At 43.6% G+C, this 62644-nt stretch overlaps 1 protein-coding gene across 3 annotated transcripts; it reads left to right on the top strand.

The window, feature by feature from the left end:
* Positions 1–23600: 23600 nt before the first annotated feature.
* Positions 23601–46488, top strand: IFNAR1 (interferon alpha and beta receptor subunit 1). 3 transcript variants are annotated; one of them, XM_065875969.1, is made up of 11 exons: positions 23601–23673; positions 28743–28866; positions 33349–33530; positions 36485–36642; positions 36756–36897; positions 37789–37903; positions 41109–41308; positions 41418–41575; positions 44017–44167; positions 44659–44804; positions 46252–46488. In XM_065875969.1, exons 1-11 carry the CDS (start codon positions 23601–23603, stop codon positions 46486–46488), a joined length of 1686 nt encoding a protein of 561 aa, XP_065732041.1. The 3 variants fall into 3 exon arrangements, with proteins under 3 accessions (XP_065732041.1, XP_065732042.1, XP_065732043.1); XM_065875970.1 differs by having other exon boundaries at positions 46267–46488; XM_065875971.1 differs by having other exon boundaries at positions 41124–41308; positions 46267–46488.
* The last annotated feature ends 16156 nt before the right edge of the window (positions 46489–62644 follow it).

The following is a 62644-nucleotide window of genomic DNA, read 5'->3' on the forward strand; positions in this document are numbered from 1 at the left end:
GTACCGCAAAAAAAAAAAAAAAAAAGCCAATACGTGCTACTGTTCACCAGTCACTGGACTATCATTTAGACTTGGAATAAAGGTGTGTCACCTGCAGATGAGTTTACAAACTGCCAAGGGGCTGGAGGGAGGCTGGCACGAGTCAAGGATGGGTTAATGCATGCTGGCATTACCCAAGGACAGGTAGATAATGTGACATTTCCTAGAGCCAGAACACCCATCCTTTGTAAGACTCTGGTGTTACCAGAGAACGCTGGTGAATGCAGCAGTAGTCAGAAGCCAGCTTACTTTGGATTTTAGGAAGTCAAGACTTAGCAGTCAAGAAGAGAAATTACTCTTAGGAAGGAGACAACCATTTCCTCTGTGTGACTATCCCCAGGCCCCTGTGGAAGTGCGAATTACTAACACAGAGAAATCAAAAGCACCAGCACAGTAACTGAACATGCACTGTGAAAATTCTCTGCCACCTGCAGTGCCTTCAAATGCCTACTGTAAGCTGTCCTGGGAGGGAGATCTGCCTGGCCAGGAGTGTTGCTGGCTGCTTGGTGCACATCCTAGGGTACTCGTTGAGTAGACCTTGGTTTTCTTGGAAAACTAGAAGGCAGACCTCTGACCTCTAACCAGGTCATCCTTATAACTGATCTCAGTGGTATTTCTCTTTCAAAAAACGTAAATTGTGGCAAATGAGTGATGTTCTCCATGGTACTAAACTTCAGCTGTCACTGATTGTGTCTACATGTACAGGATAAAATATTTATGTCCACTAGCAGCTCTGTGATAAATTGTCTAAGAGCCACAGCAAGAAACAGGAAAAGCTGATCATAAGAATTTCCCAGACAGGTACTTCCCTAGTGGTCCAGCGGTTAAGACTCCGTGCTCCCAATGCAAGGGTCCCGGTTTCGATCCCTGGTCAGGGAACTAGATCCCGCGTGCTGCAACTAAGACCAGGCGCAGGCAAGTAAATAAATATTTCTTTAAAAAAAGAATTTCCCAGACAGAAAGGAAAAGGTCAGCAGGGAGGCTCCCCATAGGCTGTCGTAGTCACTCAGTGACAGCAGTCAGACTCTCTCCCGTGGCTCAGCCCAATGACCAGCCCAGGGCCACTATCCTCTGATGCCTTCCTGCCAAGCACCCCAGACCCACGTTTGGTACTGAGCCTTAAACACCAGATTTCCTTTGGGAAAAGCAGGTGACTCCCGCAGTAGAATATTCTCGAAATTAACTGAATTCGTTCTGACATCAGGAAGAAGTGACCCCACACACCACACTCAGGTCTCTTCCACGACTCCACATCCTTAAAAAGGACGAGGGTACAGCAGAGAGCAGCAGGGCTGAGGTTGGAGAGGAAAGCAGGATGGAGAGGGAATCCAGGGAAGAAGCCTGTGCCCAGCATGGAGGAGCTTGGGTTCTACCTGAGTCATCATAGGCCCACATCCTGCAGCCGGCGGAAGGGCTGTGGGAGAAGCCAAGACTGGAATGGGAAAGGCAGTGGGAGGTCCTCACTGTAGCCAGGCTGGAGATAATGATGGCTTTTGGTGGAGGTGAGGGCGAGAAGGCAGTGGAGGGATATGAGGAGGCAGAAACAGAGACTGAAAGGGAGAAATCTAGGCTCCAGCCCAGGCTTCTGGCTTTAAACAGCTGGAAAGAAGGGGGTGCCATTTTCCGAAATGGAAAAGGCCATCGGGGGAAGGAACAGCTACAGGGTGAGCCGAGAAACCAAGACATCCATTCCGGCCACTCTGCGTGTGAGATGCCTGTGAGATAACCAAGTCGAGATGACAAGTCTGTAGCCGGGTGTATTAGCTAGAAGCTCAGAAACAGTTCTGGGCTAAAGACATAAGCATCGGCCTCAAGGACGTAGTGTTTTTAAACTGCTGAGACTGTATGAGATAAGCTGGAGAGAAGAATCAGAAGAATGGAATGCCCAGGAGGAGAAAGGAGAGCTTCATGTAAAGGCCTGAGGAGAAATGGCCAGGTGGGTGAGAGAAATAAAACAAGAGTGTGGTGTCCTGGGAACGGAGGAAAAAGGATTTTTCTTGAAGAAGGAAGTGGTCAACTGTATTGAAACTGATAAATTAGGTAAGATAAGAATAGGAAATGTAATAGATGTACTGGCCCGGAGGTCATGGGAGACTGTAGTGGACGTTGTGGGGTGCCGCCCAGACCCTCCTTCAGGACAGAGGAGCTGAAGGGACGGCTTTGTGCAAGCTACCTCCCCCAGGGGCAGCCCACGTCCAAAGCCCGCAAGTGTTGTTCCCAAGACCATTCCCAAATACGTTTCCCACCTGGGCATCTTCTGTTCAGAGTCTGTTTCCAGGGAACCCAGCCTAAGACAAGAGACCTTAGTAAGACCCGTCTCGGTGAAGTGATGAGGATAAAATCTAGATTTCAGGGAGCTGAGGAATGAAGGGGAGAGTGTGGGGAAGTGGGGACCACAGGCATAGGCACCTCCTCTAATAAGTATGACTTTAGGGCTCAGAGAAATGTGTCAGTACCCGGAGGAGGGTTAGAAAGTCAAGGGTAAGTTGTGTTGGGTGAGTGATGTTACACCATGATTGGAGACGGTTGGGTGTCCTCAGTAGACAGATGCCAAGGATTCCAGCTTCTGCTCCAAAACCCGATGTGTGATTTTCAGGCCTGACTGTAGGTAATTACAATGCTTTACCTGGCAGGCCCCAGGGGAAACTCCCTCCCCACATTAGACTTGGTGACAGCTAGGCCCTGAAAACTCTGACAGGAGCTGCAGTCCGGGACTCAGGTCCCTGACTGGCCATTCTCTTACACACCTGCACTCCCAGCCCTGGCACCTTCATCCCTAGGTCTCTTCATCTGAGGTCTTCAGGTACCTCTGCTAAAGCCCCCTTATGAGGAAGGAGGGGAAAGCCTTGAGGCACTGTTATTCATTGTGACTTGTACCCTGTACTTTTCCACCTTCTCCCCCTCCCTCCCCCACCGGACCCAGGTCCATGAAACTGTATAGCCTTTGGTTAAGGCTCCCTCAACAGTGAGATGACCCCCACTGATCCATGTGACCCTGGACCACTGCATATTGATTGCATCATAAACGCTTACATAATTAGACATAGTCTTTTATCAGCCTCCACTTTCAAGATAAGACCTTCAAACAGCATTATTTTTCAGAGAATTACAAGACTGAGGACATAAAAAAAAAATCAAAGCAAAACTGACTGTTTGGAGCCAATAACCTGGGCAGGGTCTCAATCAATGAACAAAGCCTATCCAAAAAAGATAAAGAACCTATTCTGCCTGGACAGAATCCCTTGGATGGCAGATCCAAGTCTCCTGTTCCTGGTTCTGAGCTTTCAACTGATAAGCTGTATTGGTCATCCTACCAGATTAGTGAAGGTCACTCGGATTCTCCAGGTCAGGCAAAGGAAACTGTAATCTGATCTATCAGTCAGGGATCTAGCAGGAAAGACATAGAACATTCCAATAGAGCGATTGAAGAGGGTAGTATGAAGGGACTATTTAGAGTGGGGTGGGCAGGGGTAAGGGGAACCAACAAGAAAGAATACAGTAGCATAAGGCTAGCAATAGTGGGAATAGTTTTGTGGTTTTTTGTTTGTTTGTTTGTTTTTTGGCTGCGTTGGGTCTTTGATGCTGCGTGCGGGCTTCCTCTAGTTGCAGCGAGCGGGGGCTACTCTTCGTTGCGGTGCGCAGGCTTCTCGTTGTGGTGGCTTCTCTTCTTGTGGAGCACGGGCACTAGGCACACGGGCTTCAGTAGTTGTGGCTCGTGGGCTCTAGAGTGCAGGCTCAGTAGTTGTGGCGCACGGGCTTAGTTGCTCCGCGGCATGTGGGATCTTCCCGGGCCAGGGCTCAAACCCGTGTCCCCTGCATTGGCAGGCAGATTCTTATCCCACTACTAGCTCTAGGCCTGGAGGGAAATGGGAGGAACCATGACCCCAGAGAGAGTACGGATTAGCAGCAGGGTCTATGGCCAACCCACAAACCCTCCAGGAAGGGATCCCACCTCAGTGTCCCCCACCCTCCAATCACAGGCTGATGCCTCCCACTGGCAGAACCCAGCCAGAGTCAGAAGGTAAAGGGCTCCGTTGATGCATTTTATACAAAGTGTCTCCCAGGGCAGACAAGGAGCAGAGTGGATCTGGAGGGGCAAATGGAGGGCTCCAGCATCCCAGGGAAGCAATATGAAAAAGAGAAAGTAAAATTAAGAACAGAGATAATAGAAGCAAATTTAGATCCACGACACTGGCATTTTTGCCAAACAAAAGTTTTGATAGCTTTATATTGACAATTTTGTAATCATTGCTTTCACGTGTGTCAGATTATTAAGATGTTTAAAGCATTTTAAACTATCTCATAATTTGGCTTATAATTTTCATCAAGTTTTCATTTGGAACAGTTTGACTGACTGAGATCACTGTTAAAATGTTTGGGGAACTCTAATTTGTAAAATTCATGTTTTTTGATATAATAATTGTCTAAGCAGAATGTGAATACTTAGATAATTGTCAACTGTTAAAAAAAACAAATAATTTAATGTGGGTTCCTATCAGTGTACAAAAACCCTTGAACATTAAAGTTTTTTAATGGGGTAAGTGCAATGTCATTACGAGCCTGGAGGGAGGTAAGTGCCAGGTGACCTTGCAAATCTCCTTTCCCAAATTCACTTATTGATTCTGTCTCGGGTCGGCCCCAGAGTCTGGTTCCAGAGCCCAGAGTTTCTTAACCTGAGGTCTTATTTGTATTGTTGTGGGTAGAAGAACTGGGGCTTTCAAGAGCCTCAAAGGGAGTAAAAAGACAAATAATCCAATTTAAAAGTGGGCAAAGAGAGGGACTTCCCTAGTGGTCCAGTGGTTAAGAATCCGCCATCCAATTCAGGGGACACAGGTTCGATCCCCGGTCAGGGAACTAAGTCCCACATGCCTCAGGGCAACTAAGCCCACACACCACAACTACTGGGCCCGTGCGCTCTGCAGCCCACACACCACAGCTAGAGAGAAGCCCGTGTGCTGCAATGAAGAGCTCGTGCTCCACAACAAAAGATCCCACATGCTGCAACTAAGACCGGACACAGCCTAATTAATTAATTGATTGATTAATTAATTTTAAAAGCTGCTGCTCTAAAAAAAAAAATGGGCAAAGAATCTAAATAGACATTCCTCCAAAGAAGACACACAGTTGGACAAGATGTACATGAAAAGTTGCTCAATATTATTAACCATCAGAGAAATACAATTCAAACCACAATGAGATACCACTTCACATCCAATAGGGTGGCCATAATTAAAAAGACAGATAATAACAAGTGTTGGCAAAGATGTGGAGAAATCAGAACTCCTCTTCTCTGCTGTTAGGATTGTAAAATGATGGAGCTACTTCAGAAAGCAGTCTGGCAGTTCCCTAGACAGAATTACCATATGACCCAGCAATTCCACCTTAGGTATATACCCAAGAGAAATGAAAACGTGTGCCCATTTAAAAACTTGTACACGAATATTCATAGAACTGTTATTCATAATTGCCAAAATGTAGATACAACCTCATATATCCATCAACACATGAATGGATAAATAAAATGTGGTATATGCATACAATGGAATATTAGTTGGCCATAAAAAGAAACGAGGTACTGATACAGGCTACAACACAGATGGACCTTAAAGCATGGGAAGAGATATGGGGATATATGTATATGTATAGCTGATTCACTTTGTTATAAAGCAGAAACTAACACACCATTGTAAAGCAATTATACTCCAATAAAGGCGTTTAAAAAAAAGAACTAATAGGGGCTTCCCTGGTGATGCAGTGGTTGGGAGTCCGCCTGCCGATGCGGGGGACGCGGGTTCGTGCCCCGGTCCGGGAGGACCCCGAGTGCGCACGGAGCGGCTGGGCCCGTGAGCCGTGGCCACTGGGCCTGCGCGTCCGGAGCCTGTGCTCCGCGATAGGAGAGGCCGCAGCAGGGAGAGGCCCGCGTACTGCAAAAAAAAAAAAATTATAACAAACAAAAAAGCATTATGCTAAGTGAAAGAGGCCAGTCACAAAAGACCTCACTTGTATGATTCCATTTATATGAAATGTCCAGAACAAGCAAATCCATAGAGACAGAAAGTAGATTAGTGACTGCCTAGGGCTGGAAGTTGCAGGGGGAAATGGAGGATAATTGCCAAAGGGTATGGGGTTTTCTAGGGGAGAAAGGAAAGTGTTCTGGAATTAGGTGGTAGTGATGGCTACACAACTCTGAATATACCTTCAGTTGCACAAAGTGAAAAAAAAAAGTCTCAAAAGGGCTCAGGGTCACTGGTTTAAATAAGTTTGGGAGGTTCCCAAGCTGAAGAGCAGGGGTCACGTGCCCATAGGGCTGAGATCACATGGCGTAGTTGGGCCCATGAAACTCTGCCTAAAGGTAATTTGCATTTTTGAAAAGCTAATGGACTTTCTGTTTAGAGCAGTTTTAGGTTCACAGCAAAATTGAGTGAGAATACAGAGTTCCCTCCCCCCCAGCCACACACAGCCTTCCCCACCATCAACATCCCACACCAGTATGGTCCATTTGTTGCAATCGATGAACCAATATTCACACATAGTTATTAACCAAAGGGTTCACTCTTGGTGTTGTACATTCTATGGGTTCGAACAAATGTATAATGACAGGTGTGCACCATTATAGTATCATACATAGTTTCACTGCCCTAAGAATCCCCAGTGCTTCACCCATTCATCCATTCCTCCTCTCTCACCCCTGCAACCACTGATCTTTTTGTTGTCTCCAGTAATGTTGCCTTTTCCAATATATCATATAGTCAGAATCACACAGTATGCAGCCTTTTCAGATTGGCTTTTCTCACTTAGTAACATGCATTTGTTTCCTCCATGTCTTCTCATAGCCTAATAGCTCATTACCACTAATAATAATATTCCATTGTATAGAAGTACCACCGTTTATTTATCCATTCATCTACTGAAGGATGTCTTGATTGCTTCAAATTTTGGCAATTATGAATAAAGCTGCTATACACATTTGTAGGCAGGTATTTGTGTGGACGTAAGTTTTCATCAGTTTTTGTGTGTGTGTGTGGTACGCGGGCCTCTCACTGTTGTGGCCCCTCCCGTTGCGGAGCACAGGCTCCGGACGCGCAGGCTCAGCGGCCATGGCTCACGGGCCCAGCCGCTCCGCGGCACGTGGGATCTTCCCGGACCGGGGCACGAACCTATGTCCCCTGCATCGGCAGGCGGACTCTCAACCACTGCACCACCAGGGAAGCCCTTCATCAGTTTTAAGTAACACTCTGCATGCCAAATACTTGGTTTGTTTTATAAAACTCACCAATAGTTTGGAACCCCTTTCCCAGAGGCTTCAAGAACCTGGCACAGCTAGATACGCTCACTCTTCAAAAACAATGGCAAGAAGCTAGTAATTATTTGACCCTCAGGGTATGCTAGTGTTACGTGTGACCTCACTTGCTCCTCAGCACCGGCCTCAGATGGGTGCATTTTACAGATGAGTAAACTGAGGTTTGGTCCTTCCATTTCTGTGTATTAGCCAGTGTTCTCTTAGAGTCTTGGACTCTCGGTGCTGGAAGGAGCCTTAGACATTGCCTAGTCAAATCTCCCTCACTTTATATATGAAGAACCAAAGGCTTACAGACTCAAGGCCAAAATCTTGGAGTCATCCTTTCCTCCTCTAGTTCTCTCTCACCCCAGACTACAATCCATCACCAAGACATGTATTATTTGCCTTCAAAATAGATTCAATGTGCAGCACTTCTCCCTACCACCATTGCTTCTACCCCAACCAGGTCTCCCTCACCAATCCCCTGGATTACTATAAGACCTTCTCAACAGGTTTCTTTACTTCCTCTCTAGCCCCCCATCCTATACTTGAATCTTTATACAGCAGCCAGAGGGAGCCTTTTGAGTCATAAGTTCACTCCTCTGCTAAAATCTCTATAATGGCCTCCATTCACTCAGAATAAAGCCCAAACCCTTCCCGGAGCCTGCAGGCTCTACACACTACTTCCCTGGCTCCTTTCCTCCGCACCCCTCCCTCTCCACACTGCAGCTCTTCCAACCTCCTTGCTACGCCTGCGACATGCCGAGCACATGTATGTCTCAGAGCCTTCACATGTGTTCTTCCTTATGCCCAGAATGCTCTCTGTTTACACAGCCCCCTCTTCATGTCACTGCATTTCTGCAGCAATGTCTCCCCTTTGGAAAGATCTTCATTCTCACTGTCTCTTGTCCTGCTTTGTTCTTTTGCATAGCATGTGTCATGACTTGTCCTTACATTATTTCAATTCGGTTCAACAAATACTTGTTCACAGGGTTGTCTGTATCCACACTAGACGATAGGCTCCACGAGGGCAGAGACTTTGTGTGTCTTGTTCAGTGCTGGATCGCCAGCCCTTAGAACAGTACCTAGCACCTAATAGGTGCTCAAGATCTATTTGTTGGATGCATATGCATGAATGAATGAATGCATGCCCAGTAAATGAGTGGCAGACCCAGACCCAGAGCTGAGGTCTTCTGTGTTCCGTGACTGGTTGCTTCCCATGTTTTGGATTCTTAGACATGATAGGCACACAATTTGGAATCAGCACGTGTAAACTTTCTTAAACTCTTCCATTTGTAGTTAAATTATATCTGTACCCATAACTAGGACTTGCACAGCATCTTTTTCCCCATGTGGAAATTTAAGCCCGTTCACATTGATTGTTTCTCATTCATTCTAAAACGCAGAATTTATGGCAGAAATTCTACCCCCTCATTGCTTTCTCTCTCCTTCCCATGACCCTATGCTCCTGTTTTTATCCTAGGAGTCTGCCTTGTATTGGGGCTCCTATGACATGAGTCAGACGTCCCTTCTCTATTGAGCTTAGAGGTGCTGCTGGAAGAAGCATCTGAGAAACTCAACCTCAGGGGCTCTGGGAGAGGGAAGGTGAGTGCCTGCTGTGGAAGGGCAAGCTTCACATTATAGTTGAATCTAATGCGACACACGTCATGTTTTTCTTTTTCTTTTTTCCCCCAACTGAGGTGAAATTCACATAACATAAAATTAACCTTGTTAAAGTGTACGCTTCAGTGCCATTTAGTACATTCACAATGTTGTACCATCATCACCCATATCAAATTCCAAACCATTTTCATCACCCACACCCCCTTCCCCCAATCCCTGGCAACCACCAATCTGCTTTCTGTCTCTGTGGATTTACTTATTCTGGGTAGTGTTCATGTAAAAGGAGTTATACAATATATGCCCTTTTATGTCTGGCTTCTTTCACTTAGCGTGAAGTTTTAGAGGTTCATGTACATTATAGCGTGTTTCAGTACTTCATGCCTTTTTATGGCTGTGTAATATTCATACACACACGTGCACACACACACACACACACACACACACACAGCATTTGTTCATTCATCCGTTGATGAATATCTGGGTAGTTTCAGGCAACGTTTTTTGGAGCGTGTCTGTAAAGATAAAGCTAAGATGGGAATCTAGTGCTTTCTGACTAACAGAAGAACCGCCACCGCAGTGATGAATTGAAATAACACAACACTGGTTCGGTCGGTCAGTTGCTTTGGGCACAGATTACAGTGGTGGGTTAAGTATCATCAGTGTGTTTATTTACAATGTTCGAAGCAAACACCATTTCCAAAAACAAACATACCTTATGTATTTGTCATCAAATACATTTCTCCACAAAGCCTTATTTCTTTTTTTTTTTTCATCTTAACTCAATAAACCTAAGGAGAAGGTTTGTCATAAAGGCAACACGCAAGATGGCATTGTGCGGTGTAAGCCAGAAGACCTTTGACCCTCCTGGTTAATGATGTTTCGTATAAAACAGCCAATAATCTTTTTCGTATCTTGCTCTTTGATGGAGCAACTGAAGGTCACAGGGTTTCTTATTATAGAAAATTGTAACGTGTTTTATGATTAAGGTCCTTCAGAGACAATTTCTGCTTAAGACACATTGTAGGCGTTAACAAGCAGCTACACCTTTGCTGCTTCCAACTCAGGAAGCACCTGCTCCTTGCTCCTCAGAGCTGCCGTGTCCCTGCCCTCTTGCTCATCCTCTCCAACCTGCCTTGACCCTCTAAGCTCTGCTGGTGGCCCTCCTGTTTGCTGGCCACACCTGCCATGGCCTCTCAGCTGAGGTCTTTCCTTTCTTCTCTCCGCCCCATTCTGACATCAATTTTCCACCTTCCGGAAACACTGCAGTCCTCAAACTCCTTGGGGGACTTGGTTCTTTATTCTGAGAAGCACAATGCAAAGGCATCAGACTTAAGAGAGAGATCAAAGCTTTTCCTTCAAAGCCTATCACTTTATGCAGGTAAAAAAGTGTCCCCAAAAATTGGAAACCTTGTGACTTTTGACAGAAACTGAACTGCATTGGCAATATATTTGGGTATATTAATTGTTACACCTAAAAATAATGAGATTGCTGATTGCATTTAAAATTCAACGAAGCAGGTTAATATTTTACTGGGATAAAAGAACTGCTTGTGAAATATGCTAGCCTGATATAGAAGAAAATTCTGAATATCCTGTCATCACTAATAGGAAACTTTGAGTCCTGTAGATACAAAGGACTACATACAATATTGAAGATTCCATACAATCACATGGAAAACTACATAAATTGTGTTAGAAGATTCCGTGAAAGGAAGAGAGACTAAGAAATATAATCAGTTAAGCTAGGATGGGAAGAACATCAAAATTCCTTAAAGCAATGATTTTCAAAGTGTGTTCTCTGGACAACAGCAATCACCTGGAAACGTATCAGAAATGCAAACTCTCCGGTGCCACCCCCGACCTACTGGATCAGAAACTCTGTATTTCAATCTGTGTTTTAGCAAGCCCTTCGGTAATTCTGATGCACACAGAAGTTTGAGGACCACTCCCTTAAATGATACATAAGTGGTTAATTTCTTACAAAATTTGGAGATTTCTGTATTATTGTGACTTCTTATTTTGCAGGAATCACAAAGTACCGTATGGTAGTGGAGATGAATGGATGTGAAACACCAACAAGAGCAGAAGAGATTCTTTATGACAGCTGAGGTCTATCCTCCAACCCATCTGGCAGGTTTGTGTTCTTTGTGGTTTAACAGTCTTAGAGACATATCTGCCACATTCTGGGTACCTGCATTCTTCTTGCCGTTAACAGGGGCAAATACATGCTAGGAAGCACAGGAGTAGAAATCTGTTCCTCCTCAGCAGACTCTCTTAATGGACTTTTGGAGAGAGAAGAGTGCGGCTTCTGGTAGACGTAGAAATGGGAAGGGTGTCAGCTTTTGGCTCACATTACGATCTATCTTAATTGGATTCTCTCCCGAAGAAGATCCTGAGGTGATGATTGAGAGCATGTAGTTTTCCTGGAAGGTGCAAAGACAAGAGCAGAGGGAAGATGATACAGGAGAAGGAAGACTTCCAATAAACCAGCTATCAGAGTAAATCTTAATCCCATGGAGAAGCTGAGGAAAACGATGCAGAGCACATTCCTCAGAAGTATCCTAGCCAAGGAGTAAGGAAGTGGGGTATATATACCGCTACACATCATTCCTAAGGACTTCCAGCCTGCATCCAACAGAGGTATAGGTGCTTGCCATTAGCAGATGCTGGCTGATGTACACAGACAAGTAAAGGGAATCCTAAGGGCCATGGATCACCAATAGCGTTGGTATATGCAAGGCCAGACAATAATGTCCGGTCCTGATTCTAGGATTGGAAAATGACGACTCAGTCCCTGCTTAGGATGGAGTTTTATTTTGATTTATTCCTGAAGCAGCAAATAAGCTTTGCAAATGGTCAAAACAAGATAAAAAAAAAACAGGTGGGTACACATGGCTCTCAACGGCCTCCCTTATGACCCACTTTCACAATTCTGCGCTCTCAGCAGTTGTACTGAGAAGAGCCTACTGTTGTGGGTTCATAACGTTTTATTACCTCTAACCCAGACACAACTTATTCTACTAAATAAGACATCAGTTATAATGCTCAAGAATCATGTTTTGTGCTTTTTGAAAGAAAAAACCAAACCTTTGACCTTTTAAATAAATAGATGCCCAAAGATGACCAGACGATGAGAAAAACTAGCAGCGTAAAAGAGAAAGACAAAGGTAAGCAAACAGAGCAAATTGACTCTTGGAGAAATAGACTACTGGAACAGAAAAGACGGTCACAAAAACCCAAGTTCTAAAGGATCTGAGGCGTTGGTGGATCCATAAAACAAGAACAGGGCGCTACTTAAAAAAAAATCAGAATAATAAAGTGTTTTTGAAAATTAAACACACAGTTGCAGAAATAAAAATTTCATTGGAAGTCAAATAAGTCCTCCAAAACCAAGGACAAAAGTACAAAGGGATAAAAAAAAAAAAAGAGTGAACAGATTAAGAGACATCAAGGGTCAATGAAGAAAGTAAAACTTCCTACTAATAATAAGAGAACAGAGAAAATGGAGAGGAGAAAGTATCTGAAAAGCAGTATAATGATGGGACTCCTGGTTCTGGATCTATATCAATACGCAGCTCAGGACAGCGATCCTTGAGAGAAGAGAAACACCGAGATAAGCTCTGTGATTGCCCAGGCTGACTTTCTGGAGAGAACTGCCAGGAGTCAGCACAGAGAGGAGGAACCCAGAGCCCTGTGGGTTGAGTAGATGGAACTAGGAATCCACGAAGGCTGAAGCAGCTAGATTTCACAGGCCAGAATAACAGCGTATAAAATCTGGATATCGGGAGAGAGATCTACGTTGAAGACAATTTTGGGAGCCACCGGCATAAATGACAGCCAATGAACTCATGGAGGGGAAGAGACCATGAGGGGAGATTGCTTAAAATTAGTAAAAAGAGGGGTTAGGACAAAACAGTGAGGGACACCAATATTAAGTAAAAAGCAGTGGTGTGGGTTTGCGCTGGAGCTTGAGAATGGCCAGAGAGACAGAAGGAACAGCAAATGAGTGTGAAATCATGAGACCCTGAGAACAAGGGAACAGGGAATGATGTGGTACATATATACAATGGAATATTACTCAGCCATAAAAAAGAATGAAATAATGCCATTTGCAGCAACATGGATGGATCTAGAGATTGTCATACTGAGTGAAGTAAGTCAGACAGAGAAAGACAAATATACGATATTTCTTATATGTGGAACCTAAAAAAATGGTACAGATGAACTTATTTACAAAACAGAGTCGCAGATGTAAAAAACAAACTTATGGTTACCAAAGGGGAAATGTGGTGCAGAGGGATAAATCAGGAGCTTGGGTTAACATACACACACTATTATATATAAGATAGATAACCAACAAGGACCTTCTGTATAGCACAGGGAACTCTACTCAGTATTCTGTGATAACCTACATGAGAAAAGAAATGAAAAAGAATGAATACATGTATATGTATAACTGACCTGAAACTAACACAACTTTGTAAATCACCTCTACTCCAATAAAAAATTTTTTTAAAATTGTAAATCACTATGTTGTACCCCTGAAACATATAATACTGTACATCAGCTATCCTGCAATTTTTAAAAAATTAATAAATAAAAAAGAAAAGGAAAGAAAGGCTGTGTCACTCCCTCAGTTTCCCTTTTTTCTCTGGATGGCTCTTCTGGGACCCATTTGTAGATTCTTCTTTTCCTTCTGGATGGCGTTTTTCTCTGGATGGCTCTTCTGGGACCCATTTGTAGATTCTTCTTTTCCTTCTGGATGGCTTTTTTCTCTGGATGGCTCTTCTGGGACCCATTTGTAGATTCTTCTTTTCCTTCCTGAATTTCTGTGCCTGTGTTCCTCCGTTCTCTATCATTCTCATTCTATACACTTTCCCTCTTAGGGACCTCATATGCATGCATGGATTCATTTAATAAAATATAAAGCTGATGACTACCAGATCTATTTTTCCAACTCAGACCTCTACGTGCAACATTTACCTGCTAAAGCAGGTAACGTGTCTCAACATAAACTCATTGTCTTTCCACCCTGCTCTTCATTCCTCTTCTATTTTCTGTCTTGGTGATGGGCTCACCGTCAAGTCATTCTTTGAAGTGGAAGCCTAGGAGTTATCCTTGTTGAAAGAAATAGTCAATAAACAATCTATAAGTTGAATAGAAAATAATTTTATTTGAGCCAAACTGAGGACTATAGCCTGGGAGACACAGATTCAAGAAGCACTTGAATTGTGTTCAGCTGGACTACAAAAAAGGGGAGGCTTATAAAAGCAAAATTATATAAGCTTGTCAAGAATTATAATTGGAACTGGCAAGAAGTAAGGGTGCTTGTGAAGCAAGGATTGGTTGGGGTCTGAAATGGTTGCATAGTTACAAGGGGAGACCTCGAGACCGGAAGGTTGCAGCTGGCACCTGCTAACATATTGTTCTGAGAATGGCTGTTGCTGTCCTTGAGTCTGATACAGTTCAGAAAATTCAAGTTCTCAGTAATGCAGGAACATGTCTGAAACCACATCCACAATAACCACCCAGTTCCGTTTTGAATGGTTGAACTACAGTTACTCCATTTTGAGCTTTAAATGCATTCTTTTCTTTAATGGTTAAAGCAGATGTACAATGCATGTTTAATAAGCCACAAAACAGGCTGTTCTAGTTAGCATATAGTTAAGCCAGAATGAGTTCCCCATATCTCAACATGTGAAAATTTCTTCCATCATCCTCAACTACAACCTCTTCCACAACTAATTAGCAAAAGATAGATGCTACTCCCTAGTATTCACTAGCTCCTTACCTTATCCATGAATCCAGTCCTACCTTAAAGGCCATCCCTTTTATCCGGGCCTAACCACAACTGTATTTTAAAAAATCTTTCAGTCTCCCACTGTTCTCTCTAACTCACTCTCTACACTGCTGCTAGAGTGTTTCTACTGGAAAATTGGATCAAATTATTGCTCCTTTTAAAGAAATCCATTTAGATATTCTCCATAGCCTTCAATTTCAAAATTAAACCTCTCTACTTAAAAAGAGTTTAAAAAAAGAAAAGAAAGAAAGGAAGAAAGGAAGGAAGGAAGAAGAAAGAAAGAAAGAAAGAAGGAAAGAAAGAAAGAAAGAAAGAGAAAGAAAGAAAGAAAGAAAGAAAGAAAGAAAGAAAGAAAGAAAGAAAGAAAGAAAAAAGGAAAGAAGAGCTGCAAGTTCAGACGCACGTGAGATTTTGGTGGTGAGAAACTAAAGTCTGATCTGTGGTTGCCCGAATTTTCCAAGAAAGTAGGAGTTGAGTGGGACATCTGTTGAAAATGAGAAGTGGTGGGGCAGAGATTTGTAGTGAGTGCAGAAGGTTTTTAATGTCAGCCCAGTTGAGGTTAGACAAGAAAGTTTTGATTTTGGGGTCACATGATCCTTCAGAATAGCAGACCTAGATCTTCCCCCTGAGCCTTTCTGAAATAGAAAATACAATAACCACAATGGCCAGGGGAAAAATTAGCCAATATTTATTGAACTCCTTGTGCCAGATTCTGGTGTTGGGGTTCAGGGAGGGTCACCCCAAAATATGCTGATGGCATGTTGATTATTTTGAATTGAAGTTGTTTGAGAAGCAGTGGATGCAAGAAGAAAATTGACCCTCCTCTGTCCCCCTGAAAGCAGGAAATAAATCTTCCATGTGAAAGGTGCATTCCCTTGCATCTAGATGTCGGACACCCTTATCACAAGAGATAGGGAATTCAGGCCCAAGAAGCCTATATAAACCAACTTTGTTACTTCTTTAATTTACTACCCCAAACCCAAACTCTGTTTAATATTTATTTATTTATTTGGCTGTGCCAGGTCTTAGTTGCAGCATGCAGGATCTAATTCCCTGACCAGGGATCGAACCCAGGACCCCTGTATTGGGAGCACAGAGTCTTAACCACTGGACTACCAGGGAAGGCCCCCAAACTTTGTTTAGATTCTTCACTAATTCAGCACCCAAAACTAAGTTTCTTTGTCCTGACAATTCCTCACAAATTTATTATTTCTTTATCAAAAAAGTATAAAAGCTGCCTGCCTTGGCCACTTCTTAGGACCCATCTCTATAAGAACTCCATATATACAAGTTAAAATTTGTTTCTTTCCTCCTGTTAATCTCTCTAGTGTCAATTTTATTATTAGTCCAGCTGCAAGAACTCAAGAAGGGAGGGAAGGAGGAAATTCCCTCCTCCCTGACAGTTGGTAAGCCAGCCAGGAGACTGGCCAGACCCTTGCCACCCCAAGTCTGCTACAGCTGAGAGATCCTGAGACACCTGACAAAGGCCAGCAGAAGCTAAGATTTCTTATCACGTCAGCCTCCCAGATCTCTGCCTGCAGGGTTGAAGAGAAAGTGGTGGGAGTCCCTTTTCTCTCTCTCTCTATTTAGATTAGCAGGAGATTAGTTTTGGAGCTAGTTCCTTGTGACATAGAGCCTCTGGCATTTGGTAAATGAGTACTCTTGCTTTTTATTGATTCTGTCCTCCCAGATGGTCACTGTTTTTCTTTGTCTCTATCTGTTGTGTTATTTGTCAGAAGGAGGAAGAACTATAGGGCAGAACACATGCGTAGGCCCTATAAGCCTGCTGTTCAAGCAATAGTAGAAGTCTTCCCCCCCAGATTAATTGGTCTAAGGTCAAATTATACACTCAGAAGAATGGGGAACATCCAAAAGCCTTTGTTGAACGTTTTATACAAACTTTTCAAAGACACACTGCACTGAACCCAGAAGCCCCAAGAACACAGGAATCTCTTCATATCTGCTTTAGTGGGAAATTTTCTCCCTGTTATTAAAAACAGATTCAAAATAGTGTGGTCAGTTGGTCTGGGCAACCGCTAAGCTAATAATGGAAGCTGTAGCTCAATGCTTTGAAAATAGTTTTCAGGAATGTCAGGGGGGAAAAACAGTTAAAAGCAAGAGTTCTTGCTTTGCAACTGGAATCTTTAGAAAAACAAAAGCATGATTCTAAGAGCAACTCCACACCCACCCAGAGCTCTTCCTATTTGCCTCCAGACAATTGCAGATACTGTAAGAAATCCAGACATTGGAGAAAAAACTGTCCTGCACTTAAGAGAAAGGAAAGTTTAAGAAACAACCTCTCTAGGTCCCATTACTCCCCGGTTCATGTTTTTCCTCCTGACAGACAATTCCCCCTCAAATGACAGTGTCAGCGGATCCTCAGTTCAACCCCAAAAGCCTACCATTAAACTTAAAACAGAGGTTCCGAACTGGATTTCTTAATTGACACTGGTGAGATTTTCTCTACCATCTGCTCAGAGGATTTATCTCTACCTGTCACCTCTGAGTCTATTCAAGCAGCTGGAGTCTCTGGGCAGCCTACCTCATTGCCCATGTCTCAGTCCACCCTAATATCTTTAGGGCCTCTGAACACCTGTTGTGATTTTCTAGTTTCAAACTCCTCACCAGCAAGCCTTTTGCTACCTCCTTTGCAGCCTTAAAATTAGCTCTGGCTACACCTCCAGCTCTTGGCTTACCTCATTTTGACCAACCTTTTCATCCATACTGCCATGAAAATAATGGAATTGCCGCAGGCATTATAGGACAGTCTTTTGCCTCTCAGGTGAGTCCTATAGCATATTTCTCATGCCAGTTAGACACTGTAGCATTGGGTAAGGCCCCACACTTACATGTGGTGGCCACAGCTGCCACCTTGATTGACAAAGCCAGTACTCTAACAATAGGGTCTCCCATGCAACTTTCTGTTCCCCATGCTGTGTCTGCTATCTTGCAAGTTCATAGGGTGCAGCATCTCCCTACATGGGCAACAAACCACCTATGAGCAGGCTTGTTTGTTTATTTATTTATTTATTTAATTTGCCACACTGCACAGCATGCGAGATCTTAGTTCCCAGACCAGGGATCGAACCCACACCCCCTGCAGTGGAAGCATGGAGTCCTAACCACTGGACCACCAGGGAAGTCCCCAGGCTCTTTTTTTTTTTTCAATAGATCTTTTTTGGAGTACAATTACTTCACAATGCCGTGTTAGCTTCCGTTGCACAACAAAGCGAATCAGCCATATGCATACACGTGTCCCCATATCCCCTCCCTCTTGAGCCTCCCTCCCATCCTCCCTATCCCTCCCATCTAGGTCATTGCAAAGCACCACCCAGGCTCTTTTAATTAACCCTCCGTCATCTTCCATCGTTGTAATACTCTAAATCCAGCTACTTCATGCCCCCTCCCTGATGATGGGGAGCCTGATTCCATTCCACATGATTGCCTTGAAACTACAAAAATGGTCTCAAAGCCACAAGAAGATCTCTCAGACATCCCTTCAGACAACCAAGACTAACTTCTATTTTGTGATGGCTCATAAATGAAATTTCGAGAGAAACATAATAACTAGTTATGCCATGGGTTCCCCACATGAAACGCCTGAAGCATAATCTTTGACCACTGTCAAACCAGCCCAAGCCGCTGAGCTGGTAGCTTTTACTAGAGTGTGTACATTAGGAAAAGGGAAAACCACCTCTCTTTTGGAGTCTGCCATGCTGTTGGCTCAATTTGGGAATCCCGTGGATTCTTAACCTCTGCAGGGACTCCTATTGCTAATGGACGTATAATTGCTGCCCTATTACAAGCTATCCACCTCCCTTCTAAAACTGCTATTGTTCACTGTTCAGCCCATACTGAGAAGACAGATTCTATATCTTTAGGGAACAATAGGGCTGGTAGAGCAAAACGGACCCCCTTATCCTTTCTCCAACCAGTTTTCCCTCTCACTGCTGTGGCCTCTCCCGTTGCGGAGCACAGGCTCCGGACGCGCAGGCTCAGCAGCCATGGCTCACGGGCCCAGCCGCTCCGCGGCATGTGGGATCTTCCCGGACCAGGGTACGAACCTGTGTCCCCTGCATCGGCAGGCGGACTCTCAACCACTGCGCCACCAGGGAAGCCCTCCAGCCAGTTTTTAAACCTGCTTTCATCCCTGACTGATAATAATTATCAGGCAAATGTCCCACAATCTGAAAGAAAAAACCAAAATGGTACCAGACAATTATGAGATGGATTAGACATTGAGCCACAGGAACTTCCCATCCTTTTCCTTTGACTTTTTGATTTGCACTTCTTTAATTAAAACAAAAGTTTTAGTGCCCCCATCTTGGTTTCTAAATACTATTTCCCTCTAAAAGAAGCCTGGGCCCCTTGGAGAAATGGTTGATTTCAGGGCTGGGGCAGGAAAAGTATAAAATGAGCCTAGAACATTTTATGCCCAAAGGTAAAGAAGTGCTCAAAAAAAACCAAAAAACAAAAGATGGGATGTATCAAAAGAAACAGGATCCAGCTTGAAATGGCTCCCCCTGGCCAAGACTGGGACAATTTGAACACTAAAATAAAAAGGGTGAATAGCTGGAGTACAGGGGATTTTGGGAGCAGTAAAACTATTCTTTTTTTTAAAAATAAATTTAATTATTTATTTATTTTTGGCCGCATTGGTTCTTCATTGCTGCGTGTGGGCTTTCTCTTAGTTGCGGCGAGCGGGAGCTACTCTTCATTGTGGTGCCCGGCCTTCTCATTGCAGTGGCTTCTCTTGTTGTGGAGCACAGGCTCTAGGTGTGCGGGCTTCAGTAGTTGTGGCACATGGGGTCAGTAGCTGTGGTACATGGGCTTAGTTGCTCCGCAGCATGTGGGATCTTCCCAGACCAGGGCTGGAACCCGTGTCCCCTGCATTGGCAGGAGGATTCTTAACCACTGGAGCAGTAAAACTATTCTGTATGATACTGTAGTGGTAGATTAATGACATTAACCATTTGGCAAAACCCATAGAACTATACAACACAAAGAGAGAACCCTAATGTAAACTACGCACTTTAGTTAATAATAATGTATCAGTATAGAATCATTAATTGTAACAAGTGTACCATACCGTTGCAAGATATTAACAATAGGGGAAACGGGAGGGGGGGAATGAAGGGAATATATGGGAACTGTCTATACTTTCTGCTCAATTTTTCTATAAATCTAAAACTGCTCTAAAAAGTGAAGTCTATTAATTTAAAAAGTTTTTAAATAAATAAGGATTGGGACTTCCCCGGTGGCTTAGTGGTTAATAATCCACCTGCCAATGCAGGGGACACGGGTTCGAGCCCTGGTCCAGGGAGATGCCGCATGCCTTGGAGCAACTAAGCCCGTGCGCCACAACTACTGAGCCTGCGCTCTAGACCCCTGATTCCAATCATGAAGAAACATCAGACAAGCCCAAATTGAAAAGCATTCTGTAAAATAATTAGCCTGTATAAAAAAAAAAAAAGTCGGTGTTGTGAAAGACCAAGGCCAAGTAACTGCTCCAGATTAAAGAAAGCTAAAGAAGTTCAGGGAAAAAGAAGTTTGTACGCATACTTGTATGTGTAGACAGAGATGACAAATATGACGAAGTATCAACTTGGTGAATCTGGGCAAAGGGTATGCAGGAGTTCTCTTACTATTTTTGCAACTTTTCTGTAAGTTTGAAATTATTTCAGAATAAAAAGTTTAAAAGAACATGTTTTATGGAAAAACTGCAAGTGTAACTGATGCCGAATTTCAGCCTCTGCACGCTGGTGCTGGATGAAATCTTGGAGACAGGGTTTTCGGTGAAGTAGGAAGAAATAGCTTTATTGCTTTGCCTGGCAGAGGGGGCCACAGTGGGCTGAAGCCCTCAAGCCTGTGTGTCCCGCCCTGCAGTGGGTAGTGAAAAGTCTTACAGTGTTCAAGGAGCAGGGTGTGATCAGCTCGTGGACATTCTTCTGATTGGTTGGTGATGAGGTAATTGGGAGTCAGCATTATCAACCTTCTGGTTCCAACCGGTCTGGGATCTACGTGCTTGTGGGCAGCATGCAGTTAACTTCTTCCACCTGGCAGGGGTTTCAGTATCTGCAAAACAGCTCAAAGGATGTGGCTCAGAACACTATCTATAGCCCTTGAGAAGGAACTAAAGGTCCTTGACTCTGTTTAATGACTAAACTATTATTATTTTGCCTTGCTTGACTGTTTTCCTTTCTTTCTGCATTTTCTCACTTCTCAGGTCAAATTTATTCTTTTTTTTTGGCGGTACTAGGGCCTTTCACTGTTGTGGCCTCTCCCGTTGAGGAGCACAGGCTCCGGACGCACAGGCTCAGTGGCCATGGCTCACGGACCCAGCCGCTCCGTGGCATGTGGGATCTTCCTGGACCGGAGCACGAACCCGCGTTCCCTGCATCGGCAGGCGGACTCTCAACCACTGCGCCACCAGGGAAGCCCCAAATTTATTCTTTGACTAAAGTTTTTCTACAGACAAAAGGCAGGCGGAGGACATGGAGGGGTGGGAGTAGGGTCTATTCTGGGAAGGCCTGATAGGGTCCTGCTCAGTTACATAACCTCTGATGGATCATTTTGACTTGAACAAAGGGGGTGAGGGGGAAGTTCTAGGTTAAGGTTACAGAGCTAGCACCACACAGGAAATTAATTCATGTTTCATCCAGAGACAAACTATCACAGCAAACAAGTTGAAACTGAAGTGCACGAAGTACTACAGGGTGTCACGCCTGTGGTAATTTTTAAAAATTCAATCCAATTTTATTAAGATACAATCCAATCTTTACAATTATTGTATTAAGATGGGAAAAACCATGGAAGTCTTCTGTGCCATTCAACTGGTTTTACAAAATATATTTACTGACCTTTTCTTTAATAAGTGTAAAACATTAGCATGTCATGTAGCAATACTGAAAAACAAAACAAAGCATTAAATCCATTAAAATTGGTTTTATTGTGAACAAATGAAAATCAAAAGAAACTATACAGGTATTCACTATATATAATTCTTGCATTTTAAAATAGATTTGGGGGACTTCCCTGGTGGCACAGTGGTTAAGAATCCACCTGCCAATGCAGGGGACACGGGTTCGAGCCCTGGTCCGGGAAGATCCCACATGCTGCGGAGCAACTAAGCCTGTGCTCCACAACTACTGAGCCTGTGCTCTAGAGCCCACAAGCCACAACTACTGAGCCCGCATGCCAAAACTATTGAAGCCCGCATGGCTAGAGCCCATGCTCCCCAACAAGAGAAGCCACCGCGATGAGAAGCCCACACACCCCAATGAAGAGTAGTCCCCCCCTCGCTGCAACTAGAGAAAGCCCGCACGCAGCAACGAAGCCCCAATGCAGTCAAAAATAAATAAATAAATTTTAATAAAATAAAATATATTTGGAAATATTTCCATTTGAATGTGATTTTTGTTGCCAAAAATGCTATGTGCATCTCGAGCTGCCCACCAAAGTGGAGGGACATTTTTCAACATATTTTAAAATATTTCGAATGAAATGTTTCAGTCCATGAATTACTTTGGGCCCATTGTTCTATTCCAACTAGTTTGCAAGAACAACTTTTGGACGGCAGGAAATAAAAACTTTGATGAAAACCATAAGTCGTTGTCAAGGCTTTTAATGAGAGTATGATTTAATAAGTTCAATCAGGAATTTCCTTCTTCCATTTAGAGCCACATATTCTCATCTAGTATTTTTCCATCTATGATCTCAGTGGAAGCAAGACACTGACATACTCAGAACCAAACCTAAAATTTTATGAATCACAAAGTAATAATCCAAGGTTTTTAAAAATGAGGGCTAACAACTGGACAGATTTACTAAAAATCATTGTTCACTTGAAATGGGTGAATTTCATGGTATTCAAATTATACCTCAGTTGTTTATAAGGCAATATTCAAGCGCATAGTTCTTTACCAAAACTCATTTTACTTTATAATTGAGCATTAAATTGTCTGGTTCTTACAATTAACAGCTACGCCTTTGACTACTTATTTCATCATTCGTCCTTTACATTTTCCCTTTTGTGTATTTTTATAATGTACATAATCTCTTACTAACGTACTTAAATAACCATTGAATAATGGCCTCAAATTATTTACTGATAAGGGCAGATGGTCAAAAGAGCTTAGAGACCTCTGTTTCGGACACCACCCCCAAGGCCCGGACGCCGTCACGACCCTCTCCAAGGGACCCGTGCTGCCCCGGGCCAGGTCGCTCGGAAAATGGGAGCTCAACGTGTCTAGGCTTAACTCTGGACACACCTACCCTTCGCGGCCTGACCCGCTCAGAAGCTTCCTCATTGCTTTCTCCCTTAATCCCCAAGCCTCCCCAACACCGCTTTCCCAGGCTCCCTTGTCCGCTACCCGGGCTGGGGAGGGCGAGGGACAAGAGAGCCCGACAGTGGCTTCCGGCGGCTAGTAGCCGGAAGTGAGGGGGCAAGGAGGACGAGGAAGCGGACGCCAGGCCGCGAGGCTTGCGCAGACGCACTGGCCAAGTTCCGCGTTCCTGCCGGGGTGGGGGGGGTCAAGACCTCCGCTTAGACGCGGTCTTCCCGGAACCCGAGAGTGTACCGCCTCGGGCCGTAAAGAGGGGTCGGGGGGGGCGGGGGAGGGCAGCGGAGGCTGGGCTGCTCACCGGTGTCCCACGCGTGTGCGCGTGGCACGCGCGCAGAAGGGACGGCGCGTGCACGGGAGTCGGTGGGCAGAGGGGCGGGGCGACGCGGACGTGGGCTTGGTGAGCTTGGGGCGCAGGCCCGGGGACAGCCAGTGCGCCCAACCTTCCTTCGTGCCGCATCGTCCTACCTGCGGTGGCAGAAGATGTGACTGGAGGGCTGCCGGCGGCCCGCGGACTATGCTCGCGCTCCTGGGCGCGACGACCCTGATGCTGGTCGCTGGGGCGCCGTGGGTGTTGCCCGCAGCCTCAGGTGAGAGATGGCGTTCCCTGGGGCGGGGGCTGGGCGCGAGGCTGGACAGCGGCAGCGTGGGAAACCTCGGACCCGGGAGGGACAGAGGTCCTCTCTGGGAGACCTCTGGTTGTCCGTGGTCGCAGCGCTCACATTGAAACCTACTTGGGCTCGAAAATCAAACGAGAGAAAGTGATGTTCAAGATCTTTCCACACCGCTTGCTTGGGGGCGCCCTCCTCGCCATCCCTTCCGCCCTGTGCCTGTTCCCTGGGCTCCTACCCCGCGGGGCGGGGTGTGGGAGAACTTTGGTGTCGAGTTTGTTTCCGTCCGAAAAATCCGGCAGCTCGACTGGACTTTTTAATAATAAACAAGGCTTTAGCCACGAGCTATGTGCTGCTGTTTCTCCAATTTAGTAAACAGTTACTTGGTCCCATGTGGGAGGGGGATAAGGTTTGCAAGCATTTCTCTGCCCTCAGGATTCGTACAATCTAATAAAAAAATAATAATAATAAAAGAAAAATACAAAGCCAAAATACAAAGGCTGGGAGCCACCAAGCTAATTTGCTGCCTTTCTTAGCTGGGATGCATGGAGGAATGGCAGCTATCATACGGTTGACTTTGTAGTGAGAAGGGGGACTCGGTGTCCCCCTTCGTCTTTGTAGGCCCAGAGACAAACAGGGTCTAGTGGCTGAGAGCAGGAATTCAGGAGTTGGTGAGGCTGCCTAGAGGGCTTAAAACACCTGTTTGTTTAGAAAAGCATATCCTTATTTTCTGGGGTACATGGTATCCTATCTTGTCCTAAAAAATAAAATAGCCAGTTGGTTATTTTACCAGCATAATGGTTTTCTTCCAGAATAACAGAGGAATTGCAATTTGGGACAAGCAAGTTAGGTCAAAAACCTTAGGCAAGTCCAACAACAAAAAGAGAAGGAGGTGACTTGATAGAGAAAAAAGAGGAAGTTGGGTGGGGCTGTTTTGAGAGAAAGTCCATTGGAGGAAAGCAAGAGTTCAGGATGGTGCTGCTTTTCCCATTGGCTGGGCTTGTTGCTGGTAGAGGAGAATTCTTCCTCCTGGGGTCTGGAATTGATGGTGAGTGAAAGTGCATGAAGGCTCCAGCTTCTGGCCTCCTGACTTCATTTTAAATGATGTTTCCTTTATTCTGTTTCACACCTATTTCTCAAACTCTTCCACATACATGGTATATAGTATATGGGTACTAGGGTCCTGGTGTAACCCCTGGTAATTTCTTTGGAGTCTTTTGTTCATGAAAATTTTGCCTTAAACTCATGTTTGCTTTCGTATAAAAAGACTTTCCCCAGAATTTTCATGTAAAATTAACATTCCAGGAGGGTGTTCATTAAGATCACAATTTTAATCTAGATTAGAGGAGAGCTAAAATAAACTTCATATACAACTGGTATTTATTGCCCTCCTAACTGTGTACCAGGCACTACTCTTAGTGTTTTAAAGGTATGAACTCATTTAGCTTTCAGAACAAAGCTAGGCACTGTTATCCTTATTTTACAGAGGAGTGGACTGAGGCCATATAGCTAGCCAGTGCTTTAGGAGGAAATCAAACCCTGAGAATCTGGCCTCAAAGCCCTGGGGCCTAAGGTTAGACTTTTTCTAAAGGTCCCACAGTTTAGTTCTTGATTATCCACCTATATGTTAAGGGCTTACTGATCTTTCAATTAACTAATCTACTTTTTTCTCAAAAGAATAGCAATGTTGAAAACGAAATGAAATGTTAACCCTAACTTGAGATCATAATGTTGCTTTATGTTTCAAAATCATCAAACTGTTCATACTTTCAAACCTAGTAAATGCAACTCTGGGATCCTAGTCTAAGAAAACTATCCAAAATATGGGAGGAAATTTATATCTGTATAGATGTATGTGTCTGGATTTATGTCAAACTTAAAAATATAGTAAACCATAGGACTTCCCTGGTGGCGCAGTGGATAAGACTCTGCACTCCCAGTGCAGGGGGCCCGGGTTCGATCCCTGGTCAGGGAACTAGATCCCACATGCATGCCGCAACTAAGAGTTTGCACGACACAACTAAGAGTTTGCACGCCACAACTAAGGAGCCCGTGTGCCGCAACTAAGGAGTCCACGTGCTGCAACTAAGGAGCTGGCGAGCCGCAACTAAGGAGCCCATGAACCACAACTAAGGAGCCCACCTGCTGCAACTAAGACCCAGCACAACCAAATAAATAACTAAATACTAAAAATGTATATATATAATAAACCATTTCTAGTCATCAATATGAATGTGAAGGGTTGAAGCAACCAATTGTATAAATAGAAATATTGGGTTAAGTACCCTTTTATATATTTTACATGCTAAAGGTTGAAATAAACTATTATCAAAGGGATATTGCTAATACTAATAGAACAAAATCTATGAACTCTAAAATCCTATTTAATAACTATTTCCAAGTCCCTGTCCATTTATCAGTCAATTATTTGTTTGCCTCCCAAATGCCAAGATGCCTCTAACTCCAGGGTCTCCTTCCCTTAGGAGCAGAAGGATTTCATCTCTGAGGAAATACCTGGCTCTACCCCAGGAATCAAATTGCTGCATCCTATCTCAGGGCCCAGAATTACTAGAATTAGAATATTCTGGGCTGGAGACTACAAATGCCATCAGACCTTTTGTTAACCCCATAAACCCAGTCACTGTCCTTTGGCTGCATAGAATCTCTAAAATTCCAACAACTGGGATGGGGATTAAGTTTAGAGTGGGATACGAGGGAGTAATTCTATTCGGTGATGATGTCTCAGAGAATATGAGTGTAAAATAGAAAATGTGGGTGGGGAGACTCAATGAGTACCTCCCCAAATTAAAAAGAGAAATCAGAAAATGTTTCCTCAGCTGTCTCCCCTTTTGACTCCATACCATAATATCTCTAACCAGAAAGTAGAGGCAGCAATCCCAATAAATAAGAGTTCTATACAAGGACCTCTGTAGTAGAAAGTCTGTGAGGAGATAATATCCTTGTCCTGAAGCAGAAGTAAAGGCTAGAAATATTGCCGGGAAAAGAGTAAACTTAAAAGCTGGTCTTTTAAAACTTGTAATTTATCATCATGAAAGATCAGTCCTTTGTGATATGGAAAAAGCTCCTGTGAACTCAGCGTTAGTCTGAAGACTCTGTAAAATGCAGATTAAGTATGAAGCTATGTATACCTTGCCTTAAGGAACTTCCAGTATGGTTGGAGGTTGTGTTTAACATAAAGAAGCAATTTTTTAAAATAAATGTATTTATTTTATTTATTTATTTTTGGCTGCATCACATCTTCGTTGCTGCGCACGGGCTTTCTCTAGTTGCGGCGAGCAGGGGCTACTCTTCATTGCGGCGCGCAGGCTTCTCACTGCGGTGGCTTCCCCTGTTGCGGAGCACGGGCTCTAGGCGCGTAGGCTTCAGTAGTCGTGGCATGCGGGCTCAGTAGTTGTGGCTCGCGAGCTCTAGAGCTTAGGCTCAGTAGTTGTGGTGCACGGGCTTAGTTGCTCCGCAGCATGTGGGATATTCCCGGACCAGGGCTCAAACCCGTGTCCCCTGCATTGGCAGGCGGACTCTCAACCACTGCACCACCAGGGAAGTCCCAAAGAAGCAATTTTTTAAAAGACGTCTTCAATCAGCAAGTTTTGAGAGCCTGTTAGATGTCGGGTACTGTGCTGAGGACATCTACTTTAGTGTGAAATTGAGTGGTGCAGATTCATGATGCAGCATGTAAAGAAAGAGCAAGGTTGGCATGAGCTGCAGTATTTGAGGAAGGTTTTCTGTTGGGGGCAAACTTGAGCTGGGTCTTGGAGGATTTGGGCTGTCAGAGAGGAAGAGAAACGCTATTTGCAGAGGCCAAAAAGGAAAAAGCAGAAGAGAGGGCATCCAGCTGGTGGAAGATTTGTACTAGAAGTATAAGAAATAAAGGGGGAAAAAGAAAAAAAGAAATGGCAAGGGGTGGGGGGTTATAAATTAGGAGTATGGGAGTAACTGATACAAACTACTATACATAAAATAAATAAGCAACAAGGATTTACTGTATAACACAGGGAACTATATTCAGTATCCTGTGATAACCTAAAATGGAAAATAATCTGCAACATGTATATATAAAACTGAATCACTTTGCTGTACACCTGAAGCTAACACAGTATTGTACATCAACTACACTTCAGTTTTTTAAAAAAGCATAAGAAATAAAACAGGTCTCTAGATGGAAGTCCTTAAAAATAAACAGAAGGGGCTTCCCTGGCGGCGCAGTGGTTGGGAGTCCGCCTGCCGATGCAGGAAATACAGGGTCGAGCCCTGGTCCGGGAAGATCCCACATGCCGCAGAGCGGCAGGGCCCGTGAGTCATGGCCGCTGAGCCTGCACGTCCGGAGCCTGTGCTCCGCAGCGGGAGAGGCCACAGCAGTGAGAGGCCCGCGTACCGGGAAAAAAAAACAAAAAAAAAAAAACCAGAAGGGTTCAGACGATACATTCAGTGATCAAGACCCTTTCAGGTTCCTGTAGGGCTTGGGTGACGTGATAAACTTTTATATCTCTGTCGATTTTCTTATGTGAATGTTTGGTTCCTATGAATAGTTGTCAGCTCTGAAACCACATCTGTTCAGCTCTCTATCAGAATATATCCCTCTCTGAACATCGTATGCGAAACCAAATTGAGGCTGTTAAACAGTGCAACCCTGTATCCTTTACGTCAGTATCACTTCTAAGACCAAAGAAAAATACGATTTTTATACAGAGACTTTTTTTTCCAGTTAAAAGACAATGCTTACCTTTTTATGATTTATTTTTTCTACCTTTATTGAGATATAATTGATATATAATGTTTGCTTTTTATAGATTTTAAAAAACCAACTCTCTCGGATGCAGAGATAGAAATAATTAGCAGCCTCCCTATCCTGAGAGCAAGCACTAGGTTTTTTAAGATTTCTTTATATACTTAACTTTTATATTTTATATTTAAATGTATTCATTCTCCAATCAGTGATGTGAAGAGTAACATTTAAAAATATATAAAATATCTATAGTATGTATATGTGTATGTATGTATAACTATCTTCTTTCTTACTGCCTTGACAGGGGGAACAAACCTAAAATCTCCTGAAAATGGCAGGGTCTGCATCATTGATGACAACTTTATCCTGCAGTGGAACGGCAGCCGTGAGTCTGTCAGGAATGTGACTTTTTCAGCAGAGTATAAAATGTACGTTACTCTACTTATTGATTTGCTGAATCATTTTTACCACTTTAACACCATAAATTTTTTTTTTCAGATTTAGGAAACATTTGGTTTTTCCATTTTTTAAAGAAAATGCCTATTTTGCATAATATTTATTACTTCATTTCTACAAATAGAGACACAGTCAAATTCATCTTTGGGTGTTGAAGCAAGAGATTTGGGGGACGAGGCTAATAGACAACTTCTGTAGTCCACAGCCATACCTTCTCTGTTCTGTATGCTCCCAACTTCTTTAAATTTATTTATTTATTTATTTATTTTTGTCTGTCTTGGGTCTTCGTTTCTGTGCGAGGGCTTTCTCTAGTTGTGGCAAGCGGGGGCCACTCTTCATCGCGGTGCGCGGGCCTCTCACTGTCACGGCCTCTCTTGCTGCGGAGGACAGGCTCCAGACACGCAGGCTTCAGACGCACAGGCTCAGTAGTTGTGGCTCACGGGCCCAGTTGCTCCGCGGCATGTGGGATCTTCCCGGACCAGGGCTCGAACCCGTGTCCGCTGCATTGGCAGGCAGACTCTCAACCACTGTGCCACCAAGGAAGCCCTCCAACTTCTTTAAATATAAATTAGGGGCTGACCTAGAGCATACCTTGAGGATATGGAAGAGTGCCCCTAAAGGTCTAGCCACGGTCTTGCAATAGGCTTCTGTGGTCAGGCTTTCCTCTTGTCTCCATCATACACAAAGTTTTAATTCTAGATACACTTTATAAACATCAGTATATTGGACCCTGCCTTCCCACAGACTCAGTGTTTCTGGTGTTTCTGCCTCTTCCCTAGTGCTAACTTTCTACTTAATGATTGCCAAGAGGATAGGCAGACAGGGAGTTGTGGACGAAGGGATTACAGAAGGAAATACCACTCAGGAAGTACAGTACTTTGCTTTGGGTTCTGGGACCCTGTCTGCTAACCATGATCCCTCTCCAAGAAAGAGCAGGCAGGGAATCAGGCAGTGAAGAAACAGGGTGTAGGACCTCTAGAACCAGGATTCCACCACTTCAGCCACAGCCCGGTTGTTCTCCAGTTGATGGTTAGTAATTTGTGTCTGTGTGTATATACAGTTGACCCTTGAACAATGGCGGGGGTTAGGGATGGTCACCCCACCCAACCCCCATCCCGTGCAGTCGGAAATCTGAGTATAACTTTACAGTAGGCCCTCCATATCTGCGGTTACGCATCTGTGGATTCAACCAACCCTAGGTCGTGTAGTGCTGTAACGTGTACTTATTGAAAGAAATCTGCGTGTAAGTGGGCTCACACAGTTCAAACCCGTGTTGCTCAAGGGTCAACCATATATATGTATACACATACGCACATACACACACACACACACACATGGTTTTCCTCAGAGCTGATAATTTAACAGTTTTCATCTTTAGAGATTTTCTTTAAATTGAACTTTGAGTTTTGTTACCAAATTTGTTCTTTGCCTTAGTTCAGAATGTTGTTATGAAACAACTATTTTAGGTATAATAGAGATTATTTCAGATTCCTTTATTTAAAATTACCCTTGTAGGGGCTTCTCTGGTGGCGCAGTGGTTAAGAATCTGCCTGCCAATGCAGGGGACATGGGTTCGAGCCCTGGTCCGGGAAGATCCCACATGCCGCGGAGCAACCGAGCCCGTGCACCACAACTACTGAAGCCCGCGTGCCTAGAGCCTGTGCTCCGCAACAGGAGAAGCCACCGCAATGAGAAGCCCGCGCACCGCAATGAAGAGTAGCCCCCGCTTGCTGCAACTAGAGAAAGCCCACGCGCAGCAACCAAGACCCAATACAGCCAAAAATAAAAATAAATTAACTAAATAAATGATTTTATTTATTTATTTAAAATAAATAAAATGTATTATGAGATATGTAGTGTGCAGTCTTCATTCAACAAACATTGAATGCCTTTTATGCCAAACACTCTTCTGGGTACTTGGAATACGTTAGTGAACAGGAGAGACAAAGATGGCATGACGTTTTATTATGAAACTGGTTTTATGCAATGAATTTTCTATTGGTTACACATTTATTTTCAAGTTATATTTCTGTTGTGATCTAAACACTGTATATGATAAAGTTTTTTTTTTTTTTAAGAAAATATAAAAGTAGCTACTACTGTAGTAGCTCCCTTACACGCAGAAGCAGTTGTAATAAGAGTGGGCAGCTGCATCTCCTGGAGCAGGAAAGACAGATGTAAAGAGTGAGGGTGGGCTAAAACCATATCAAGGCTTAGTTTTAAATTTTTTATAAGGTTTTCTGTTGAGTGTAATGAAAGTTCTCCATATAAACGGACCAGAAATGCTTTACTGACCTTTTGCCTGGAGCTCATTTTATTTGACCCTCTATGCACCTGATTTAAAGAGGTCTGTGTACCGTACCCACTTCCCAGACTTCCTTAATCTCCTAATTTCTCTGGAATTATATTTTCTAATAAATGACATTTGAGGGGAAAAACAATCGGAATTTTTGGGTTAGATTTTTAAAGTCTGGATTTTAAAAAAATAGATTCTGTTGTGGAGGAGTTTCTCAGGAAGATTTGCATTTAAATCAAGGTATTATTAATGCCAACTCTAATCTCAAAGCTCAGATAGGTAAAGAAGGGGAAACTCGCCAGGAATGAAGTGTATATGGTAGTGTATATTATTAGTAACTTTTTTTTTTTTTGGCTGTGTTGGGTCTTTGTTGCTCCACGCGGGCTTTCTCCAGTTGCAGCGAGCGTGGGCTATTCTTCATTGCGGTGCGCGGGTTTCTCATTGCCGTGGCTTCTCTTGTCGCGGAGCACAGGCTCTAGGTGCACGGGCTTCAGTAGTTGCAGCACGCAGGCTCAGTAGTTGTGGCTCGCGGGAGTAGTTGCTCCACGGCATGTGGGATCTTCCCAGACCAGGGATAGAACCCTTGTCCCTTACATGGGCAGGTGGATTCTAAACCACTGTGCCACCAGGGAAGTCCCAGTAACTTTGTGTGTGTGTGTGTGGTACGCGGGCCTCTCACTGTTGTGGCCTCTCCTGTTGCAGAGCACAGGCTCCGGACGCACAGGCTCAGCGGCCACAGGTCACGGGCCCAGCTGCTCTGCGGCATGTGGGATCTTCCCAGACCGGGGCACGAACCCGTGTCCCCTGCATCGGCAGGCAGACTCTCAACCACTGAGCCACCAGGGAAGCCCCCCAGTAACTTTTTAAAGATTTTTATTTTTTGAAAAATAAGGTAGACTTGAATTGGAGTCAGCACAAACATTATTTAGATATCATCCCTAATTTCTATTAGCTTTTAATAAAGAGCATCCTTAGCTTTTTATTAAAGATGCTTTAGGGACTTCCCTGGTGGTCCAGTGGTTAAGACTATGTGCTCCCAGTGCAGGGGGCCTGGGTTCGATCCTTGGTCAGGGAACTAGATCCCACACACATGCCGCAACTAAGAGCCCACGCGCTGCAACTAAAAACAAAAAAAAGATCCCACATGCTGCAATGAAGACCCCCAGTGCCACAACTAAGACCTGGTGCAGCCAAAGAAATAAATATTTTTAAAAATAAATTAATTTTTTTAAAAAAATAAACATGCTTTAGCATCTTTAAAATGAGGTCTACAATATTACCCAAAAAAATAAAAATCAGCTAGTGCTAGAACTATGAATTAGGCTTGACAAAAATGCCTTCTCAGAGGATAGTTTCTCTGTTTGGTTTAAGGCAGACAGGGCTTACCACAGGCAAACATTTTGAAATCTAATGTTTGTTTTCTGTCCCTTACCTTCACTTCCGCCTCCTGTCCACTTTGTAGCAACATGTCCTTTCTGTTTAAGGCACTCTGTGCCAACTTAGTTTCTTCACATGCTTAAAAAAAATCTAATATCACCCAAACTTTTTAATGGCCTAAATCCACATTGAGAAGTTTGTTAGTTTATGTTAACATTTTAAGTTCTTTGTTTCTAGTCATGTAACAAAGGAATTATAGAGATCAGTATGCAGAAGGAATGGTTTGGTTTTGAGAAGAGCAGAGGAAATTCTCAAACCGTACTGATTCCGAGGTCTTCCTTAGGGTTAGTAAGTCTCTTCATAGGAAGAGGTCAGAAGGGAATCATCAAATCCACTTCCCAAATTTTCAGTAAGGAAGAGAGGATCCAGAATACAAAGTAGTTGGCCAAAAGTCACACAACTATCTTTAACAAAGCCAACAGTAAGTCCACTTTTATCTTATGGGTTCTTTCTTTCTCTGCTTCTTTGAAATCCTAATGCATTAGGATTTTTTACATTAAAAAGTTAACTATATGTCAGAATTATTCCATTGTATAAATAATAACTTGGTATATATGTATTGAAAAAGAGTAGAATGTTACACACAAAAATATTGTCAGGACGTTAACTCAAGTAGAAGAAATAACTACTTACACTTTATAATGTTAATGTAAATAGAAAACATGTTTGTCACTCTTGTAGTTATAACGTTCATCCATTCGTTTGCTTTTTTATCTTGAAGACCAGGGATGGAAAATTGGAAGAAGTTGCCTGGGTGTCAGCATATTACTGGTACCGAATGCAACTTTTCTTCAGTCAAGCTTGAAACTGTTTATGAAAAGATTGAATTGCGTATAAGAGCAGAAAAAGGAAACAGCACTTCTCAGTGGCATGAGGTTAAGCCATTTATACCATTTCAAGAAGGTAAGGAGTTGCCAGCTGAATTACACTGTATCCTTTATTAAATATTACCAGAACAGCCTCTTCCCTGGCCCATTCATTTACATGATATAAAATCTCCCATCTTTAAAAACAAACAAACAAACAAACAAGGATTCCCTTAAACCGGTGTCTCCTTCCTGCTATGGCATCATTTTCCTGCTTTCCCTACGGTGCAGGGGACCCCAAACCACCCCTTCCACGCCGGGCTGTGCAGCAGGAGGTGAGTGTCGTGAGTGTTGGACGAGCGAACGAAGCTTCATCTACCGCTCCCCACCGCTCCCCACCGCTCCCCACCGCTCCCCACCGCTCCCCACCGCTCCCCACCGCTCCTCACCGCTCCCCACTGCTTTTCATCTCTCCCCACCACTCTTCACCACTCCCCACTGCTCTTCATCTCTCCCCACCGCTCCCCACCACTCTTCACCACTCCCCACTGCTCTTCATCTCTCCCCATCGCTCCCACCACTCCCCACCGCTCCTCACCGCTCCTCACCGCTCCCCACCGCTCCCCACCACTCCTCACCACTCCCCACCGCTCCCCACTGCTCCCCACTGCTCTTCATCTCTCCCCACCACTCCCCACCGCTCCCCACCACTCTTCACCACTCCCCACCGCTCCTCACCACTCCCCACCGCTCCCCACTGCTCCCCACTGCTCTTCATCTCTCCCCACCGCTCCCCACCACTCCCCACCACTCTTCACCACTCCCCACTGCTCCTCACCACTCCCCACCACTCTTCATCTCTCCCCACTGCTCCCCACCGCTCCTCACCGCTCCCCACCGCTCCTCACCGCTCCCCACTGCTCCCCACCACTCCTCACCACTCCCCACCACTCCTCACTGCTCCCCACCGCTCCCCACCACTCTTCACCGCTCCCCACCACTCCTCACTGCTCTTCATCTCTCCCCACCGCTTGCATTACCACCTGAACCATCTCCTCCCATCACTGCTGCCCCCACCAATCCGTGGAAATATGGTCTTCCACAAAACTGGTTCCTGGTGCCAAAAAGGTTGGGGACCGCTGCTATAGTGGTTGTTCTCAAAGTGTGGTCTCCAGGACCCTTTCAGGCGGTCTATAAAGTCCAAACTATTTTCTTAATAATTCTAAGACTTACTTGTCTTTTTCATTTCGATTCTCTCGTGAGTGTACTCTGGAGTTTTCTAGAGGCTGTTTGATGTGAAATGGTGACTGACTGAATGCAGAAGTAGGTGTGAGACACAGCTGCCTTCTTTATTAAGCCAGACATTAAAGAGGTTTGAACAAAATGTGAAATAGCACCACTTTCCTCACTAAGCTTTTTGGCTCGTTTGTTTTGGGAAATATAGTCATTTTTTATCACATAGTGGGTTTTATCATTACTGTTTTTTAATGAATTGGTAGATATTTTAAATTTTTATCAATTTTAATGTTTAATATGCTAAATATTCAATGACATAGCCCATGTAAACAAAAGCTCTTTAGGACCCTCAGTTTCTCTAAGAGTGTAAAGGGGTCCCAAGACCAAACAGTTTGAGAACCACTGCCCTATACCAAAACTCACACAAGAATGATCTGTACCCCCTCTCTGTACACTTTTCCTCCTACGCCCTCTTCAGCCCTCTCCATCTGAGCTTTGTTACCCATCACTACCCTAAAACTACTCTTGCCGAGGTCACCGTGACCTCCACAATGCCTAGTGGATTCCCTGTCCTCTTCTGGCCCAGTTCCCCTGTGGCATCGGCGTGATCATCACTCCCTTCTTCCTGAAACCCTCCCATCTCTGATCTCTAGGGCGCTGCCCTTTCCTGGCTCTCCTGCTGCTCTTTGGTTGCTCCTTTGTCAGTTTCTTCTCATCCCCCAGACCTTTAAATGTTGGACAGCTGCAGGGCTCAGTCTGCAGGGCTTGGTCGTTGAACCTCTTCTCCTACGCCCCCTCCACCAGGAATTGTATGGCTTTCAACATCATCTGTGCCCTTGACTCCCCAAATTATATCACTCCAGCCCCATTCCTTCCCCTTACCTTAGACTCATATCACCAGCTCTCTATTCAGCATCTCTACCTAGAGGTCTACAAGTCGTCTCAAATTTAAAATGTCAAACAGAACTCTTGATTTTCCCCCTCCAGACCTGCTCTTCTTACAGTGTTTTTCATCTCGGTTAATGACATCACCTATTTATTAGCTCAGGCCAAGAGCCCTGGCATCACCTTTGACATCTCTTTCTCTCATGCAACATCCAGTCCGTCAACAAATGCTGAGTGATCAACCTTCAGAGTATATCCTGAATCGGATCCCTTCTCACTTCCACGCCCCGCTACCAGCCTTCGCCAGGCCACTTCCATTTGTCACTCGAACTACTGCGGTAGCTTCCCTGCTTCCTCACACATCAACCAGGGTGATCTTTCCTGGATGTGAATCAGGTCTCAGCAGTCCTCCAGAGACTACAGACTCAGACTACAGAGTTCTGCCTGTTACCTGGCTTCTAGCTGCCTCTCTGATCTCATTTTCTACCACTCAGCCATTCGAGCACCCCCTACTGTCTCTTGAAAATGGTGAGCACATTCCCATCTCAGGGGCTCTGCCCTTGGTGCCCCCTCAGCTGGGGATGCTTCTGCCCTCGAGACTTGCATGACTGACTCCCTCACCTTGTTCAGGTTTCAGCTCAAAGTCTCGGGGAGCCTTCTCCTCACTAACTCACCTAAAACAGCTCTTGCTTCCATTCTCTGTCCCGTTATGTTACTTCATTTTTTCTTATAGCACACATGACCTTATAGCATTATATGCACTTGTTTATTTGGGATTTTTGGCCACATCCCTCACTAAAGTGTGAACTCCACGAGGGATTTTCTCCATTTTATATGCCAGGCACATATTAAGTGCTTAGAATTGTTTGTTGTATGAATGTTTGGGCTTGTATTCGTGAACTTACATAGTGAATGTTTTTATTTTTACAGCTCAGATTGGTCCTCTAGATGTACATTTAGAAGCTGAAGATAAGGCAATAATAATAAACATCTCTCCTCCTGGGACAAAAGATAGTATCATGTGGGCTATGGATCGTTCCAGCTTTATATATAGCTTAGTTATCTGGAAAAACTCTTCAAGTCTAGAAGTAAGCATTATTTTTATCTTTGTTTGATGTGAGAGAAGAATGACATGAATTAATTCTAAAACTTGACTTTTTACTTTTTTAAAGAACAGACTTCTTTTTTTTATTAATTATAGGAAAGGACTGAAACTGTTTATTCCAGAGATAAAATTTATAAACTCTCACCAGAGACTACTTATTGTTTAAAAGTTAAAGCAGAACTACGTTCACCAAGAAGAGTTGGTTTCTATAGTCCAGTGTATTGTATAAACACCACAGGTAAGGAGGAAGTCTTGCTTCAGATTCAATAACTATGTATATAAATTGGCCACCTATTAATTTTGGCATTTTTCCAATAGTTGCTAAAGCTTATGTGATGGTTTAATAGACATTAAAACAAAGGCATTCTAACAGCATTTACGTAAGCAACAAATGTTATTTGGGATTTTTGTCTCAAGTAAATAGTAATGAAAATTTTGCATAAAATCCAAGTATTTTCTAATGAAAAAAATTGTTTTTATTCAGAATCCACAAGAAAGGGAGGTAGTTGCTAGAAGAACAGTTAGTCTTCTAAAAAGTTTACCTTTATAGATGAAATGTTAAAATATGAAAGCATCCTGATACATTTAATCAGTGACATCTTGCCAACGATTAAGGTTTAAGGGCAGGAGCTTGGATTTATTATTTTAATTATAAGTTTAATATGCTTTGTTTCTAAAATCAAACAGTATAGAAGGGTTTAAAGGTTTCCTCTCCTGCCTCCTGACCCCCAATTCCATTTACCAGAGATAAATATCACCAGCAGTCTGTGTACAACCTTTCATACTTTTTTCAGGGCTTATGTAAGTATATACTTGGACTTAACAGTTTTGGGGTTTTTGTCTTTTAAATTAAAAACTAAGGTCCTGCCAGATATATTTTGAACTTGCTTGTTTAACCCAATATATTGAGGCTCTCTTTTCGTGTCAGCACATATAGATCTATCACATTCTTTTAAATGGCTGTGTAGTATTCCCCTGTGTGAATACACACCATAACTTATTCCGCTGTTACGTCATTATGATAAGACGCAAGCCTTTTATCTTCTCGCTCATGCTGTTAGGAATTCTAGCCATCTGCCATCTCACTGGAGGAAATGTGTGTGTGTGTTTTGTGCTCTTTGTCTTCTAGAGAAACACAAAGTGCCTTCACCAGAAAATATACAAATCGATGCTGAAAATCAGGTCTATGTCCTTAAATGGGATTACGCGCATGAAAACATGACTTTTCGAGCTCAGTGGTCCCAGTAAGTTCTAGTCCATAAGTGTCCTTCTGCAGTTCATTTTGCCCAGTTTGTTAGGTCTCTTTTCACTCGGCTTCAGTCACCTGCTGCTCCGTGCACACGTGTGGCCCAATGGAAAGGTGGCTGTGATATCCTGGAACTGGAGTGTTTAATTCTAGTCCCAGGATGTCACTGAGCTAATCACTTACCTTTTTGGGCCTCAGTTTCTTCACTCGTTGTAAAATGGGTGTATTCTAATAATATCTAGTGTTCTTACCGGCTCTCTCTCTTTTTTTTTTTTTTTTTGAAGGTGTGATTCTAGTTGCACGTGCTATGTCCTCAATCTGGAATACTTGACACATGGCCGTGATCTTTTCTTCAGAACCCACCTCTTCCATGAGTCCTTGAAATGATCTGAGTCCAGTCACTCTGTCGTGTTCAATTCGAGTTAGCCTTCCCATTGTCTTGATTATTTTAGTGGCTTTGACAGATTTTTTAGTGATTGCTTTGGTGGGAAATTAAGAAAGTTGGAGAGAACTGGGCTCTACGTGACTGAGTAGAGACCAGCCGAATGTGAGTGAAGCTTAGCACCACGTGAGTGGAAAAGGACTGCGTGAGTTTATACTAGTTGGAAAACTGTAGGGGATAAGTAGAGAGGGAGGAGAGAAGAGGGTAATCAAGTGGAAGGTGAAGTGGACTGTGGGAAAGAAAGAGATACTGAGGACTGAGGAATAGAGGGGCCAAAGGCAAGTATAGGTAAAGCAGGAAGGGAGGAGTGAGAGGAAAGAGACTAGAAAGACACAGAAAAAACGAGGGAAAAGGGAAGTCAGTACTGCTGTGATTGATTACTTTCAACCCTTTGGTGTTAGTTTCGAAGCAGTAACAGTTTGTATAATAAACGCATTCATGTCATACACGCCCTTACGGATACACACACACACACACACACACACACACACACACACACACACACACAGATCAGGAAACTGTACAGGAGGAGTCTTTCATGTATTCTTCACTTTCAAAAGCATGTTAAACAGTAGGGCCACAGGCTAGACAGGGATGGGGGTTTCTGATGGCTGGTCTCTAAGTTTCTTTTGGGTCCTTAGCACACCGTACAAAGCACTAAAGGAATCGTAAAGGTACAGCAGAGTAAAACACATGGTGCTAGAAATCCGAAGCAGTTATCTGCCTTTGCATAGCAAAATGTGATTTAGGACTGAGGAGTGGAATACGGACTATAAGGGTTACAGAAGTCAGAAGCGTGAAGGTGGATGGGGCTGGAGAGACCGAAGAAGCCCTCTGGAAGGAGATGCAGTGTGAACCAGGCCTTGACTGCTGAGTCACATATTTTTAAATGACAAGAGAGGGCATCCCAGGCAGGGGCTACACACAGGGGAAAGCTCAGGGTATGAAGAGACAAAATTAGGTCGGGGTAACGAGGAGGTGTTCATTTCCCATTGCTCTGTAACAAACTACCACAAACTTAGCAGCTTAAAACACACTGTTGGGCTTCCCTGGTGGCGCAGTGGTTGAGAGTCCACCTGCCGATGCAGGGGACGCGGGTTCGTGCCCCGGTCCGGGAAGATCCCACATGCCGCGGAGCGGCTGGGCCGGTGAGCCATGACCGCTGAGCCTGTGCGTCCAGAGTCTGTGCTCTGCAATGGGAGAGGCCACAACAGTGAGAGGCCCACGTACCGCAAAAAAAAAAAAAAAAACACAGTTTATTATCTGTCCGTGACTTTGGGTCAGGAGTCCAGGTGTGGCTTAGCTGGGTTCTCTGCTCAGGGTCTCGCAAGGCTGCAGTTCAGGTGTCAGCTGGGGTGCTGTCTCGTACAAGCTGTCTCGTGCTGTCTCCTTAGTTCATGTGGTGGTTGGCAGAATCCGTTTCTTGCAGCTGCAGAACTCATGGTGACCTGCTTCTTGGGGGCCATCAACAGAGAGAATCTCTGTCCTCTAGAACCTCTAGACCCTCTTTTAAAGGGCTTATCTGATCAGGTCAGGCCCACCCAGGATAGGCTCTCATTTGATAAACTCAAAGTCAACTGGTTTGGGACCTTGATTTCATTCGTAAGATCCCTTCACCTTGCCAAATAATGTAACCTAATCAAGAGTTCATGGATCCTGCCCACACTGAGGCGGAAGGGATCATGTAGGGCTTGTGCACCAGCAGGTAGGAATTTGGGGGGCCAGTTTGGAATTTTGCCGACAAGAAGGGAGGACCTGCTTTGAGAGTAGCAGAACATTTGGGCCTGGGAGAGCAATGAGAGAGAACATTGAATTAATAGGATGGCATAAGCTTAGGCTTAGCTTCAGACTGCCCTGTAGGCATTTGAGTGCCGTTGGGAATTTTGTGTTGAGGGACGGGTAACGTGAGGCCTGTGTTTGAGGAAGGTGAAGGTGGCCACATTGTGTGTGGTGCAGCAGGACTAAGGAGACAGGACAGACAAGGGGACAAGTCAGGAGGCTGTTACAGTTCCAGGCTTGAACTGAGATGCTTGGAGCTGTTGGTTTCTGAGCAGCTGACTTAACCTCTCCAGGCCCAGTCTTACTCTGTGCAGACTTGCTCTTAGGACACTGGTGTGTATCTCTGATAAGCACTTACCCACAGGTGTGCTGGTACGTTTAGCAGCTGGCTTTCCAGAAGGGAAAAGCCTTATCTGTAGCATTTGCCAGTTTTTATAATATAACTACTCCTATTATGGCCACTGTCAAGCTCCCAACAGCAGGTCACTGAACATGCATTTGGGAAGATGGACAGTAAGCCCTCCGTCATATAGCGTTTCCGCCGCATAGACGCAATAGACGTAACTAGCCTTGAGCACAGATAATAAAATGTAGGAAAATAATTAGGACAAGATGGGTTTTGAGTATTTATTACTTTTGTTTTTAATATAATTTATTTATTTGTAAGTTTATGTAACTTAACTCTTTAAAGGGGCTGTGTTTAGCAACTAGCTGGCAGCATTCCTGAAAATTTAGCAGTTGTTTCTGTGCACCGGTACGAGCCAGCTCTAGCACACCACTACCTTATCACACTTTGGAGCAAGATCTTTGGTTTTCTTTTGTGAACATGTCTCTTCCACCATCCTATGAGTTTCCTGAGGGTGAGGACCGTTTATCTCTGTAACCTTAACCCCTAACAGAGTGTCTAGTGTATTATAGGTATTCAGTAAATGTTTACTAAATTAATGTGTTTGGAAGAAAAAACATTTTTTTGTCTTAAAAGTGAGTTTTTAAAAAGGATTCCTGCGAGTCATTCAGACAAATGGAAACAAATACCAAACTGTGAAGATGTCAAAACTACCCACTGTGTGATTCCTCAAAATGCTTTCCCAGAAGGAATTTACCGTATCCGTGTACAAGCATCTGATGGAAATAACACATCTTTTTGGTCTGAAGAGAAGAAATTTAATACTGAAATGAAAAGTAAGCCGATAGTTTTTACTTTACATTGTAATTCTCCAATTTGGTGCGAACTCTTAAAATTGTTTTCTTAGTCTAATTTGAACTTTGTGTCTTTACACATTTTTTCTAGCTATCATATTTCCTCCAGTCATTAGCATGAAATCCGTTAATGATGACTCACTGCACGTCTCTATCGGTGCTCCAAAAGAGTCTGAAAACAAGTCTGTGAACCAGCTTTACCCACTAATTTATGAAGTTATTTTTTGGGAAAACACTTCAAACGCTGAGGTAAAAAGACTGTGTGGTATAGGTTTATAATTTAGAGTTATAACTGTGGTTTGGCTAAACAAAGCTTGAAGTTAAAATTCTAGGGAAATTTTTAAACTTTACGACTATGTGATTAACTCAGATATTTACAATAGGAAGAAGTGAGCATTTCCCATGTTTTACACAGTAAGAGTTACGATCACCTGCATCTGGGCCCCAGTTAATTGTTGTTATTGTTGTCTCTTTGGCCACGCCACGTGGCATGCAGGATCTTAGTTCCCCGACCAGGGATGGAACCCGTGCCCCCTGCAGTGGAAGCACGGAGTCCTAACCACTAGGCTGCCAGGGAAGTCCCCCCCACCCCCCGCAAGTTAGTTTTTAAAATTCAGATCCTGAGCTTATTCCCTCTCAGTCAGAATCTCTGGGGGTAGAACTCAGGAATTTGTATTTTTAACAGGATTCTCAGGTGTTCGTGAACCAGGGTTTCTCAACACTCTTGACATTTGGGTTGGCTGATTCTTTGTTGCGGGAGCTTCCTTGTGCATTATAGGATGGCTAGCAATACCATTGGCCACTACCCACTAGATGCCTGTAGCGCTCCGTCCCAGTTCTGGCAACCCAAAATACCTCCAGATATTGCCACATATCCCCTGGGGGTGGGGCACCTCCAAGAGGGCAAAAATTGGCTTTTAGGGCGCAAAAGAATCTTAGCTGTTACAGTGGTTCGTGACCCTCCAGGAGGAAAACCTGCCTCAAGTGTTCAACTGCACCCAGCAAAATCTTATTCAACTTTGTAAAGGGGGAGGGATTAGGAAAAAATAGTCTAAAAAGGCTCCTTAGGGAAGTAGGCGTGACTAAAGGGTTGAGAAACACTTGTTTAAACCCTAAAATTCAAAAACCACTGACAAAGCTAGTATACATCAGATAATCCGCATTATTCCTAGATCACTTTTCCCTGCGGAATTACAATCAAGGAATCAACCTTTAAAAATCTTGTGCACATAAGTTGGTAAACTCTGTAACTTCATTTTCTGTTGAAAATCTAAGAAAATTCCAGCAACTTGGCTAGTTTCATTTTAACTATCTGAACACTCTGTAACCATAGCAGAATTTAGCCCTGTTGAGCACGATGGTTAGTTCTCAGTCATCCCTAGATCAGAAAGATCTAAATTTGTGTCTCAAGCCCCCCAAATTGTGTAACCTTAGGCAAGGTGGTTAACTGCTAAAACTTTGTTTCCTCTCCTCTAAGGTGGTGGTGGTCATAGTAACTTAATTTTTTTTTTTAATTGGGGTATAGTTGTTTTACACTCTTGTGTTAGTTTCCACTGTACAGCGAAGTGGAGTTCCCTGTGCTATACAGCAGGTTCTCTCATTAGTTATCCATTTCATACATATTACACTGTAACTTAATTTTTTTTGAAAGGATGTTTATAAGGTTTAAAATGAGGTAAAATATATGAAAATACATACCACATTGCTTGACAAATAGTAGATTCAATAACTTTCGTTTTTTCCTTTGGCCATCCTATGCTAGGTAACACATCAATAATTACAGTTGTAATAGCAACTCAAATTTACTGAATACTCATTATGTATCGGGTACTGGGCTAAGTATTTTACATGACTCGTCTCGATCATTCTTCAACCCTGCCAGACAGTTTGATTAAATTACTATTCAGCAAATACCTGGGATGGAATATTCATTACTGCCTCATTGATACGAGGCTGTAAACAGTGGAATGGGAGTGGATGTGGTATGAGCAGAGGCCTTAAGTGCGCATGCATGCTTCTCCCATTTGTCAAGAGGAAAGCAAGCTCCGTGTGGTCTCTGGCCCCAGGCGGATGGGAGACCGTGGAGCAGACCTAAACCTGATCCACGGCCTCAGTGAGCGTTCCCCCAGGACTTTGGGACACTCACGAGTAAGAAAAACAAATATCTTTTGAGCCACAGGCTGTTTCGTTACACAGCATTGCACAACATTATTTTGTTGGCCTTGTAATGTTTTGTTCTGCAACATTATTGTGGCAATAGCCGACTAATACAAATAGGAGTAATAATTGTCCTCACTTTACGGATCTGGGAGTAGGGCCCAGGGAACTTAAATAACTTGCCTAAGGCCACGTAGCTGTGAGTGATATCTTGCTACAGGCAGTTTGAGGCCAGAACCTCTGCACTTAATTGTTCTGCCACTAAACAGAGATAACATGATGGTGATTAAACCAAATCAGCATGGACTTATAAAATAAATTAGAGACGTCTCAGGCAGCAGCCATGTTTAACTTTTGAGTTTGGTTATAATGTGTTGTCCAAAACAAATTTATATTTCTCAAACATACACCAACTAAGTGTTTGGGAGAGGCCAATCTTAGCTTGACTATTTAAGGAATTCAGAAAATAGATATTCCCTGTATGAGTTCTTGGGGTTCTAAAGTTTATCAACGATTTACTTATTTTTTTATAGAGAAAAGTTGTAGAGGAAAGAACTGATGTTACCTTTCCTAACTTGAAACCGCTGACTGTATACTGTGTGAAAGCCAAAGCACTCACTGAGAATGGCAAGTGGAATAAAAGCAGTGTTTTTAGTTCTACTGTGTGTGAGAAAACAAAACCAGGTCAGAATCTTTGATTGCATCTTTTCTTTTTTAATGTAACAAGACTTAATAAAAACAACCAATTCATTGAAAGTTGTAAAATATTTCCTTTCTACCCCAAAAATATAGAGAATATTTTCTTCATGAACTGTGTGAGTACTTCACGCCGAGCCTTCCAGTTTTAGAAAATATTTTTAATAGTCAACTTAGTTCAGTGGTTTTTATATGCTTTATATTTCATGCATATCTGCATAATTAATTTCCTTTCATTATTACTCTTAGAATTTAACGAGACTATTTTAATTTTTTATATAATCCTTAATATAATTATTATGTGGCAATCCCTTAATTAGTTCGGTTGCGAATTTTTTTATGTTATTGTTGGTATTATTTAATAGAATGTATATTTCCTTTCACGTGGCTGTATTTGTTTCACACAGACTGTCAGCAGTCTTAATGTATTTGTGTGTCAAAACCTATATAGATGCTAAACACCATTTATTTGTTTTTAGGAAATACTTCCAAAACCTGGCTTATAGCTGGAATTTGCACTGCGTTATTTTCTATCATTGTTACCATTTATGTTGGGAAAGTCCTCTTGAGATGTATCAATTATGTGTTCTTTCCATCAAGTAAACCTCCTTCCAGTGTAGATGAGGTATGTTACTTTTCTTTTCAACAGTTAACTGGATTTTTCTTAAAATGAATGGGAAATATATTTGATTTCAACAGAATGTAAATGTTTTCTTGATGTTCAGAAAATAATACAGACTGATTTGGGGTTTTTTTCTTCAGAGTTTCAGGAAATTAACTTTAGAAACGGTCATTTAATAGAATATAACATGGAATAGTAAGGTGTGTCCTTAATCTCATATTTTTTGGCAGCTTGGTTACTGTGGCACTTGTTTGACCGTTGAAAGTCTATATTCACAAAAAGCTTAAAACATTCTCATCAGTGCAAAAACTGTATTCTGTGGATAAAATCACAGAAAACGAAGGAGCAAAACATGAGTTTCCTTTCACAGCACCTCAGTGTTTTGGTTGGCAGAGTTAGTGAAGGCACTGAGTGAGGACATCACCCTGGGGGTGATGTGTTCACTGGAGCAGCTTCCACGCTGCCTGCCCTGTTTCAGGTTCCCCAGGCTTTGGAGCCAGAGACCTGAAGGTGAATTGTTGATGGGCTGTAGTGTATTTGCACTTACTGGCTCTGTGAACTTGAGCAGCTCTCTTTTTTTTTTTTTTTTTTTTTTTTTGCGGTACGCGGGCCTCTCACTGCTGTGGCCTCTCCCGTTGCGGAGCACAGGCTCCGGACACGCAGGCTCAGCGGCCATGGCTCACGGGCCTAGCTGCTCCGCGGCATGTGGGATCTTCCCGGACCGGGGCACGAACCCATGTCCCCTGCATCGGCAGGCGGACTCCCAACCACTGCGCCACCAGGGAAGCCCTTGAGCAGCTCTCTTAAGGGTACTTGAGCAAGTGCCCGTAGACTGTAAAACAGAGCCAGTCGTACCATCCTGCAGAATTGGGAGGACCGAAGGAGATAAACCAGAAGGGCCTAACACTGTACAAACGTTCCATAAATATGAACCGTTTTACTCTTTTATGCCCGAGTTTTTAAATATCATTTCTATATACTCTTCTATTCAGAGCTGTTATTTAAAGAACTTAAAACTATCAAGTTACAATAGCTCTTTATTCTTAGTGGGACAGGGAAAAATTAATTTCTCCCTGTGCTTTTTCTGGGTATTTGTGGATTAGATACCAAAATTTTTATTATGTCAAAATAAAATGTCCCAAATCCCAGTGTTCTCCCTTTCCTTCCTCGCCCACACTCTTCCACTCCCCACCCCTGATAGCACAGTGGACCTTTCTTAGGGACTCTTCATATAATTCCCCAAAACAATAACAACATGTACGTAACCTCACTAGTGATGTTCTTATTCTAAATGTTATAGTGCAATCGATACGCTCTTAGATTGCTTTTTAATATGCATGTCAAAAGATAGGGTTTCTAGAAAACTTAAGAAACCACAGCTTATTAGAACTGGAAAACTAGTTTTTGTGATTTTAAATAATCTGTTTCTGTTCCTTCCCTTTTGAATTAGTATTTCTCTGAACAGCCAGTAAGGAATCTACTCCTTTCCACTTCTGAGGAACAAACGGAAAGATGTTCTATCATTGAAAATGCAAACACTATTACTGTAATAGAAGAGACTAATCCAATTGAAGATCACAAAAAGTACAATTCCCAAACTAGTCAAGATTCAGGAAACTATTCTAATGAAGACGAAAACAGTGGAAGTAAAATAAGTGAAGAACTTCTGGAACAGGAAACTGTGTGACCAGGAATGAACTCGAAAATACTAGGGAGTCTTGCGGGAGTTGCAGTGGGAGCCTGGGCTCCTCGCTTCTCTCAGTAACTAGCAAGAGAATATTTGCTTGTGGGGGAAGAAAGATCATCTTCAGATCGTAGGTCCAAAGAATACAGGCAAGCACTTAAGTATTTGAAAGGAATTTGGAGAAGAGTTTTCTACATTCTTTTCCACGTGTAAGGTCTTGAAAGACCTGTCATGGGACCGCCCTGGATGAGAGAAGTTAAATCCAGAAGATGCCCTCTGTCTTCCTAATGATTCCCTAAGCTCCACCGTGCCGTCGTGTGGTAAGGGCGGCGCTTGTGTTCCCATCGGCTGATACCGTCGCCGTGCTGCCACTGCTGCTGCATATACCATCTGTCCCTTCTCCATCCCGGTATTACAGTCCATTATTTTTCAGGACACATTTAGAACATTTGGTCTTTTCTTTGGACACGGAAGTAGGCCCTTTGGAAATGTCTTTAGAAAAGCCCGAATACCACCATCACTTGGTTTTCTGAAAAGGTAGCTTACTCTGGAAAACAGCGGCAGATGCCAGAAACATGGTATGGTCCTTACAGGTTTTCCAGGGGAATTCTATCCGTTTACCAATTACATTGGCTTCTACATCACAGTTACCTATCCCTTCTACGGTTTAGGATTAAAACCAGATAATCTTTTGCTAGGTGTCCATGAAGGCTTCCTGATTCAGAACATTGGAACAATAGCTTCTAAAATTACAGAGAAATGGGAAACTACCTGAGTAGATAGCTTACTATTATCTTTTAAGATACGGGAGTATGTGACATTAGTCACAGTGGATGTAAGAAGTCTTGGGACCAGAAAATGGTACTGAGAGAAGAGACAGAGTAAGAAGTAGAGTAATTCAGTAGGAAAGAAGCAGGTGGCTTTAGCGAAAAACAAGAATCATGTGTGTAATCAACTGTTGATGACTAACTTCCTGAGGGTGGTTTGTTTTTGTGGCTTATCTGTATCATTTCTAACACCAGGCCAGCTTCTCTACGCCGTCTGGAAGTATTCAGGTACCCCTTCTGCTCAGCCTACATGCACTCAAGAAAATGCAAATTATTTATTATCAAGGTGTGGGAGGAAATGTACCTGGGAAGAAAACCTAATTTTTAAAATATGTAATGCCTTTCAAAGGCATCTATAGCTTATTTTTAAATGATTCGCTATTTGGGATTATTCATGGAGATCCTGCAGAGGAGGGAAGTGTGGGAATTCTGGTGGCCTCTGAGGCCGGGTTCTCAGCTTCAGTCGTTGCAGAAGGACCAGTGAAAGGGAGGGGAGATGGAGCTACCCAGAGCATCACGGCAGGCCAGTCTTATTTACACAGTGGTCCGCTGTGGTCTTCTGGGTGGAAGAAAAGGTTGAAAGCAGCTGCCCTGGGAGGGGCTGTGACGCTCAGCACGTCCTCTGCAGAGCATACCGTGTGCTTCCCTGGACCTCGGTCCAGCTCCTAGGGGAGCATACAGTATGGGCCAGGGATCCCCGCCGAGGCAGTTCTCTGCTGCAGAATCCCTACAGGGACCCACGCACACCTTTGATCCTGCTGACCGGAGGCCTTTGGTTCAAAGCAGATCTGGGTCGGCCCTTCGCTTGTAAAGGCCCTGTCAGTGGGAATTTGCCTCTGTAGCGAGGAAGTGAGGAACGTGCCAGGACCCCGTCAGCCCGGGCTTCCACGCTGTGTCAGTGCGACAGGCCTGGTCAGCACGCGGGCCCGGGATTTACCACAGGAAGAAGGCTGCTTCAGAATGGACATCCCAAAGGGAAGCAGCGCCTTCATGGGACGTGGAAGAGGGAAAACTCGGGCATTAGGCTGAAAAGACACCACAGAAGTCGCCAGGTCCCTGGATGTGGGAGTCTGTGTGTCTTTGGGGTTTAGGACCCCCTGTGGTTTTCAGCGAACAAGCATCTGAGCAGCAGCGAACAAAAAACCCTCGATTTTGCCTTGTCTTCTGACCTAAAAATGCAATTCCGTCCCTTTCTTCTTTGTTGTCCACATGTAGCTTAATCAGGATGTGCTTGTAAAGTGACAAGTATTTTTTCTGAAGCGTAGTTTACTTGGAAATACCATATACTTGGGAGCACCAATAAATTGCCTCAGAGCTACAGTATTGATAGTTCTTGGAGAAGCTAGATATAACCTACGCACTGATGTAAAAGATTTGTATCATTGCAGCCAGAAATAATGTATTCATATGTAACGTAGATTAACATATACGTAAGTGGTGACATATGTCTGTAAACATACATGCATACTTACACCTACACGTGCACATGCAGGATGTGGGCCATACTGCAGTAGTACAGCCATAAAGACTTAGCACAGCTTCTAGTTAGAAAAGTATAAATGCTGCTCGAGAACCATGAACTAAACAGTCTGACTAGAAATTTGCAACCTATAAAAAAGTTATTTCAAAAATATAATTGAGAGTTTGTATCTTTTCCCCAAACCGTGACCTTCAAAGCAGCCTCTGACGGCTCCTAAGAATTTGGAGAGTGTACAGAAACTTTGCCTACCTGCCCGCTCCTCCCCGTAACCCTTTGACTACCTGCCATGTTTGTTTCGTGGTGTCTGTCTGCCCCCCAGGGGACCGGAAGCTCTGTGAGAGCAGGAATTTGCTTTCACTTATTACTGTATCCCCAGCACCTACCACAGTGTGGTGCCTCACATGGAAAAAGCGCGCAGGAAATAACTGTCAAATGACTGAAATCTAAAATTTGAACCAAATGGGTGTTTCTGACACTGTTTGTGTGTCTTGTTGAGTTGTGGAAGGACACAACCGTGTCTCCGATGTTTCTATGCAGTGAGCTTTGTATCTTACTTCGTTTGTACTTTGTCTTAACCCCCATTGCTGTTTTTTAAACAGTTTGTTAAACAGTTTTCTGTAATAAGCGCTGAGGCCAAAAGTCTTGGGTTTTATGGTGGTTCTGCTTGAACTGATTAAACATGCATCACAGGAATGGCAACTGCTGTCTTCACAAGGTATTCACAACCGAGGGGGCTGGTCCCTGTACCCGGTGTGCGCATGCCCGGCGTTGGTATCCTGAAGGGGGCCCCACTGCCGTCACCGCCCCGTGGAGCTCCTGGACAGGGAGCTCTCTTGCTTGCCCTTTGCTTTTTCACAGCCTCAACTTTAGACTTGGCTGGAGCACGGCCTTGACCCAGTGAGTCTGCAGTGTGGTGCAGACTCTGCTCCGTCGATACACTGCTTCCTTTTACCAACATTTCTTCTCAGGGTAAGCTCTTTAAGGAGACTCCCTAGTCCCACATGTAAATTGATCTGCCTTCTAGATACGTTTGAATCTGAAGTTAAACACCACTGACATTCAGGCTGGGAACGCTTCGTGTGTTTTTAGTAAGCTTCCGCAAAATTTTTTCAAACTGTAGAGGGAAGTAAATATGAGTAAATTCATCTCTGACGCCCGGGAAACGCCTTGTTACTTAACAGTAATGACAAATACCAGTAGCATCCAGTTTTTTCACCTGAGTGAAAAAAAGGCAAGAAGAGAGAATTTGATACGTCTTTCATGGAAAGGTTATACCTTCCCTTCCCACGTTCTGTCCCCACTAGAACTCATGTTGTAGCAGAAGATACCTTCTGGGTGAAGAAGTAGTAATTGATGCAGACCAAGAAAAGAAAAAGTGGGCAGAGTTGATATGCTGGCTTAGAAAAAGGTCTTGGGAAGAGGGAGGAAATGGAAAAATTCTCTCAGGAGCAGGTTGAAATTAAACATTTCTCCTCACGGTGACTGGCCACTCCCGGTCCTCTGTCCCCAAAGTTCCTGCATCCATCAGAGAGGAGGAGTTGAGGGGAAAGGGAATGACTGAAGAAGAAGAAAAGCATTTTCCTATCTCTCCAGTGGAACGATGGTCCATTTTTTTCCAAAAGACTGGAATTAGTCCCTAACTGCATAACAGCAGAGTGCCTTTTGTGTACTATTGTCTGTTCCCAGATTTTATAAGGCTTTAATACCCTGGAATTTAACTTTTAAAAAGAGCTGGAGAATTCCCTGGCGGTCCAGTGGTTAGAACTTGGCTCTTTCACTGCAGTGGGCAGGGTTCGAAGCCTGGTCGGAGAACCAAGATCCCGCAAGCCGAACAGCACGGCTGGAAAAAAAAAAAATGATGATTGGGCTTCCCTGGTAGCCCAGTGGTTAAGAATCCGCCTGCCAGTGCAGGGGACACGGGTTCGAGCCCCGGTCCGGGAAGATCCCACATGCCACGGAGCAACTAAGCCTGTGCGCGAGCCTGCGCTCTGCAGCCCGCGTGCCACAACTACTGAAGCCCACGCGCCTAGAGCCCGTGCTCCACAACAAGAGAAGCCACCGCAATGAGAGGCCCGCGCACCGCAACGAAGAGTAGCCCCCCGCTCACCACAACTAGAGAAAGGCTGCACGCAGCAACAAAGACCTGATGCAGCCAAAAATAAATAAATAAAGTAAAATTTTTAAAAAAAAAGATGATTATGAGTGTTTCAGAATAAAAGTGCACCATCCACTCTGAAATCTTCCTAGAAGACCTCCACCACGTACACATGTAGAAGTCGCCTTTGTGCCCATCTCCCCTTCATGTCTGTCCAGCAGAGACATTGACCTAGGAGAGACTTTATAGCATTTGCCAACATATGTATCCCCTTCTGCTAGATAACACGCTCCATGAAAGCAAGGACTAGCTTTTTTTTTTTTTTTTAACTTTGTAGCTGACACTTGGTAAGTGTTTAGTAGGTGATTAAGTGGGCGTTGAATTACATACATTGACTGGACTCGCCACTAGGGGAAGATAAGTCATCCTATTTAGGTTCACAGCTAGCTGGTGTTTTCGAAATAGATTCCTAAACCGCTGTGTCATGAGGAAACACAAAGAAAGCAGTGTGTTGCTGAAGACGGTGTATACCGTTTAGAGTTGCTAGATTTAACAAAAATACAGGACACCCAGTTAAATTTAAATCGAATTTTAATTTCAGGTAAACAATACATAATTTTTTAGTATAAGTCTGTCCCAAATATTGCATGAAACATAAACTGAAAAGTTTTTTGTTATTTGTCTGAAATTACAGATGGGCCACAAAGATGACTTCTACATGTCTATGTGACAGAATTCATTTAGAAGATTTCAAAACTTGTTTTATACTAAAAAATTCATAATCATCTCTATGTAAAATGCCAGAGTATTCAAAGCATTGTACAACAACAAAATTTTTTTAGTAATATCCCATGCAATATTTGGGACATACACTAAAACATTATTCATCTGCTTATGTGAAAGCATAATTTTAATTTTGTATTTTTATCGGGCAACGCTGAGGATGTTAAGTTTCAAAAATACTACTAGCCCTCCCAACACCTCCCAAACCAATATAAATAATGTTTCATACAGAAATGTATACTAGCTTCATCACACATAATGTTTTATTCACAATTTAAAACAATGTTTAAGGGACTTCCCTGGTGGCGCAGTGGTTACGAATCTGCCTGCCAATGCAGGGGACACGGGTTCGATCCCTGGTCCAGGAAGATCCCACATGCTGCGGAGCAACAAAGCCCGTGTGCCACAACTACCGAGCCTGCGCTCTGGAGCCTGCGAGCCATGACTACTGAGCCCGCGTGTAGCAGCTACTGAAGCCTGAGCGCTTAGAGCCCGTGCTCTGCAATAAGAGAAGCCACCACAATGAGAAGCCCGCGCACCGCAACGAAGAGTAGCCCCCGCTAGCCGCAACTAGAGAAAATCAGCACGCAGCAACGAAGACCAAACGCAGCCTAAATAAATAAACAGTGTTTAAGACAGTCAACATTGCAAGCCAGAAAAATGAATGCTAATCTAATTCTGTCCCAATATGAAGGCGTTGAGGGAGGCAGCTCCGTGGGGTGGGGACCTTCTGAAGAATCTGGCCAGCTACCACCTTGCACTCACTTCTCAGCTGGCTCTGTTCACATGTTCTTTCACATCACAGTTACTCACGTGCTTGTCTTTCCTGCCGGACTGTGAGCAGCATGAGGTGAAGGGCTATATTCGTTTGTCTTTGATTCCTCAGGCCAAATGGTGCCCAACATACCGTGAGTAGTTGCTCAAAAAAGGGATCTGTTGAATTGAAATGAATTCACTGTTTCACTTAGAGTTATTTCTTTCAGATCACTCTCCAAGGGTAGGATTGCTTGGTTAAAAAGCCAGAATAGGACTTCCCTGTTAGTCCAGTGGTTAAGACTCCACCCTACCTAAGCTGGGACGAAGTGAGAGAGTGGCATGGATATATATATACACTACCAGATGCAAAATAGATAGCTAGTGGGAAGCAGCCGTATAGCACAGGGAGATCAGCGCGGTGCTTTGTGACCACCTAGAGGGGTGGGATAGGGAGGGTCGGAGGGAGACGCGAGACGGAGGGGATATGGGGATATATGTATACGTATAGCTGATTCACTTTGTTATACAGCAGAAACTAACACACCATTGTAAAGCAATTATACTCCAATAAAGATGTTAAAAAAAAAAAAAAAAGACTCCACCCTACCAATGTAGGGGGCATGGGTTCGATCCCTAGTCGGGGAACTAAGATCCCACATGCCACACAGCGTGGCAAAAAAAAAAAGAATATTTTTGCCAGCTGAATTACTGCCTTCCGTGTATTGGTCTGCCTTTCTTTCTTGCCCACTAGACTGCCTTCCTTCAGGGCAGGGACAGCCTTTCACTCTACCCTTTTCAGCACCTCCATGTACTGACCTCTTCCTAAGAAATCAGTAAACGTAGATGAAGAAATGAACCTCCAGGCTCCCCTCCACTGCACTCTGTGCCCGCTCAGGAAATGGATCCATCCTTTTGCTCAGACTGGAAACCCACAAGGTGTCCTTGACCCTTCCTTCCTCCTCACTCCTTATCCAATCCTTCCCCAAGTACCATTCCTTCCACCTTCTCAGCTGCTCTTGAATCCTTCCGCTTCTGTGTCTGTCACCCCTGCCCTAGTCTACGCCGCCATCTGGCTCCCACACACCACCTCCTAACCGGTCCTGCTCCTCTCTTGTCCTTCTCCAAGTCATTCTCACAGGAGAGAGTGGCCCTTTAAAGACAATATTTGGGACCTATCAGATGCTTTCCCATTGCTCTTAGGTTGAGCCCTGAATCCCTTCCTCGCCTAATGTGGCTCCTTTTTCCAGCCCGACCTTCCCGGCCTTACTCTTGTTCCTTGAGCTGTTACCCTCTGACTAGGCTATGTCCTCCTGCTATAGGCCCCTCAGCACTCTGTACTTCCACATCACCCTAGAAAGAACTCGTATAATGACCTTTCCCCTATTAGACTGCCAGCGCCCTGGAGGTGGGGACAGTGACACTTGCTCACTACAGTGACCCCAGTGCCCAGCATCACACCTGGTACAGGGTGGAGCTTAATACATGTTTTTAAATGAAAGAATAAATTACATGCCTTTACTTGTACTCATGAATCCACCAAATGGCCTGGAATAAAAGAAATTAGAAAATCATGGACAAACAGGTCTGGGGAAGGGGCAGGTCTGGGTGTCTGTTACCAGTGCTCAACCAGAGAGCTTCCACCATGGGGGAGCCCTGGGCCACTGGGTGGAGAGGCCCACTCATGCTATAGAGGTCAACCAGTCTCCATCTTCAGCCCCCATGGTGTTTGCACAGTGTGCCCAGGACTAGAGCAGCCATGAAAGAAGCTATGCACGGGCCCAACAGCCTGGGCTCCCTGTCACCAAGGCTGGTCGTTCAACCCCACGTCAGCCTAGATGGATGCTGAATCCTACACAGTAATAGCCTTCATCCACCCACGCTCCAAGCACCCACCTGGAGGGCTAGCAATTCACTTTACTGGGACTAATGCTATTTCTTACATGCCCGGCAGTGCCTTAGTCCCCATCACCATCCAAAGGTCAAAAGACTGGGTGGCATTTTAGTGTCAAAATAGCTATGCAGAAGCTACATTTCCCAGAATTTCCTTCTCTGTATTGTTGCAGGTTAGGAGACCCCTGGGAAGCAATTTGCCGAAGATGTTTAAGACAGAGGCAAGCATCCATCATGGCATTGGGCAGCTGGGCAGATGGTTGCTGACTCGCTTGCTTGCCTTGCTGGTGTGGGACAGCAGCTGGTCAGTTCACGTTCAGCTTTCCTTCCTGACAGCATAACTGCCAAGGGTCTAATCCCTATAATAAATATCAGTATTAGTTTTCCGTTGCTACTCTAACAAATTACCACAAACAGTGGCTGAAAAGAACACAAATTTAGGGACTTCCCTGGTGGCGCAGTGGCTAAGAATCTGCCTGCCAATGCAGGGGACACGGGTTTGATCCCTGGTCCAGGAAGATCCTACATGCCACAGAGCAACAAAGCCCATGCGCCACAGCTACTGAACCTGTGCTCTAGAGCCCACGAGCCACAACTACTGAGCCCATGTGCCACAACTACTGAAGCCCACGCGCCTAGAGCTCGTGCTTCGCAACAAAGAGTAGCCCCCCCCCCGCCGCAAATACAGAAAGGCTGCGCGCAGCAATGAAGACCCAGCACAGAAAAAAATAAATAAATATAAATAAATCAATAAATTTATTTTTTTAAAAAGAGCCCAAATTTATTATATGACTGATTTGTAAGTTCTGTGACTCAGAAGTCCAAAATGGGTCTCACTGGGCTGAAATCAAGGTGTCACCAGAGCTGTGTTCCTTTCTGAAAGGTGTAGGGGAGAATCATTTCCTTGACTTTTCCAGCTTCTAGAAGTCACCCATATTCCTTGGCTTGTGGTCCCTTCTTCCATCTTCAAATCAGTAACAACAGGTCAAGTTCTCACTTGGCATTGCTTGACCTCCTCTTCTGCCTCCCCCTTCCACATTTAAGGACCCTCGTGACTACATTGGGTCTACCCAGATAATCCAATTTTAAGGTCAGCTGATAAGCAACCTCAATTCCACTTGCTACCCTAATTCCCCCTTTGCCACCTAAACTAATGCATTCACAGGTTCCAGGAATTGGGACGTGGACATCTTTTGTGGGGGCCATTATTCTGCCTAAAACAATACGTTATTCTACGTCATTCAGGGTGGTTCTGCTTCTCTGATTGAATCCTGACACATTGCCTCAGACCAAGGGTTCCATTTTATGTCAAAGCAGGTACAACAATGGGCACATGATCCTGGGATCCGGTGATCCTACTGTATGGAACATCACCTAGAAGCTATCAGTCTGATAAAACATTGGGATGGTCTGAAACACCACAGCTAAGGCACCAGCTGGCAGGTGATTGCTGAGGGATTGAGGGTTTGGTTTCTGATAGGTAGAATTCCCTGGGAACCAAGGGATGGAAGTCTAGTGGCATCTCTCACCATCACTCCCAGGGTCCCCCTGGGGAATCTGCACTTTAGGTTTGGCTGGACTAGAGGTCTCAGTTCCCTGATGGGGGTAAGGGGGTGTTTTGCAAAAGGACATAGGACTCCACTAAACTTGAGTCTGTGGCTAAAACTTAGTTATTTTGAGCTCCTCATGCCAATAGACCAGAAGACAGAAAAAGGAGATGCTGTAAAGGCAAGCGTAGTTCACCCCAATTATTATGAGGAGATAAAACTACATAATGGGACAAGAAGGAGTGGTTCTGAAACACAGGGAATTCCCTGAGGCATGTCTTCATGCTTCCATGCCAAGTCATGACTGGGAATGGACAATTAAAGTAATGGCCTGATAAGGGCACAGTCATGGGGGTACAGATCACTCAGGGATCAAGGTCTGGGTCATCCCATCAGGCAAGCAACCCAGATCAGAAGTGCTGGCTTAGAGTGAGGAGAATCTCAAATCGGTGGGAGAAGAGGGAGATGAGTGTCTATTATGGCCTTAAGAACATCTTCAGAAATAGGGACTGTAGCTGTCCCTCTAATCGCCCTATTACGATGATCTTTAAAATTCTTTTTTAATCGTGACCAGCCATCACCTGGAAGAACCAGTTACAGCATACAGTGAGTTAATGTGGGGCAAAAATTGTTCTGACGGTATAAGGGTTAACTATAGCAGATGCTACTGGTGCCTCCCCATATCTCCTTTGCATTTAATGTTTCCAAGCCTGAGGGAACTTCCAAATCTCTAGTTTCCAAAGCGCGTTTTACCTGAGGATTGATGAGAGCTGACATCAAGCATGTAGAGGCCAGAGATGCTGCTAATATCCTATAATGCACAGGACAGTGAAGAATAAATGTTGGGATCAGCTTTTCAATTTCTGCAAAAGAGCCAGCTGAATTTGATAGGAATTGCATTGAGTCTCTAGACCAGTTTAGGGGAATAGTGCCATATTGACAATATTAAATCTTCCAATCCATGAATATGGGATAGCTTTCTGTTTATTTAGGTCACTTTTAATTTCTTTTAATATTTTTTAGTTTTCAGTGTGAAAGCCTTGTACTTCTTTGGTTACATTTATTCCTAATTGTTTTATTCTTTTTGATGCTATTGTAAATTGAATTGTTTTCTTAATTTAATTGTCAAATTGTTCATTGCTAGTGTATAGAAACAAAATTATTTTTATATTTATCTTGTATCCTGTAACCTCACTGAATTTATTAGCTCTTTGTTCAGCAAGTTTTTTGTTTGTTTGGGTGGGTGGGGTTTTTTTTGTGGATTCCTTAGGATTTTCTATATTGAAGATTACATCATCTGTAAATACAGATAGTTTTACTTCTTCCTTTCTAATCTGTATGCCTTTTATTTGTTTTTCTTGCCTAATTGCCCCAACTAGAACCTCTAATACAATGTTGAATAGAAGTGAAAGAATGTCCTGTTCCTGACCTTAGTGAGAAAGTTTATGGTCTTTTACCATTAACTATGATGTTAGCTGTGGGTTTTTTTATAGATGCCCTTTATCAGATTGAAGGAGTTCCCTTCTATTCCTAGTTTGCTTTGTGTTTTCATCATGAACAGGTGTTACATTTTTGTCAAATGCTTCTTCTGTGTCTGCTGAGATCATCTTTTTTTTTCCTTTATACTATTAAAATGGCACATGACATTGATAAGTTTTTTTGTATTAAACCAACCTGCAATCCTGGGACAAATCTCACTTGATTATGGTGTATAATCCTTTTTACATGTTGCTGGATTCAGTTTGCTAGTATTTTGTTGAGGATTTTTGCATTTATATTCATAAAGGATATTGACTTGTAGTTTTCTTCTGATGCCATTGTCTGGTTTTGGTATCAGGGTAATGCTGGCCTCATGGAATGAGTTGGGAAAGGTTTCCTTCTCTTGTATTTTTTGGAAGAGCTTATGAAGGATTAGTGTTCATTTTTCTTTAAATATTTTGCAAAATTCAACAGTGAAACCATGCTGATTTGAGCTTTTCTTTGTGGGAAGTTGGATTGTAATTGCCTTCTTTGGCATCTCCTAATATTGACAATTTTTAAATTATAATATTCCTTAAATACGTGTGAATTTAAAACCAAATATAATCTTCAGTTTATAGCTCTCATACAACCACAAAACCAAATCAAATTTATAAATGAATTCTAATCCAAACTGAAAAACAATAAAGTTAAAGCAAAAACATTAATTCAGTATTTAAAATAATGTTATATTGATCAAGTTAAATTGCCACTGTCAGAATGAATCTGGTCAGAGAGAAGGTTCTTCTGAGTTCAGCATGGCTTGTCTCCCATGCACCTTATAATTAACCAATTTAGCCATTGCTTTTGTTAAAGATCAAACTACCATGAGTCTCTGATTGTACAGTATGGTTAATACCATTTGATTACATTTGGCTGGAATAGAACATATTAAGTCTGTCTCTGTTTAGGTCCCATTATCTGGAAATGATCAAAATAGTGCTAGTACATCTCAAGGAGACCCTAAACAATAGGTTTATTCTGATGATTCCAGAATATGCTTATATTGGTTTTTTAAAGATTACCACCAAAGTGAAGGCAAATTCTTAAATTTCTGGAAGCGAACTAGGATACCCTACAAATAAACCTGTAATTTGAAAAACACTGGCTTAAAACTTTTCTTAAATGGTGTGCCTCAATCCTTTCTAAAGGGCTTCATGGGAATCCTTTGGCGCTATTACCCTCAGGAGATAGTTCCTCAAAGTATGGTTACGCAGGGAGCTTTGTGAAGTTCTTCTATTTGCGAATGCCTCGTCTTGAACAAGGAGGAAAGGAAAGAAAAAGTAAGAATCTTGTGCTGGTCACCACAACCTGCCCCAGAAATGGTTTGGTTGTCGTTGGCTTTACTAAGCAAGATAAAGCAATTAACCAAATACGTAGCCACCACCTCCTTTACCACAACCACCCTTGCCTTTTAATAAGTAGGACTTTGTAGTAAATGAACCATTGAGAAGGAAGCCCCACATCCGTAGAAATACCCTTAGAGAGGATGGGAAGAAGTAGGCCCTGCTTCAAAGCTGAGTTGGACCCGAAAGGAGATGGCCCTGGCCCCTCCCGCACACTCTTCTGGCTGAGTTGATTCTGACTCGTCCTCTTTCACCTCTTGAACAAGCTACTGAAGACAGGGGTGGTACAGAACAGTTGGAGCTATTACCCAAGACAGATAGCTAACACTGTAGCTTCTCCTGCCCTATCACCCCAGGGAGAGGCCAGACCGTGCCAGGTGCAACTTTGAGGTTATGGGTAGAGTGCAGTTTGGGGACAGAGTTTGGTATCACTCCTTCGTTCTTTGTCTACTGAACCCAATAAAAATTTTGAGTATACATATGCTCAAATGATCTTTGACAAGGGTACCAAGACCATGCACTGGGGAAAGGACAGCAGCCTCTTCAACAAATGGTATTGGGAAAATTGGATATCCACATGCAAACAAATGAAGTTGGACACTTCCCTCATACTATCTACTAACACAAAATGTATTAAAGACCTAATTGTAAGACCTAAAACTATAAAACTCCTAGAAGAAAACATAAGGGGAAGCCTTCATGACACTGAATTTGTCAATGATTTCTTTTCTGGGGGAGGTGGAGGTGACACCAAAAGCACAAGCAACCAAAACAAAAATAGACAACGCAGGTAACATAGAACCTTAAAATGGCTGCATATTAAAGAAGAAAATTAACAGAGTGAAAAGGCAACCTACAGAAAGAAGAAAATATTTGCAAATCACATATCTGTTAAGGGACTAATGTCCAGAACATATAAGGAACTCCTACAACTCAACAACAAAACAAACAAATAACCTGATTTAAAATGGACAAAGGAGGGACTTCCCTGGTGGTCCAGTGGTTAAGACTCCACACTTCTACTGCAGGCGGCATGGGTCCAATCCCTGGTTGTGTTAGGGGAACCAGTGACTGAAACCCCCTGCCCTGGCCAGGCAAGATAGTAACCACTTGCATGAGTTATCTTACAACAGGAGGTCCTGGTAAGGAATGCAGAACTAACAAGCTACTACCAACTGGAAGAATTCAGGAAAGGTCAAAAAGATAGAGGAGACGCCAGTCCGTATGTCCCGCCAACCTCCCAGAATTCTTCTCACTGGAATCCATCTTGACTGAGTGATGTGCACACCACCAGGAAGGATACTGTGTCAGAATGATTGGCCAGAGACAACCTGGAAACTAACCCTGTTACTGTAAAACCTGAGACTGCAAGCCACGTGGCAGAGCAGTTCTCCTGAGTTTCCTTACCCTGCTGCTCTCTGCCCGGATGCCCCTTCCCAGTAAAATCTCTTGCTTTGTCAGAACGTGTGTCTCCTCGGACAATTAATTTCTGAGTGTTAGACAAGAGCCCACTCTCAGGCCCTGAAGGGGTCCCCCTTCCTGCAACAGCTGGGGAACTAAGATTCTGCATGCCACACAGCATGGTCAAAAATAAAATTAAATTAAAATAAAATAGGACAAAGTATTAGATACTTCAACAAAGATGTACAAATGACCAATAAGCATATGAAAGATGTGCAGGGCTTCCCTGGTGGCGCAGTGGTTAAGAATCCACATGTCAATGCAGGGGATAGGGGTTTGAGCCCTGGTCTGGGAAGATCTCACATGCCGCAGAGCAACTAAACCCATGCGCCACAACTACTGAGCCTGTGTGCTGCAACTACTGAAGCCTGCGCACCTAGAGCCCGTACTCTGCAACAAGAGAATCCACCGCAATGAGAAGCCCGTGCACCGCAACGAGGAGCAGCCCCATTCACCACAACTAGAGAAAGCCCGTGCACAGCAATGAAGACCCAACACAGCCAAAAAAATAAATCAATAAAATAAATAAATTAAAAAAAAAATCCACAATGTGATATCACCTCACAGCCATTAGGATGGCCACTATCAAAAAGAAAAAAACAAAACCAGAAAATAGCAAGCGTTGGTGAGAATGTGGAGAAATTGGAACTCTGTGCACTATTTTTGGGAAGGTAAAATGGTGCAGCTGCTATGGAAAACAGTACGGATGTTCCTCAAAAAATTAAAAATAGAACTACCATATGATCCAATAATCCCACTTCTGTGTATATATCCAGAAGAACTGAAAGCAGGATCTTGGAGAGAGATTAGCACAACCATGTTCATTGCAGCATTATTCACAACAGCCAAGAGGTGGAAGCAACCCAGATGTCCACTGATGAATGGATGGATAAAGAAAATGTATTGAATATTTACATATGATGCACCTCCTGCTGGAGGAGCACGTGACCATCTGTGGACTACTCTAGCCAAAAAAAAAAATCCTCATCTAATCCAGCCTTAGATCCAATTACTAACTTACAGGAAGTACAGGGGACAAAGAAACTTCCTATATACAGATGCAATTAGCAAACCCCAGACTCTGATCAAGTCTCCAAGACAAGTTGTCTGGTGTCATTAATAAATCAAGTGCAAGGAAAAAGAGAGAGTTAACCTATTTTCAATTTTGACTTAAACAAGCAAACTTGAGAGAAATGGCCGGGTGGGGGGGCGGGGGGAGAGTCATGACACTTATGAGACAATTTAAATAAAAAATTGGCACTAACTGCATTTTTTTTTTTTTTTTTTTTTTATGGTACGCGGGCCTCTCACTGTTGTGGCCTCTCCCGTTGCGGAGCACAGGCTCTGGATGCGCAGGCTCAGCGGCCGTGGCTCACAGGCCCAGCTGCTCCGCACCATGTGGGATCTTCCCAGACCAGGGTATGAACCCATGTCCCCTGCATCGGCAGGTGGACTCTCAACCACTGCGCCACCAGGGAAGCCCCTAACTGCATTTTTATAATATGAATTATTAATTTAGTTTGGATGAGATAAGGATATCATGGTTTCCTGTATTTCAAAGACAGACTAAAATGTTTATAGATGAAGTTATATGATATCTTGGATTTAATTCAAAATATTACTGGATGAATGGGAGTGAGAGGGGAGTAGAAATGCAGTGCAATCACTGTAATGTATCAATCAGAAATGAAAAGTTTATTCCCTTACCTCCTACTGTCAGCATTTTCAGGGAGAACCTTGCTGCGGACTGCTGCCTTGCCCTCAGAGAACCCCTGCCTGGGGCAGCCCACATCTAGGGTCTTGCCCATGCAGGGCTGCCTCACCTTGAGACACCTCTGAAGGACCATCCCAGCTTCTGCCTCCCTCTTCGCAGCCCTACCTCAGTCTCCTCCCTTGCATAGCACTGATCCTGAGAGCGCTCTCACTAAGCCTCCTGCAAGCTAACCTTCATCTCAGCACCTGCTTCCCAGGGAGCTGATTCTGCAACAAGATGAAACAACTTTGGCCATGAGTTCCTGAAGCTGGGTGTGGTGGGCAGAATTCAAAGATCGTTCCCAAGATCCCCACACCTGGTGTAAACACCCTGTATGATCCCCAGCCCTGTGAGGATAATGGATTTTACTCCCATGGTTAGGTTGTATTATAGAGCACAGTTGACCCTGAGATAGGGAGATTATCCTGGTGGGCGTGACTTATGAGCCCTTTAAAAGCAGAGCGTTTTCTCTGGCTCATCATATCAGAAGAGGAAGTCAGAAATTTGAAGCACAGAGATTCAACACCCTGTTGCTGGAGGGAAAGAGCCCCATGGCAAGGAATACAGGGGGCCTGTAGCCATTGGCTGACAGTCAGCATGGAAATATGGTCCAAGTCCTCAGTCCTACAGCTCGAGGACTGGAATTCTGCCAACAAGAAGAACAGGCTTCACGGAGGGTTTTCTCCCCCAGAGCCTCCAGACG

The sequence above is a fragment of the Phocoena phocoena genome, chromosome 4 (assembly GCF_963924675.1).
Source record: "Phocoena phocoena chromosome 4, mPhoPho1.1, whole genome shotgun sequence".
NCBI lineage: Eukaryota > Metazoa > Chordata > Mammalia > Artiodactyla > Phocoenidae > Phocoena > Phocoena phocoena.

Coding starts and splice junctions, on each gene's coding strand:
- IFNAR1 (XM_065875969.1), top strand. CDS start 23,601: ATGCTCGCGCTCCTGGGCGCGACGACCCTGATGCTGGTCGCTGGGGCG. Junction 33,531..36,484: donor ATTTATACCATTTCAAGAAG/GTAAGGAGTTGC, acceptor TTATTTTTACAG/CTCAGATTGGTCCTCTAGAT. Junction 37,904..41,108: donor TTTCGAGCTCAGTGGTCCCA/GTAAGTTCTAGT, acceptor TTGTCTTAAAAG/TGAGTTTTTAAAAAGGATTC.